We start from the raw sequence: 72089 nt of genomic DNA, 5'->3' as shown, positions 1-72089 counted from the left end.
CTAGTCCGGCCATTTCGTGATATGTTTATTTATTTATTTATTTATTTTTATTTCTCCAATTTATATACCGCCCGATCCCCGAAGGGGATCTTTTTCATGCAGGGTGCTGTTTTACACAGAGCACACTTTTTAAAATGAACAATTCCCAACCTGAACGTTGAGGAGGCTGGGTCACCACCAGTGGTGGGATTCAAAAATTTTAGTAACAAGTTCCGATGGTGGTGGGATTCAAACAGTGGCGTAGCGCCAATGGGGCTGGGCGGGGACACCTTACGGGTGAGGCGGTGGCCAGGTATTATTCCGAGAGGCGGGACATTCCTGGGACGGGCTGTAACTTGGCGGGAGGGACGCCAGAAGCCAAGGCGCCCCAGGTGCCCCGCCTCTAGATTCAGATAATGACTGTTTAAAGTATTAAAAAAGCAATATACCGAAAGGTAGTGTATTATTTCTTTTTTATATAATTATATTGATTGATTTTAAATAATAACATAAGGAGAGAAACCAAAAACTGTTTACAACTGTTAATATATTACAAACATATCTAATTGTCTATCTCTCTCAACCGCCCCCAACTAAAACATCCTATATTGCCTCCCTCCTTCCCATATTTCCCTCCCTCCCTACTTTCTACTTCCCCTTCAGATTCCTATAACTACTTTATCTATTCCACTTGAAAGAAAACTAAGAGAGGGAGAGATCCAAAATCCTTAATCTAAAAGAGTAGTTTAAACTCCTCTCTTTCCAATATAAATTTCAAGGGGAAAAAAGAAAATGAAAAATCTTTACCTATAATACTTTCTCAACCTTTATACCAACGAACAAAAAAATAGAATTACTATATATTGTATTATTTCATACAGTTCATACACACGTGGGGGGTGCCATGGGGGCAGGCGGGCCGCAGAGGGCCCTGGGGGGTGATTTTGCATTCCCCACTTGACGAGATTTATTGTACCCAGGGACAGAGATTACCCCCTTGTTCCTAGTGGAGTTAATCATTAATAACCGGTTCTCCGAACTGCGAAAATTTTAGTAAACAGTTCTACCAAATAGGTGCAAATAGGCTGCATCCCACCTCTGGTCACCACACGTGGGCCGTACCTCCCCAGTTAAGGCCAACATCCTAAGGACACTTTTCTATGTTACACTCACTGAATAACATGGCACTTAATTCTGGGTAGAGCTGTTTAGGATTGTTCCTTAACATAGGTCTGCTGTTCCTTACTTCCTGTTATTCTGATGCCAATGGCTTTTTTGTGATTTTAACATAGTGACACTCATTCGTCGGCTCATGGAGAGCTGCACTCACATTTACCGCCAGCCAAAAGATCCTCATGACTGTCGTCAGCTTTTACGTACCACCCACCAAACACATGTATACAATAGAATACAAATATTAATATTAAATAGATAGCTGTACCCTTTTAAATTACTGGAGTACTTCTGTGCAAGTAGAGTTATCTCTCTGCCACTGTTGAATCATACCCAGCCCTTATCTGGAATGAGGAAAAGGGCTTCCGTCTTGGCCTTCCTACTCTCTCCTCAGCATGAAGCTGGGCACTGCAGGCAGAGGTGTAGCTGGGCCAGAGTGTGCCCGGTGCGCACTCTGCCTCCAGCCACGTGGCGTGAGCCCCCCCCCTCCCACTTTCCACCTGCGCAAGCTGAGCAAGCTGGAGGCAGGCCTTACTTTACTTCTGAGTGGGGAACTACATTTCCCAGGGTCTCCTGGGAAATGTAGTTCCCACCAGAACAGGAAGTAGCCTGTCTCCTACAGCCCGCTCGGCTGCTAAAGTAAGTGTGTGGGGGCAGGGGGGGGGGCGACCGTGTGAGGAGGCCCCTCTTGGCCCATTCACACTTTAGAAAAGCTGAAGCAGGGCTGGCAGAACAGTGCCTTTTTTTTCTGGTGCCAGAACTACATTTCCCAGGAGACCACTAGGAAATGTGGTTCCCACCTGAGAAAAGAAGGCCTAATTCAAGGTAACCTGCTTGGTTTCCTAAGCAAGAGTTACGTGGGGGGGCCCCACGGGGGAAAGGGGGAGGGGCGGGGGGATTTTGCATCCCCTCACATGACCCAAATTCATGTGCCCGGTGCATTGCGCACCCCCTGTCCCCTGGGAGCTTCGCCGCTGAATGTAGGTCAGCCAAGAGAACAAGATTGCCAAGGGGCCTCGGGCAGGGCCAGTTGGCTGTGGAGAAAGGAGAGTAAAACCACCCACCCGCAAAAGCTTGCTGTGTTGGATGGCTGCTGTGATGAGGGTTTCACCTTTTCTTCTCTATGATCAGCGTGCTTTCTTCTGCCTGCCAGAAATACAGCTGCTGGGATGAGTGTGAAGGCAGCAGAGAGCAGAGTGTGAAGGCAGTAGAGGAGGGGAGGGGGGTTGCCAGAGAGAACAGGGCCTTTATTTCAACCCCTGACACAAAGCCCACATACAGCTTAGAGTGGCATTCAGCTTACCTGTCCTCTGGTCTTTCTAGCATTTGAAGGTGGGAAATATCTGCTGATCACAAGCCCTTCTGAGCAATGGCAGTGCACACTTTCCTGGAATGTAGGACAGCTGCCACGAGAAACGGTGCTCAGAAGGGTCACAGGTGACATTTGAAAGGGTTCCTGTGCCACTGAGTGAGTGTCACAGTTTGTAAGCTAGACTCAGAACAGAATTTCACATGTATATAGGTCTAGTTTTGTTTGAGACCGTAGAGGCAGTAGCTTAGTTTTTAAGCCAAATCGGTTTCCAGTTTGAATTTTTCATCTGTAAAAGTCTGAGGATTTATCCTAATTAGTGTAGTGAACACTGCAGTGACTTATGGAATTCTCACATTAGAGCTGAACAAAAATCACTGTCATAAAATACGTATTTCTTTGTTTACCTTGGTTTACCCAAGCAGTTGTGGTGTTAGTTTCCTTTTGTATAATAAGGAGGCATCATTTCATAACATGGTTCAGTGTGAAGTGCTATTGATTTTCTACAAATCTACAGCTACTCTTAATAGATTGCTAAAATTAAAAAGTAAATTTATTTTTTCAACATCGTTGTCCAGGTGAGGCAAAGAATATGTTTGACAATATCTCATTCTCTCTAACCCTCTTCAACATCCTTAGTAACCTGGTCTGTTGTCTGTGCAAGCTTGTAAATGGTTACCTGATTGTAATGAGTATGAATCCTTTAAGGTGCAAAGGCAGAGTAGCTTTTGTGAATTGCGAGGAATGTCAGGCTCGCTACGCACACGCAAGCTTTCTTTCAGGCAGCCAAAGAGTCATAGGCAGTAGAGCTGTCCTGAGCAAAATGTCTTGTTCTGAAGGTTTTCATGGCACAGAGATCAATAATATCACCTAGTGGAAAGTTGCAGCTGACGTATGGCAATCCTGCAGGATTTTCAAAGCAAAAAACAAACAGAAGCGGTTTACCATTGCCTGCAACCCTGGACTTTCTTGGTGCTCTCCCATCCAATTGCTAATCAGGGCCGACCCTGTTTAGCTTCCAAGATCTGATGAGGTTGGGCTAGCCTGGGCCAATTCAGGTCATTACAACATCGCATGAAGCACCTGTTAAAAGAACAGGACGTTTTTTTCTCCAAGCAATTGACTCGCAGGCAGCTAGCTTGTAAAAGCTCTTCTCTGAGAATGACTATAATGAACCCTTGTGTTCTTATGACTTAGTGCCCGTTCATGTGCTATATAAAGGCCTTGTCTCCTCCACTTCACAGACATGTGGAGGCTCAGTTTGGAATTAAGTACCTAGAAGATCAAGAAAATGTTTCAAGGGCCACTAAATGTACCTAATCCATCTGTTTCAGACTAGAAGGATTTTCTGTGACTGAGGCATTATAAGGTTTTGCTCCAGCAAAACTGGGCATGATTGGCACATTGTATTACATTTTCTAGGAGGAAATAACTTTGGTGTGGCAGACCTGGAATCCAATCTAAGCAACTCTACAACAATTAGTCTCAGTCATAAAAAGGTTTATTAACTGCTACCGTGTTTTCCCGAAAATAAGCCCTACCCCGAAAATAAGCCCTATCATGATTTTTCAGGATTTTTGGAGGAGGCTTGAAATATAAGCCCTTCTCCAAAAATAAGCCCTACTGGTAGTTACAGATCAGGATGGTGTGATCCAGCAGGGTGCTCCCTGCCAATGAGGATGCAGGGGAAGCAACAGGGCTGCCGAGAGCCCGCCTTAATGAATTGTGTATTTCCCCTAAAATAAGCCCAACCCTGAAAATAAGCCCTAATGTATCTTTTGGTGCAAAAATTAATATAAGACCCTGTCTTATTTTCGGGGAAACATGGTATTTGTAGTCTGAAAGCTTGACACTACTTTTGTGTATTAATATTGACCTTTGAGGAAGACCGTTTGGCCAAAACGCACCTGTTTGTTAGGGTTGAAAAAGTGTCCTAGTGGACTCTTCTGTGGATTGTCTGTGTATGAGGTGAGCTATTGTGGGCCTTTTATATGTGTGAATGATTTTAATGAGTAATAAATATGTACGTGGTTTTGCCATTCAGTAGTTGTACATTTAGTAGCCCTTTAAACATTTTCTTGACCTTCTAGGATGGTACTAGAATTCTAGTTTTGAAGGCAGAGGCATAGCAAAGGGGGAAAGCGCCTGGTACACTGGTGCGTCCTCCTGCCCTGGAATGCCCCTGAACGCCCTTGCCACACCCCCACAGGGGCACGTGCCTGGTGCATCACGCACCCCCCTGTCCCCTTGGATCTACGCCTCTGTTTGCAGGGTTATGTTTGTTCCCCTCTTTTGTTGGGGCTCTGTTTGGATAAGAACTACAGTAGACAGGGAGAGCGGTTTAAGTTCCTCCTCCCCGTGTTATTATCCTAACCTCAAACAGCCCCAGGAAACTATCATTTGCCACACTGGGAACACTTACTTGTAACCATCAGTACATTGATCGCCCTTCCACCAAAGGATTAAATGCATTACTTAATACTTCCTTGCACCTTACATAGTGGGTTAATTTTGTCATTAACACTGTTTTGTAAATCTTCTGATGCCAATCCATAATAGAAGGAGGTTTGGGCTTTTTCCAGCTGCTTCTGTAGAGTTTGGCTGCTTGAAGCATGCTAATCGCCAAATCAAATTCTAGAACTGTCCCTTTCCAAAAATTCAATAATAATATCTTAGGATCAAAGGGTAATTGACATCCTGTCATATCATGACTCAAATCTATAACCGGATTCCAGAAGTGTTGAATTATAGAACAGTTCCCGAATATGTGCAAAAAGCGAACTTTACTTCTCTGGTATCACCAGTCTGCATCTGGAATACTAGCATGAATTTTCATCAAGCAGTGTGATGCAAGATAATTCATTGATAAAGTAGTCTATTTCTTATAAAAGTTTGACCCAGAGTGTGTTATCCTTCAAGGTGCAATCTGTCTCTATTGCCTTCTTTGCTTACTGTTTCCATACTTTTTCCTTTCCTGCAAAACATCTCTAGCTTGGTGAGCCCCATTCATTCTTATTCTCTGGCAATGACATTATGATAATTGGTGAAGTGATTTAATGTGTAGGAACAGTGAAACATGCAATGATTTCATAGATTTCCTTCCCCATCATGATTGAGGGATTGGAGCACCTTCCTTATGAGGAGAGGCTGCAGTGTTTGGGACTCTTTGGTTTGGAGAGGAGACGTCTGAGAGGGGATATGATTGAAGTCTATAAAATTATGCATGGGGTAGAAAATGTTGATAGAGAGAATTTTTTTCTCTCTTTCTCACAATACTAGAACTAGGGGGCATACATTGAAAATGCTGGAGGGAAGAATTAGGACTAATAAAAGGAAACATTTCTTCATGCAATGTGTGATTGGTGTTTGGAATATGCTGCCACAGGAGGTGGTGATGGCCACTAACCTGGATAGCTTTAAAAGGGACTTGGACAGATTTGTTGAGAAGAAGTCAATGTATGGCTACCAATCTTGATCCTCCTTGATCTGAGATTGCAAATGCCTTAGCAGACCAGGTGCTCAGGAGCAGCAGCAGAAGAAGGCCACTGCTTTCACCTCCTGCATGTGAGCTCCCAAAAGCCACTGCGAGTAGCAGAGTGCTGGACTAGATGGACTCTGGTCTGATCCAGCAGGCTTGTTCTTATGTTTGCTAAGGAAAACACCTTCCTTATTTCTGCATAGAATCCACACAGTGATAGGAAGACTCGTGTTCCCAGGATCTGTTTCATGGGGATAGATTTGTTAGGCTCCTTTCAGAAGTGTTTGCAAGGAATAAAGAAGGGTCATGTACTCGGGAAGACATCTGTATGTGCTGTTTATTTTAAAGTGCCGCCTTTACAGTGTCATGTGCCGCACACAGACAGCAAACAAAACACTAACTGTTTGTGATTCTCTTTCCTTTAGTGCATTCTCCTTTTTGAACCAGGGCCTCTGAAATGGGTTATGATGGAACTGGTTCAAAGTCCCTTTGGAAGTCAGTTCTGTCATGTTACTGAAGGGGGTTCCCTCTCTCAGGCAACAACCTTGAGATTGGCAGGCTGTGTCAACCAGTATTAAATTGCTTGCATGTGAAGTACCAGTGTTGATGTATGTAGCTATTTGCACCCTGCTTTTCTTCCCAAAGGTCAGCCAGATCATTCTAACATCTTCCATTTTGTCTTCACAACAGCCCTGTGAGGTAGGTTATGCTGAGAGGGAGAGAGGGAGGGAGAGAGAGAGAGAGAGCGCTGTCTGAGGATACATGGCAACCTTCAGGGCAAAACGGGGATTTTTAACTTGGGTCCCCCAGGTCCTAGCCTGACACTCTAACCACTGTATCAAGTTGGTTCTCTGTTTTATTTCAGTATTTTCTGAAGTCCTAAACTAGAGCTTACCTAGCCAAAACTGTCAGTCACAAAAAAATAGTAGTATAAAGATAGCAGGAAATATTTTCAGAAGTTGTAATTCTCATCAGAGAAGGAAGAGCAGTATTAGTAATTTGGCTTTACCTATAATCTCCTTGGTTTCCAGTTTCTATCCTAGCCTCTGAAGGTCTAGAAAATGTTCACTGGAGGTGAGAGGATATCAAAGATGCAGATGTTGTTTCCCATTCTATGCAGGATCTGGAAGATTTGCATATATATAAAGCAAGTGGGAAATTTTACACTGGCAAGAATGGGCATTCTGCTTTTAGAGTGCCTGTTTTTTTTTCCTTTTGATACATCAAGAGTTGCTTCTTTGCTGCTGGCTCTTGCAGGTACACTCACAGCTCCAATGCATAGTTATGCAAGTGGTGTCGCATTGGAATGAGCCTACTCTACAATCTCTAAACCATCTCCAACGGTTACATGGATCAGACCTGCTCCTGCAAGCCATCCACCATTAAAAAGTGATGGCCAGATCCCGTAAGTCTCCTCATGTTGGCAATTATGCATATCAGGCTGTGGGAGTGCATGAGAGCCAGCATGGTATAGTAGTTAAGAGCAGATGGATTCTAATATAGAGAACTGGGTTTGATACCCCACTTCTCCACCTGAGTGGCAGAGGTTTATCTGGTGAACCAGATGTGTTTCCACACTCCTACATTCCTGCTGGGTGACTTCGGGCTAGTCACAGTTCTTCGGAGCTCTCTCAGCCCCACCCACCTCACAAGGTGTCTGTTGTGGGGAGAGGAAGGGAAAGGAGCTTGTAAGCCACCTTGAGTCTCCTTACAGGAGAGAAAGGTGAGGTATAAATCCAAACTTTTCCTCCTCCTCCTCCTGCTCATATCCATGCTCCTCCGCAGATATAGACCACATGTCCTCATTTATGTGAACTGACCCTGGATGACTTCTGTCCTAATAAACATATTCCTTGTGAAGAGCACTTCATTTTCAAGGGAAAAAAATGATGATGCTTTTTAACCAGCTAAGTCTTTTCTACCAGTAGGGAATGACTAAGAGCCTTTGGAATGCTATACCCAGATGTTCAGAGCCATGAGTCACATCATGATGTTAAGCGTGGGTTTATTTTCAGTTGCGCTTGGGTTTTCTTGGGGCTGCTTTGCTCATTTCCTTCTGTGTACTGCATTCTCAAACGTATTGTAGGAAAGTGGACAGCAGATGGCCATGGAGATGTATCATATCAGCACAAAGATGGTTGGAAGCAAAGGTAATGAAGGGCTAAATATCTTTTCAATTTGTTCTCCCTGAATCTGGACAACGGGACAGATTTTGCAAGTTCTGTGCTAGGAACTTAATCTTCAGCACATCTGCAGACAATTTGGATTGGGACTACAGCACGTAGGGAGAGTGTCTTCGGTCTCTCCCTCCACCATCACTTTCCCAAGCTGAAATTGCCCCAGGGGCCCACTGGCTTCTGCCGTGAAGTACCTTACATGCAGCCACTCAATAAATTTGGTTTCCTGATGAGGCATATAGTGCCCCCACCTTTGGAGGTGCACATGAACACATGAAGCTGCCTTATACAGAATCAAACCAATGGTCTATCTAGGTCAGTATTGTCTGCTCTGATTGGCAGAGTCTCAGTCAGAGGTGGAGACACCCCTTTTTACCATGCACTTTGGTCCCAATCTGATAAGATGCAAAAAAGATATGGTGGGGCAGAAATTACTCCTCAGACTTGCCAGCCATACTATAGCTAACATTTATTTATTTAACTACATTTGCTATCCCACCCTTTCCCAGCCTGTGTGAGACACATGCCCTAGTCCCCCAACTTGTATTTTGAGGGGACAGAGGACTTCAAATTGTAAAAATAAATCCTAAAGAAAGAACCAAGTCAAGGAAAGAACAACAGTAATATGTAAACAGCCTGAGCTAGTAGGAAAATAGCCAATGCAAAAACATCCATCCTCAACTATATTATATTCCTTTCACACCTCAGCTTTTTACCTCATTAAACAAAACAGTCATTTAGTTTTTCCCCCAAAATGTCATTCAGTTTTTCCCCAAAATGTTTTTATCAAGGCAATAAAGTTTTTAAAAACTATATGTTTAGCAGAAGAAGAAGAGTTTGAATTTATATCCCCCCTTTCTCTCCTGCAGGAGACTCAAAGGGGCTTACAAACTTCTTGCCCTTCCCCCCTCACAACAAACACCCTGTGAGGTGGGTGGGGCTGACAGAGCTTCGAGAAGCTGTGACTAGCCCGAGGTCACCCAGCTGGCGTGTGTGGGAGTGTACAGGCTAATCTGAATTCCCCAGATAAGCCTCCACAGCTCAGGCGACAGAGCTGGGAATCAAACCTGGTTCCTCCAGATTAGATACACGAGCTCTTAACCTCCTACGCCACTGCTGCTCCAAAGGTAACTACAGAAATGTAATTACCTTTGTTTTCTCTTTCCTGCTCACTGTGACATTCTTTCCTTACATGTAAGGGTGGTCTGTCAGCGACACTGGAAGGATGTTTTTTCCTTTTAACATGTACCCAAATCTCCATCCCCCTTTAGTCTCTGACAGAAAAGTGGGCTATAAACTAAATAAACAAGATAATGTGCGTGAAAGGTCATCAAAGTGACCACCCCTTAGGGTTTTCCAGGCAAGAGACATTCTGAGGTGGTTTGCCATTATGCTACCTCTGCATAGTCACTCTGGACTTCCTTGATAATCACCCATCCAACAGGCAATCCATTCATTTCAGTGTGCTTAGACTGGAATAACCCTGCACAAGATTACACTGCAAGTACTAACCAGGTTGATCTTGCTTAGCACCTGAGATCTGATTAGATCAGGTTAGCCTGGGCCATCCAGGTTAGTACATGATATACCTTATAAAATCCATGAAACACTTTCACCCCTGACATTAAATACCACACAGCTCCATGGAGATTATAGCCTCTGCAAAGCAGGAGTAAGATCAGTATGAATGCAGAAGCTTTTCTCTTCATGTTCGCACCCAGAATGCTTTAGTTTCTTGTTGGAGGTTGACAAAGGTGCCACATGTTCAGGGCTTTGAATCATCAATCATGACTCAGGCTTCGTGTCATTTTCAGGCAAGCCATCACTAGCATGAAGAGATCGTGTAAGCAACTTTCTTTTCCTGGGTTTTGCATTATTCTCCTTGATTGGCAAGTCGCTTTTGGGTTTCTGTGAATAGCTGTTATAGTTCAATTGTTAGTACTTTCTGCAATCAGTATGTAAGGACATCCATCAGCCTGATTACTGTCCCACCTCTTCCTTCTTCACTCCCTCCTTTTAAGTTAAGCTTGATTTTGCACAAATCTACCGGTTCACCATAAACGACTAGCAAATGGGCGGCCATTTATGATTTTGTACAACTGTGACCACTTTGAGATGTACTGGAGCTCTTTATAAGGGGTTTCTCTTCGTTTTTCATAGTGCATAAAATAATTGATGTGCGTATGCAGTCCAGGATTCTAAGAGGCAGCACCTGAATTTGAAGTCTACACAAGAATTAGGAATGAAATTAAATGAGACTTATGTAATGAGACGTGGTGCCATGGTTAAGAGCAGTGGACTCTAATCTGGAGAACCAGGTTTCATTCCCCACTCCTTCACATGAATGGGCGACTCTTATCTGGTGAACTGGAGTTTGTCGTTGTTCCCCCTACACACGAAGACTGCTAGGTGACCTTCGGTTAGTCACAGCTCTCAGAACCTCACCTACCTCACAAAGTGTTTGTTGTGGGAAGAGGAAGGGAGGAAGTTTGTAAGCCACCTTGAGTCTCTTTACAAGAGGGGCGGTGGTGGTATAAATCCAAACTTTTATTCTTCTCTTCTTTACCAAGGTGGTTTGCACTGCCATGGGAAATCCTAATTGAGCCTAGTGGAAGGTATTAATGTTTCCTTTCGCTTAAAAAACTCATTTTACAGACAGTTGAGATGGTTTACTTATAGGTTCATGTTTTGGTTTTCAAATTCTTTTTATCTGGCAGCATGTATTATTACTTCCACATAAAAAGGTAAACAGTAGGAATGTATAACCTGGTAATTGACTTTTAAATGCCTGCACCCATTTCAGATATTCTCTTTTTCAAGGAAGTTACATAAAATATATTTTCATTTCATTTTGAAAGCCAAATGGTAGATTATATAAGCAAACCACAATGCAGAATTTTGTCCTGAGGTAATAAGCTAAGTAAAAAAGAGAGAAAGAAACAGGCTGCAATCTTATGTCCACTTGCTTGAGAGTAAGTCCCAATACTCTTGGTGAGACAGATCTCTGCATAAACATGCACAGGACAGCGCTGACAAACTGTCAGATCAAACTCCACAGCATTCTGGAACAGAACACTAGTTTTGACCTGGTGGGGCAGCCAAGTTGATTCCTAGGCTTTGAATGGCTATGAAAAATGTAACACTGACCTTTCCATATGTGTTTGGTTGCTGTTGTACCTCCAGTTCTATGAAGCTCTCTGGAGTTCCGTGGCTTGGTTTGTATATAATGTAAATCCATGGTTTATTTCAATTATCAGTCTGAGAAACTAGCTTTTGTCATGCAGATGACCTCTTAAATCCTGGTGTTCCTAAATAAATCCTGTGCTCTGGCACAGCATCTCTGTAGCCAGGGAATGGGTGATGGTGGCACCAGAGAATTAGCCAGGATTAATCCAGCTGTGTGTGAGTGTCCTTATGTCTTACAAAATTGCAGTTAAGACTGTGTTTAGTTAACACTTCATACCATGTTTTGAGATCCTGCCACAATTAGTGGAGTGGGTTACATGTCATGACCTTAATTGTTTTAATTTTAAAACAAGGTTGTACTTCATGAGAAAATGGAGCCTATAGTTTCAATGAATGAAACCATTTCCACTGGGGAAGCACAGCTTTCTAGCTCTTCCGCATGTGGCATTTTGGGCTGCTGTGGCAGGGATAAAGATGAGGAACCCATGCTCTGCAGATGAAAATAGTTTTGTCTGCAGAAACACTCCAGTGGATCCAAGCCTATGTCTTTAGTTTTAATTTTTAAGTGTTCCCAGGAAAAAGAAAAGTCTAGTATTGATCCAAAAAATGATTTGGCAATTTTTGTTGAAATCATGTAAAGAAACCTGAGAAGGTGCATTGTTACAGATTCCCACGAGCCTGCTCAAAATAGTTTCAGGACTTCAACTGGGGAAGAATGGCAACCACTGACTCAGTTCTGATCAGCACCCACCCACATGTGGAAAACAGGTTGTAAAGGAAGAGCATTCCCATCACATGTGGAAAGATAACATGTTGTGTAAGGAGAAATCCTTTACAATCTGTGTTTTGTGCTGAACGTATGGTTGCTGACACAATACTGAATCATAGAGTTAGAAGAGACCAGAATCATAGAGTTAGAAGAGACCACAAGGATCGTCCAGCCCAGGGGTAGGGAACCTGCGGCTCTCCAGATGTTCAGGAACTACAATTCCCATCAGTCCCTACCAGCATGGCCAATTGGCCATGCTGACAGAGGCTGATGGGAATTGTAGTTCCTGAACATCTGGAGAGCCGCAGGTTCCCTACCCCTGGTCCAGCCCAATCCCTGCCATGCAGGAACACACAATCTTATGTTCTCTTATGTTCTTAATTAAAGCAATCCTGACAGTTGGCCATCCAGCCTCTGCTTAAAAACAGCCAAAGGAGGCGGCTCCACCACTCTCCCAGGCAGTGTATGTCACTGTTGAAGAAACCTTACCGTCAGAAAGGGGGGATTTCTCCCAGGACAGTGTCTTTCTGACATCCAGCTCCTGAACCACTGCCCAGAGAAAGCAACAAGCCCCCAAAGAAACAAAATGTAGCCATCCTTGCCAAATAGGTTGATTCACCAGCCTTCTGTTTTCCTAGGCATAACACTGGTGGAAAAATTTGAGGAAGAAGTGTAAATTAAGCTTGGTTTTTCCCCCCCCTGAAAGTCACATTTTTGTGCCGCGTTCTTTTTCAATAACTAGGGCGCACGCTGAATGCATTATTCCTTACTATTTAAAATTTAATTTCGTTGGTATGTTAGTAATGTGTCAGTTACAGACAAGGTGTGTCTCTGCACCAGTAGTTCTCTCAGTTTAAGTGACACAGCAACCTTTGAGTATGTGACTAGGAAACCCTCGTATTTGGCAGCAGGGAGAATTTTTCTCTCTGTTCCCTTTCCCGTTCACGTGCTAGCATTCAAATATGCACACTGTCTTGTGCAAGCTGCTGTGGGGACTCAGTGTGATTTACAGACAATTAAAAACAATATTAACATTTATTAACAATATGTTAACAATCAGTTTTTTAAAAAAAAACAGGAGCAAAGCTGTCCTCCAGGGCAACTGGTTGGCCACTGTGTGAGGCAAGATTTTGGAGTAGGCAGACGTCTGATCTGATTCAGCAGGCCACCTTACATGTTCTTATGGGTAAACAAATATGTCATTTACTAGGACCACTTGCTAGTGCACTGGCACCAGATGAATATTTTGCAATTACTTGACTGCCTGCTTTCTTTTTTCATCTTTCTCACTGAGACTCAAGCAGATTATGCAATTAAACACAATGTAATAAGAACAGTATGATATTTATAGACAATAAAGCAGAGTTTCAGGTTTATTTATTTGGATGTTTATATCCTGCTTTTCCAACCCCCATGGGGATCCAAAGTATCCCCCCCTTCCTCCATTTTATACTCACAATAACCCTGGGAGGTAGGCTAAGCTGAAAGTAACTGCCCCAACATCACTTAGCAAGTTTCCATGGCAGAGTGAGGATTCAAGCCTGGGCTTACCGGAGCCTAGTCGAACACTGTAACCACTAACTACATCAAGGTGTGAAACAGATCAATTTTTTTCCAGGTCAGAGAGTCAACTGTAAAGCTGTGGGTAGTGTAATCAATAGGCAGTTACCATCCAAGTTTGCAGCAGTACAGAATAAGTGGAAACTCTTCCATAATGTGTGTGAGGAGTGCCGGCCATGCCTGGGCTCCCCAACCTTTTAGCCCCCTGTTACCTCATTCTCTGCATGATCATGTTCAGGTATAATCTAGAGAAGGGGTTGTCAAACTCATGGCAGGGGCTGATGGGAACTGTAGTCCACGAACAACTGGAGGACTAGAGTTTGACAACCCCTGATCTAGAGGTATTTCAGTTGCTGCCTCTTTTTCTGTCCCTCTCCTTTTCCTTTGACATCCATGTGAAGGAAGGGAAATCTTTTCCATCATAGAGATAGCAAGACTGGCTGTTTAGTGTCTGCATGTCAAGTTGTTCCTTCAAGTCATGGGAGAAGGCCCGAAGGGGAAAATGTTAGCTATGTGTGTGAGCTTTCAACTCTTGAAGGAAACGCTCAAGCAGCTCTCGCTAGCTGTATTTTTGAATATTAATATGGTTGAATTTGGACCAGGTGGTGCAAAAAAAAAAACACCCTTTTGTCATGTGGGCCTGGTTTGCTGGCAGATTAAGCAGATGCTTTGAGACATGAATTCTTGAGGGTTCTCAGAATCTTTGAAGAGAAATTCCCTGTGCAGAAAATTGACACAAACCCATCTCCAAATATTTACAGGAGGAAGATCTGCAAGGAAATTTCCCTCCCTCCCTCCCTCACTCACACATTTCCTCAGCTTCCTTTAACTCTGGTTTGGATTTCTTTCCTTGATGGCCTTTCTTACTACCCAGTCGTTATGTCCATGCCCACTTAATCCTGGATCTGCTGGTCCTTGAACCTTTTCCCACACTGTTTCCTGCTCCCGTCCCCCAACCCGCCACCCAGGATTTGTTTCCGCTTCCCTCACCCATTCTCTTTCTGCGCCTTATTGTTTCTGCTGCGACTTCTCTCCCAGTTGGCAAAGGGGCCCTCACAGCGGGGGAATGCCTCATTTTTGTGACAACCTAGAATGGCATCTGACAAGGTGATCATAGGAGATCTGAGGTTTGAAGGAACTGTCTTATGTATGAGATGTTTTTACCCTTGCCCCAATTTATTAATAAAAATCAGAATTTTCCTCTGCTGTAGCCCTTTAGGGGGCCATTGTTATTATAATTGTGCAGTATAGAAAAAGCCCCACTTCTAGGTAGATGACACTGTTTTTGAATCACATCATCTTTTAGCTGTCTTGACATGCCCTTGTAGTATTTCACATTTTGAATCCGTGCATGATTTTGGTCCAGTTCAGTGCCCCAGTATATAGGTAGGACTCGATAATTGAGAGCCCCAATTTTTCAAGCAACCAGCCTCTTCACAAATCTAAATCTGGACCTGACTATAGCAATTCGGATCATACTAGTGGAAAATCCAGTACTGTTCTTCTTGCAGACAAGACTATAGTAATTTGCTGTAATCAATTGGTTAATCTCAATAATAGCAGCCTGTTTTATTCTTTGGAAAGCAATCTTTAATTATCTGAACAAAGAAAGGAGTATAGTGTATTGTCGAAGGCTTTCACGGCCAGATTTAACTGGTTGTGGTGGGTTTTGCTGGGCTGTGTGGCCGTCGTCTGGTGGATCTTGTTCCGAACGTTTAGCCTGCATCTTCAGAGGTGTATCACAGAGAGAAGTCTATTACACACTGTGTCTAGTGAGAAGGGAATGTTTAGTGGGGTATATGTTGTCCATGTCCCAGGGTGAGGAACCAATCAGTAAGCGTTTGGGTGGAACTTGCTATGCAAAGGTGTGGTTGAGTGCATTGTTTTGCAGGTGGGGTTATCAGTCCATTTACATTTGTAGTCGCATTTGCATTCCCTGCAGCAGCAACAGCATTGGTGAATACAAATCCTGTGTCTGGGTGGAGTCCATTGTCCATGAACCCAGCGTGCCCTTGGCCTTTAATTCTGGTGTTTTTAAGTTGTCTGAGTACCAGAAAAGGAGTCTAGATTGCTGACCACATCTGGGCACCCCTCAGATTGAGAATATACACTCATTCTTCTGCAGGCTTCAACAAGATGCTTTTAGATGTTTCACTGCCTGGATTGGAAATGGACTTTGCTTCTGTACCCCTCTTCCTTTGCCAGACTGTCTCCACTGAATTTGATAAGAAAGGCCTTACCAGTGGGAGAGCTCTAATACACATGTCTGAGCTACTGCAGTGGAACTGTGGACAGCAGATATAAAAATAGGCTAGACGTTGTTTTTCCGTCCAAGTTTAATGATGTGTTCCAATTGCTTCTGGAAAAAAGCATGCGACCCTTGCTTCTTTGAGGGTTATATTACACCTGCAATCTTCACTGATGTTAATTATTATGCTTCTTTACCAGGGACTTAATGAGCCTGTATATTCCACATGGGAAATAAGCCTATTAGGCTGAATTTGAAAATCTGTTATGACAGAAGCTATAGCAAGGCGATGAGTAAGAGATGTAAGTTAGAAGAATCTCATAAAAGGGGACAATAGGATATTTCCTGGTGCATGCATGAACACACATATGTGATAACAAAGACAGCAAAAGCACAAATAACTTTTAATAGGTAACATTTTCAGTGTGTCTAGCAGTGCCAAAGCAACAAGAGATTGTTTTTTCTTCTTTCTGCCATCCTTTTGGAGGTGGGGGGAGTATGGGTAGTCAGGCTCCCTCCCTCAACAGGGCTCAGGGCAGTTGCTCGTGTTGTCTGTGGGCTAAGACCACCCCATCTACAGTCACCTCACACTTAGCTTACCTTCAAGTCTCATACCTTGTTTGGTCTCATTCATCACCATTTCTGGCTCCCTGTAATTAGGATAATGTTAATAGATTGATACTGGGTGATCGTCTGCTCAATTGCCTACTGAAATATACAGTCCATCTTGGAACTGGGACAGCAAAAGTGCCTTCCATTCACTTCAGTGATGTTTGCCTAGCAAGCTGTGTTTCAATAGGAGTTAATGTATGTTTGCTAAGGTGTGTTCACATTCATTGCTTTGTTCTTATGCTACTTCCACTGAATTCTGTGGTGGTGGGGAAGAGCAGAGGTCTAGCTCCAAGGGGATGGGGGATTGTGCAACGCACCAGGCATGTGCCCCTGTGGGGGTATAGCGAGGGCTTTCTGGGGGCATGGTGGGGGCATTCTGGGGCAGGACAGGGGCGTTCCAGGGTGGGACGGGGGCGTTCCAGGGCGGGACAGGGGTGCAGGACGCACTAGTGCACCGGGCAATTTCCCCCCTTGCTATGCCTCTGGGGGAGAGGGCTTTTACAGATAACTTTTGGATGGATTGAACTCATTGTCTGAATTGTAATTGACATAAGGTGGCTTAGCTTACCTTCAAGTCTCATGGAATTCTATTCTCCTCAAGAGAAAATAAACCATCAAGGCTTTAAACGCCAGAAACATTATTTAATGCAACTTTCTCAATCAGCAGTAGAAATCTCTGCTTGGGAATGGGTTTATGCCCATAGATTATCTGTAGTGAGTTTGTCAAAGGTACAAAATGTGTTTCTGTGTACAGCTTGGTTGTAGCCAGTGTGAAAAAGACCACTGAATTTGAGACTGGTCATCCATGTCTAGCAGTAGAGGCAATCTGCGTAGGTCTCCGCATGTTACTCATTCTGATTACTATCTAGCCACCTTAGTTTAATGTGCTGGGAATGGATCCACTGGAATAAAGTCTTCCATTATATCCGTTCCTAACTCCTTAGGTCACCATAGGTCACGTTCTGATGAGACTTCTTTGAGTTAGTGGCACCACTTAACCTTTGCAATGATTGGACCATAGGGAATATTGGTTTTTATTTCCACTGCTGTGTCTGGATTTCAAAAATAAGTTGTAAAATTGATAGTACATTGAATTTAAGGTAATGGTAGAAATAAGGAGTAATATGCTTTCCCAGATTCATAACAAAAGAGAATTCCTTGTTTTCCCTAGTTTTCAAGTAAATTGGTAACAACAGCTACAATATCTAAATGTACACCTCAGTGAAAATGTAATTATTACCATTTGGACTTTGCATGCTTTTAATAAAAATAGCAGTTATTGGATGTATATTAAACAGTTTTACATTGAGCTCTTGTACTACAAGTATATGAACATAAAGCTGAGGTTTGATTTGGGTTGAACATGGAGAAGCTTTTGTGTACAGATAAATCAACAAATGCACTTTATTTTTTACAAACTGCACAATTACTGCTTTGTCTATAAAATGTCTGTAAGATTTGCACTGATGAGCTTAAAACTGTACAGTTTTGTAGTCTCCATCTTAATGACTTTGTTAAACCTAGTAACTGTTCATATGAAAATTAATTTTATATGTGGTATATGTAATTATACACTTTTCTTTTTGTAAAAAAAAAAGAAAAGAAACTGTACATTTCTTCCCATTATAGAAATGTTGTGTTTTGGCTACTGGATGGTTATTTCGTTCTTTCTTAAAAAGGGGGGGATTGTGCAATGCTGACCCAGGATTGTCGTGGGTGGCGATGGGAGAGGAGATGGGATTCCTCCTCACCCCAGAAGGAGGAGATGACATTGGGAGCAGCAGTGGCATAGTGGTTAAGAGCAGGTGCACTGTAATCTGGAGAACCGAGTTTGATTCCCCACTCTGCCACTTGAGCTGGGGAGGCTTATCTGGGGAACTAGATTAGCCTGTGCACTCCCAACACATGCCAGCTGGGTGACCTTGGGCTAGTCACAGCTCTACAGAGCTCTCTCAGCCCCACTTACTTCACAGGGTGTTTGTTGTGAGGGGGGAAGGGAAAGGAGATTGCAAGAAAGGGGGGATATAAATCCAAACTCCTCCTCCTCCTCCCTCTCCTCCTCATCCATGAGTTTCATGGACCCCCATTTGCAAATTTTAAGAGTCAACTATGGCCTTATGTGCTGCTATTTAAATTTGCATATTGGGGCTACATTGACAGAAGGGAGATTTTTCTCCAAACTTGGGGAACTCCCTACGTTTGCCGAAAATATTGAGAAGTTTAAAAACATGACAGAGGGTTATAAAACTTCAGAACGTAGAAACATGTTATCTGCATAAGCACAGACAACACACATTTATTAGTTGTGAGGTGGAAAAGGGGAACCAGGTAAGCCCATTACCTAATGCAGCTCACCCCTGCCTGTCTTCTGGATAATGGTGGGCTAGGAGCAGCACAGAGAGCTATAGGTGGGTGGGAATGAGCAAGGAGCCAATTCTTCTGTTCTTCAGCCTGCCAGGTTGGTGGGTGGGAAGAAAAGGGAAATTAGGAGCTGCCTCACCTGCCAGTGCCAAGCTCTGGTGAGAAGGGTGGGTGGGTGAGTGCTTCAAAGTCCCTTCCAGCCTTATCTTAGTGATGTATAAAGCTTCTATTTCAATATCTTTCCTGTATCATTCCAATAACATGGGAAGCACAATGTCCCAGATAGGGGACCTTTATAAGCTACTGATTGTTTCTAGTCCTGGCAGGGAGCTGCACTGCTTGTTCATCTCATATGATTTAGGTTTGTGGCATTACCAGAGAGATGCAGGATGGATGCACACTGCAGTGGCTTGAGGTGGTTTCAGAAGGCATCTTTGGTAGCAGAGTTTTTTTACAAAAGTTATCATAGTCTATACCAACATTTGGATCCTTCAGTCTCACAGAAAACTTCCACAGGCTGGATGCTTAACAAGCCATGTCCTGGTGTGGCATGATTATAAATTTATGTTTTGCGGAGCTCCTGTCCCATTTTTGATTTGTGTGTCATGCTTGACCCAGAAGAATTATGTCAGCAGAACCTCCAGAATACAAAATACAGCTTCAGTTGTAATACTCAGACTCTTTCCACTTACTGTGTTTTAAAGCAATGGGCTGAAGCATCCTGTGCTATTTTTTGCTGCCGAAAAAGTAGAAAGTTCACCCTTTAATGTTTTATTGACCCATGTCACAGAAATACATGTTTGATAGCACAGTGTGAGGCAGAAGAAAGAACTTATTTCACTGCAACAGATTTACTCATCAGGAAGGAACTGGTTCCTGTTTTCATACCGTTCACTCTTTATATCAACAGCTACCAGTTCCACGTATAGAAACTCAAGACAAGGTAAGGGCAGAAGCTGCATTATAAACATACGTAGCTGCCTTCTACTGCATTAAACCATTTGTTTATCTCAGCCAGTATTGTTGACTGAGACTGGCAGAAGCTATTCAGGATTTCAGGCAGAGGTGGCTTACCAGACTCTGACTAGCTGGAAAATGTTAGCCCAATCTTGTCTGATCTCAAAAGCTAAGTTGGGTTGGCCCTGGTTAGTACTTGGATGAGAGACCACCAAGTCCAGAGTTACTATGTAGAGGCAGGCAATGGTAAACCACCTCTGCTAGTCTCTTGCCTTGAAAATTCTACAAGGTTTCCATAAGTCAGCTGTGACTTGATAGCAGTTTCCACCACCACTGCCACTAGATCTGTGGTGGCAAACCTATGGCACTCCAGATGTTCATGGACTACAATTGGCCATGCTGGCAGGGGCTGATGGGAATTGTAATCCATGAACATCTGGAGTGCCATAGGTTTGCCACCACAGCCACTAGATCCATTAGCTGGAGATGCCAGGGTCCTTTTTCATGGCAAGCTGATGCTCTATCACTGAGCCACTGCTCATCTCAATAGATGCCCATCAAGGACACATTAAAACATTAAAAAGCTAGAAGCAGCTGCACTGGACCACACATTTAAAAACAAAACAAACTTAATATACTACTGTCGAAGGCTTTCACGGCTACATTCAACTGGTTCTGGTGGGTTTATACTACTTTTTTGTTAGGCCAACCAAAAATGACTCAAATATTGTGCAGGCTCGGAAGTTCACTAGAACTTATCATCAGGCTACATGTTACAAAATAATAATATCTTTGAAGAGAAGAGCAGATTTTTCAGGTTCTATTCCTAAGACCTCTATACTACGTGCAGCTGCTATGCTGGCTGATCATTTTGGATTGCTGCGGGTAAGTGCTTGCATCCTGGGAAAAACTAAACATTGGAGGGTCATCACCTTGGAACAAAAGCCCACCAAAGTCCAAATGCCACCTAACAAAACATATCAAATGATCAGCTTGACCTGCAACTGATAGTTGTTTTTAACATAAATTCAGCAACATGATCATATTAGGTCAACATCTATCCATAGACCTATTTTTTTAAAATATTTACATGCCATTTGATATCAAGACCCCAGAAAGCAGAATAAAGTTGTAATAAGAAAACACAGGGAGAAAACAGGCCTTTTTTGCTTACCCCTGATGTTGCACAAGTTGTTGAGGCATATCAATTGCAGGGACAACATTTGTGACATAGAACGCACGTTTGGATGTGGTGGTGACTTTCATATGTTGGGTGGTAAGGATGGTGTGTCCTGGCACGTTAATTGCAAGTAACTCTGCCATATATATGTTCCCATGCATTATTGGAGTATGTCTGTTCGCCATCTCCCTGTTTTGCTATAAGTTCCCCACTTTTGCTGGGTGTGCCTAGGGCACAAACACCAACTGGCTAGGTGCTAGTTGTTAAGAATATATTTCCATGATCAGTGTGATGATCCTTCCTGCATCTGTTGTCATAGCTGCTTTATTGGTTTGTTTTGTTTTTTTTTAAAGCTGCTGGACTGAATTTTTTTCTCTTGTCAGTCCAGCTAAAACCACAGTTTCAGTTTGGCTTCATTTATTCACAAGCCAAAAATCAATACAAACAGATTAGAACAGAAGAAAAACAATTTAACAGTGGTTATACTGTGCTGAAACAAATAAACAGTGAAATGACAAATCTCCAGCTTACGCAGACTAGTTCTGACGGCTTTTCCTGGCTTGCCAAAGCATAGGTGGTCACGTTGTGTGTTATTTTCTAAATATTGAAGTTTTTGCTAGCTTGTCCAGTGATTTTGACTCACAAGTGGTCAGAGACGCTTCTTTGGCTGCACATTGTTCCAAACTCAGGTAAGGTGTTTACCTAACCCAGAAATCACCAACCTTAACTATCAAAACAACCATTTTGCCCCCCCTCCCCCCTAAACACAAAAATACTGTCTGGAGCTGCAAAACATATTTGAGTCTTATAATGAAGATAACACAGCCGATTAAGTCTAAATTAGCCTGTCAACGTTACTAGTAGGTCTAACTGAGCACTAATTAATATGCTTTACCACATGTGGATATAGTCAGATGTTTCACCAGATGCGGATTATACATTTATGCAGCTCTCAGTAGTTTGTTTCTTTTAAGAAATGCAGTTCCTTCTTGTCCTGAATTGCACTAGCAAACCCAGCGTGGACTAGGATGCCATGAGAAAGATAGTGCCTGTGACATCACGTGAGGTAAACAAAGCAACTCCCCTCCCCAAGCTCGCTCTTTTTGTGCATGAATGTCTAAAAAATGGTTTTAAAAATTCTCCGTAGGTTGACCGTGTTCTCCCATTGTCAATCTAAGTGCTTAATTTTAGCAAAGAATTTTGTTCAGTAACAATCTCCACATTCTAAAAATACCGTTCCAATTCCATCCTTCCAGCCATGAATCAGGGTAAAGCTGAAAGGAGTTCTGTGGGTGGGCGTTGAGCTTTAATTGTATTTCATGTTGTGACAGGGCTTTATTGTAAGACAGAGCTTAGTATGATGGAAATGTTTTATTTCAGCAGCAAGCTTCATCAGCGCTGCCACCTCTGCATCCAAAGCCAGCTCCTATAAAAAGACAACTTCTCTTGCTTTTCCATTTTTTTAGGGGAACTGTTTCCAGAGTCTGCTGCAGAGCAACTAATGGCAGTAAGAGAATAACACTACTGTTACAAAGCTGCACTTAGAAAAATGAAAAGTGTCGCTTCCTGTGGTTTCATAGGATGGGGGTATTTTAGTGCTTTATTGGAGAGAAGCTATATGCAATATGACTCAGCAACTGCAACTTGCATGCATTAACAGCTTTATTTTTGCCTAGTGGCCTTAAGCTGAGGTAGACCATTGATCCATCTAGCCCAGAGGTGTCCAACTCTGGCGCTTCAGATGTTCATGGACTACAATTCCCATCAGCCCCCTGCTGGAATGGGTGGGACTAGAAAGGAGAGCTGCTAGTCAGTGTTCTGCCCCACCCCTAAAGGAATCATGGGAGCCTCTGATGGGACTTGGACATCCCCTGGGATGGCAACCAATCTTCAGACTGCGGAAATCCATTTCCCAGGAGACACTGACTGCTTTGGAGAATGGACTTCATGGCGATGCACTCCACCAAGGTCCCTGGCCCCCATTTCCATCCCTCAAATCCACAGGGGCATGTCCACCTGGAGTTAGCAACCCTTCTCCCCTTGCTATAGGTGGACACATGCTGCACCCAGGACACTTGATGAGGTGTCAATTGGAAGGGTGGGCTGCATGCGGACATGCGCTCACACCCAAGAATCATCAGAGTGGCATCAAAAAATCCTGGATACAGCCACCTGTATAAGCTGGGGAGAGTGAGGACCAAGAGTGTGGTGCTGCATGGCCAGATGGCACCATTTGAGAGGCTTCTCAGGTGCCTAGTGGGGCTGGCCATGGGTCCCCCCAGAGGCAGAGAGAGGAGTCTGCCAAAGCTCCCTCCAGAGTGTTCTGGTCTACTTTTTTCTTATTGGTTGGTTCCACTGAAAAAAGGAGGAGGCCTCAGTGACTTCGGAGCTGGGAATCCCCCCTACCCCACAGGTCTCTGCTCAGGAGCTCCACTTTCCCACCCAGCACCCATGGAAACCATTCCCAATGTGTTCTCAGTCTGCCCACACTTGATCTGAGCCTTCCTACCCTCTGCATAGGGACTCTTGAGCTCTGAGTACTTTGTTGATGATAATCAGCGTGCTTTTCCCACCCTTGCATTGGCAGATCACTGGATTATGAAATTAAATTATTTGTCACACTCATGTCTTGATCTTGTTTGCTAGATACCATCTCTTCATGTTCACTTTACTGCAGTTTCTAGCACTCCCCTTGTCAACTTGCTGCTTAGGATAAGGGATTTTTAATGTTAAAATTTTCCAGTCCATACCTGGGAGCCCCTACTGCCCCCAAATTGTAGCTTCAGAGCAACTCTGCCTCAAAACTCCAAAGGAGACTCATCGCAGGAAGTCTAAAAATGCCCTCCTGTTGCAGCCTGGAAAGAAAACTCACAATAGAATCTTACTTTCATGGAATATTCTTATTGTTTCTGTATGTTTTTCCTCCCCTCCCCTTTTTCCTTGCTGCCTGCACCTGCCTCCTGCTACAACAAGGAAATGGAAAGCACATTATGAAATGCCCAGAGCTAACTCCTAATTAATGGCACAGGAAAATGTATTTGACAAAGAGAGAAACACATCTAGATAATTTGGTCCTCATGGGAAAAATATCAAAATTGCAATTTTCTTGCATGACCTTTCCAGTTTTCTACTCTTCTAGCCTCTTTTGTTCTCATGTAGGCCTACAGTTTATTGCCTATTAATGCTGATGTGCAAAGCAAAAGGGTGAAAAGATTGGCCTGTCTTTGTTCCATTTCTGAGTGTAAAAAAATTGCAAGTATTGCATGAGGTTAAAAGGCTATTCCTTCATTTTCAAAACAATCATCTCTAGGGGCCTCTGTTCAGACTGTATATGCAGAGGCAGGGTAACTGATTACCAGGTGCAAAGAGTGATCTTTATGTTCAGTTTATCAGCTTCCAGAGGCAACTAACTGGCTGCTATTGGAAACAGAATTCTGGTCTAGATGGAACCTGGTCTGATTTAACAAGTCTGCTTTTTTATATAAAACCAGGACTGAAAGTTTTGGGGTTGAAACGGTCCTGGATCTCTGGCACGTGCTCATAAACACACACAGAGTCCAGTTCCCTCTGTCAAAGTTCAGGTCCAAAAGTTAAGTACTGAATGTTCCCAAACTTACAATGGTCAGTCCCAGGGCAATCCAAAAGCCCAAGTCCAGAGATTCAGACCAAGGTCAAGATGGAGCAGACAATTTAGAGCAGGAGCCACAAGGTGTATTTAGGAGTTGCATGGCAGCCTCGAGCACTACCAGTTGGGGCGTTGCCTGTAGGAAAGGAGGTTATTTCCTAGAATGAAAACACCTGAGGGTGATTAATGGCAATGGCTGATATAATAAGCACCAGCTGTGGGCTAGGAAGTCAGATAAGTGAGAAGGACAATGAGGCTCGGGGATCTTTTTCTAAAATATACTCAGAGGTTCGGCTTCTTAGAACTGTTATCCAGTCTCTCTTGATTACCTGAAGAGACTTTTTTTGGTTCCTGAATAAAAAGACTATTGGACTTATCTTGTAGCCGGGAGCTTTCTTGTTTTGTTTTATTCTGTCTGGAGGAGGAAACTCCTACAGAGGAGATTATTTCTTTGGAAGCCTGGGAGAAAGCTTGCTGGAGAAGTCAGCAGGCCACTTGTTATCTGGCATGCAAAGCTACTAAAAGGCCAGAACAACATCAGAGGCTCATACACAAGGTCAACAGCAATCTGAAATGCTGGTTTCTGGCTGTGGTTTTGTGTTTGGCCCTGTGGGCTGCTTCTCCCTGTATCGCTTCAGCTGCTGACTGTTGGTAGAAGCCAGGACTGCCTGCTAACACTTCATCAGAGGAGTCTTCAGTAACTCAGTAACCTCATCAGAGGAGTCTTCAGAGAAAAACCAGTGGCTCAGTTGAAAAGCTGGAAGCCTCCCTCTAGCCTACAGAGCCCTCCTCTGATGGAAGGGGCTCTTCCTCCAGATTTAATATGGTTACCGCTGCTTTTAAATGTTTAACTGCTTATATTGTCTTCTCTTATGTTGTACACCGCCCAGAGCCCTTCGGGGATGGGGCGGTATAGAAACTCAATAAATAAATAAATAAATAATCCCTATAGATTCTCTTTCAGGAAGGTATCTTGGGCTGGGTGGAGGCTTCACACTCCCATTTGCGGAGTGTTACAATACAAACCAGGGATTTTATGCATGGATGTGAAAGTTGGACAGTGAAGAAAGCTGACAGGAAGAAAGTTGGTTCATTTGAAATGTGGTGTTGGGAGTTTTATGAATATTGTGAACTGCTAAAAAGACAAATTAGTGGGTTCGAGATCAAATGAAGCCTGAACTCTCTCTAGAAGCTAAAATGATTAGCTTCAGGCTATCATACTTTGTACATGTTATAAGACGAGACTCACTGGAAAAGACAATGCTATGAAAAATTGAAGGCAGCAGGAAAATAGGAAGACACACATGTGCTGGATTGACTCAATCAAGGAAGCCACAACCCTCAGTTTCCAAGACATGACCAAAGGCTATTAACAAAACGGTGGTCATTAATTTACAGAGTTGCCATAAGCTGAAAACAACTTGACAGCACTGAACACACAAGAATTCAAAATGATTTGGACAGATTAGAGAGCTGGGCCAAAATGAACTTCAAGAGATAAATGTAAAATACTTCACTCAGGCAAAAAAATAAATAAAAATGAAATGCACAGATCTATATCTATAGCATGGGTATTACCTGGCTTGACAACAGTACTTGTGAAAGGGATTTGGGAGTTTTAGTAGAATGTGAGTCAAAAGTGTGATGTGGCAGCCAAGAAAGCCAATGCAATTCTGGACTACATCAATAGGAGTATAGAGTCTAGATCCCGCAGGTAAGTGTCCATACGTTGTACCATTGGTTGTAGGAATGAATCTATATACTGTGCAAGAGGTTCTGTAATAGAGCCAGTGGCTGACACTATAGACCTGCCCGGTGGGGGGGATTCCTCCTTTATGAATGTTGGCTAGGGTGTAAAACACCAGTGTCCGTGGGAACTTGTTCAGAAGGAATGTGGCAGCACACCTTAGGGATTATCTCTAAGGCAGCATTAGACATATTCATGGAAAGAAGACTATCAATGGGTACTAGCTATGATAACTAAAGCAGAACTTCCACGTCCAGAGGCAATAAACCTCTGGTATTAGTGATAGAAAGCAGGGGGGAAGGGAGAAAGGCCTTGGGCTCCATGCCCTGATTTTTGGCACCTCCAGGGCAACCAGATGGCTGATGTATGAAAGAAAATGTTGGACATGGACCACTTGATCTGGTCCAGCAGGGCATTTAATTGGGATTATGCCTATGTAGAATTAACAATATACATGCCTTTGACCTCACTGGGATTTACTTCTGAGTAAACACATAGAGTAGCAAGCACAAAGTGACTCAGAAGCTACTGGCTTGAGAAAAAATACAAGCAAACCATTTGGGAAGCACTGTAAGAAAGTAAAGTGCCCGTATTTCACAAGAGAACAGAATGTCACTGGGTATATAGAAGGAAAGAGGAATAGATTTTCTTGAAGTTGATAATATCTTGTGCCTGCCATTATAGTTGGTGAGATAGTTTCCACAACTGGCCACCAGAGGTCAATGCCTTCCCACAGAAACATAGCTATTCCCACTTATACAGAATTTTGGCCATTTACATGTTCACGGCACATTTTCCACAAGCCATCCATATTTGTTTTAAAAACCTTACCCAAAAATAATACAACATATATTAACTGCAGATCAAGCTCCGATCAGACAAAGGAAGACTTCAGCTGACAATGCTTAAAAGCACTTTTAAATGAAACATTTGTGTGCATTGTGTATAACCACCATTCTCTAGATCAGATGGCCAACTTATTTGGTCACTGTACCACTTTATTATTTACTGTACATAGGTTAACGATTCCAAATACCCAAACACTTATTGACTGTTCCCATCTCTTAACATCTGTTACTAGAAAAGCTAATTTATGGGCATGACCCAAGCAAGATTAAGCAGCTGCAAACTCATTCACTTTATTGGGAGAAGTGAACACAGGCTATTTGTTTTGGGACTGGGTACAAATCGGATTCAGATTATTTTAAATGGGTCCTCATGAATTAATACGATGTTTATATTGGAATGGAATGAAACCCCCATGATATAGTAGAGCATGTCTTAGTATAAGCAGAACCACAACAATCAGACATCCGATGCTTCGTGGCTCCGCAACGGCACAAAAGAATGGTTGGTAAGCATGCATTCTCATGATTTTTTCACTAGGTCACCCCAAAATCATTACCAGATCACAGGTCATGTCCCTAGCCACAGATCTGAACACAACAATCTACGCATATTCATGGTGCTGCAGTGACACAAAAACATGGTTGCAAAGCACAAATCCTCATGAGTTTTGCATTACTACATCTTTCCATCAAAACAACATAACTGGTGTTTAATAGCCAATGACTAATACTTACCTCATGTTGAGCATGATTGTCCTCCTTGTGTAACATCCAATTGTCAATTCTACTGCTATTCTAAAGAGCATCGGCACTGAATGCATGAAGCAAGAAAGTTCACTTTAAGATCTGATTGTATGCTAAACCACCTGTGAATCCAGTACTTTGAGTGGCAAGATCACTTTATGGCTGGATTAATCAACAACCTATAACTCAGCACAGTGAAATTCTGAGAAAATGGAAGAATTCATACCTGTGTAATTGATGAACCATCCTCAATATTAAGGGTCTTTTTTTCCATGCATATGAATAAGCCTCTTCCAGTTCCATATGCAAGGCCAGGAGCAGATTTTCTCCACCATATTTTAAGGCAACATGAGCACATACAAGGGGAAAGCACTCTCAAGGTCTTCACATATAATTTTCAGTTATGTTTTGTTTATGTAAGTGATAGTATAGCAAGTTTTGGACCCTCTGAGAATTAATCAACAGAGTAAAATCAATCTTTGCCATTATATTTGCACTGATAAGATACATTGCCCAGGTCAGGAATCTTACATGGATAATCATTTATATAAAATATGCAATTTTCTGAGATGCAAATAACTAATCAGGAAAAGTTAAAATAATCGAGTATCAGTTTTGTTGGCTATGAAGACAAGAACTGCCAAATGTAATAATGCATTGTAGCCTTAAAATGTGCATATCTTGCAACAGATGAGTAGAATAAGAATGTCCCACTGTTTCCGTGCAAAGAAAGAAAGGCTTGTTTGTTAGGTCCTGCGGGAAACAACAAAAACAGGTACTTTGGCTACAGATCAGCACATGGGGTTGCTCTTACTGACTGGGAGTGGTACTTTACACAGTCAGCAGTTAAGAAGTTAATTCTGTAGGCTTGGCCAGTTTGTCTTATTTATTCAGGCAGCATTCTCAGCTCATCCACCTATCCACCAAATGTGTAGGCAGGCATTATTTTAGTGAGGGGCTAATTCCTTTATACTAAATTTTTGTATGCTTCCTTTGATTTTGGATTACAAGTTGCAGGCAGCATGACAGAGGGAGTCTTGTAGTATTTTACTGACCTATGCATTTTTTTAATGGTCCGAAAGAGTTCTGATTTTATTCTACTTTGGTGTTTACAGTTATACTCAACCACCAAGCTCCTCCTGATTCTGAGGAACAGATTAAACATTATACACAAATCGTGCATGGCAGCCTCAACCAAGTTCACAAAGCAAATTATAAAGTGCTAATATTGTGAAAATGATTGCACAAGCTTGGAACTTTATATTGCAAGAGAAAGCATGTTCCCACCTTCAAACAAAATTATATTCTTTACTAGCAGGACACCTGTGCTTCGCTACGCATACTTCATCACAGGCTCTCTATGAATTTCGGGGTGACATTCAACAAACAGTCTGTTTGTGAACTTTGGGGTGACATGCATTCCTCACAGCCTGTCATGTGGACTGCAGTGGGTTTAGCCACATATTCTTGCAGCATGCAGCTTCCGTGAAGTTGTCTTTTTCTAATGTAATAGGTTGCATTTGCTTCCTGCTGCTTCACCTGGTGGGCTCCAAACGACGCTGCAACTGGAAGCATGGCCGCTAGACATGTTTAGGGATGCAGGAGAAGAGCAGGTGTTCTGCCATTGGATGCTGATGAGTGAGAAGGCTGTGAAGAAGTTCAGGGTAGGGTTGAAGGGCAGGGAGCTGGGCTGTACCGCCACTGCAGAGCACATTGCCTACAGGGACTCATCCCGCCACTTCAGGAGCAATGACATTGCACATTGTGGGTGATCAGAGGCCGAGAGCAGTAAACTTGCATGCACAGTAATCAAATCTGATGTCCCTACTGCAAAACCCAACAAATGTTTTATGCAGATCCAAGGTGATAGTGTGGTTTGTAATCTGTTTTGACTGTATTTGGCTGTAGCTGCAGCGTGGCAGGGAGGTGGAGGAGCATTCTTTTTTCACAGCCTGTCTGTTAGCATTCAGGGTGACATGCCTGGCATACTGCATTGCAGCCTGTTTGTTGAAGCTGGTGGTATTTAACTGTCACTTTTAGAATGTTTGTGCAGCATGTCTGTGGACTGAGGGGCTGGTCCTTGCCCTTGCCAAGAATGTTCTCACAAGCAAGACATGGCCGGAATAGGATGTAGAAAGTTAAAACAGTAAATAGGTAATAAATCGAGTGAAAGTGAATATTTTTGGAAATCCTTTCTTAGTGAGCACCTGGAGTACGTAAGGAACCGGTGTGCCACATTTCAACATTGCAGGTTTGGTGGTTTTTTAGTTCTGTGCATGAGTCAGTGAGTGGTATTTCGCGTTTATAGATATAGATTATTCCTTGCTGAGTGTGTGAGTTTTAAAACAAACAGTCTTAAAAGAAGCCAAATCTAATTAAGGTTGTCATGAGGGTCAGAAATACAATTTGTTTTCTCCATTGTTTAATTTTCCCAGGGTAGTATTCAAGTTTATCTGGAGGCCTGAATCTTGAACTAAATAATTTTACAATTACCCCATTGTGAGGGAAAGGCACACTGCATCTGCCCAGGGATCAGTTAAGATTAATGGATCAGTATGATTCCCTGGCAGTGATAAGTTTCTGGGATGGAGCCCTGGCACAAATTTCATTCAGTTTGGATTGGGAATTGAATGAGGCTCATTATTTCTACAATGAATATTGTAATGTAAAAATATTCAACATGCTTTTAAAATAATAATAATAACTATACGATGATATATCTACATTTAGTTGTGAACTTTAAATCCCGTTATTTCACTAAATATCACCACTTTAGTTGTGAGGGAAAGAAAGAGGGACAGAGAAAAGTACTGTTGGCTGGGGCAACAACATGTCTTGGACCCTTGTTATATGTCCCATCCCCTACCACCACTTATTCCTACTGACAGATATGGTAACAACTCCCTATATTAAAATCATATTTAAGGAAAACAGCTATTCAGTAGCTAAAATGGGCATAGCTAATATGGGCTAATATTCAGTAGCTAATATGGGCATTTCAAGTCAAGATGGACAGCAGAGTTGTGTTGAGAGAAATTTAAAATGCCTTTCCGTGGGGGGAGGGGGGCAGGGGGGGAGTCAAGGAGGAATGGAAGGATGGAAGAAAGGTTCAAATAAAAAATGGATAAGTAATTCCTTTTTCTTGGCCAAAGCCAAAGCACTTAATCATATGAGATGTGAAATTAAACAATTTTTACTCGCTTTGTAGTTTTAAAAGTAATTTATCACCCCATGTACAAATCTAATTCAGTATATACATGACTCTGTATAACATGAGTATTGTATACCAGTAGCTTTCAATGGATTTTTCCCCAATCTTCCTATCCTATGCAACATAACCAGATTACAGCCTCCAGTACTGTAGCCAAGAGACAGGGGAGAAATCAATATTATACTCAATTGCAAGTAGTGAGTGAACAATGGAAAGAAAACTATATAAAAATTCTTGATGTATAAACTTACACAAAATGAGGGTTGTAAGACACTTCTTAAAAGGGGCACATTCGAATATAAATGATACAAATGCACCTTTAAGCTGAAAATGGAATTATATGTTTACTTATATATTACACACCCAATATTATAAATGTACATGAGAAGTACCTATATTAGTTATGATTTGAATCCTATAGCACTAAAATTTAGAGGATGCATTTGGTTGTAGCACCTAAAAAAGTGTTCCTGTTTTCTACTGAATAGGGATAAGGAAACTATCCACACACATCCATTTCAGTTACTCCTAAGAAAAATGAGTTCAGTTTTAACATCCATTCAGTGTGCCTGAAGTAATTTAGATGCTTTGTATTAATAAATCAAAATATTCTGAACAAATAAAGATAGCTGACAGATCAGATCAGAATTCCAATAGTTAAACTAACATTACTGAAGTCCTTTACAGACGCCACTGACTACAATCTGAATTTCTAACTCAATTCCTCCAAACGCCTGAATATTTTAAAGTGTAGTTAAGATGGTAAATATTCATGAACATACAAGTCAAAATAGGACTTTAGAAAAGCCAAAGAAACATTTAATTGCTGTCATTTTAAGGAAGTTAGCAAACTTAAACTGAAAATACAAAATAATGACACTATGCAACCTGAGTATATTGGCCTGCCAAGCGGTACAACTAACCTCCAGCAAGATCTAAACAACTTTACCAGTTTCAAAAGTACCAAAGGATAATGAAAACATTAAAGCAAACTAAGCAGTATATAAATTCAAGAAAAAATGCTGTTTTCCCTTTGGACACAACATGATTTCTACATTCAGTGGCACTTGAGTATTATGAAGTCGATATAAAAAACAAAGCAGATTTGGGGCTCTTCATAAACAATATTTCAGTGAAAAGTACTAGACTATAGTAATTTAGGTTACTTATTCCAACATACATCCATGTCCACCTGGACAGTTCCTAGCAAAATCCACCAAATACTTTGGTTCTCCAGTCTCAGTCTGACCAGTCATTTTCATCACATTCTGAATCATCATCTGAATCACTGTACTCCACAGCAATGCGCCGGGAAAGAATCGTGGCCACATCATTTCCAACTGGCTCACGCTTAGCTTCCTGTTCACGCTGTTCTTGCACTTTTTTCAGCTGGATTCCTATAGGATGGCAGTGAGACAAGAAATCCTGTGACAACTTTTACTGCCACAATTAAAGAACAAAAGCAGGAAAAAAGAAAGTAATATGTATTTAATTTGTTCATGTACAATTAGGATCCATAGGATTGTCATCCTGAAAAACATCAGCTGCACTCCTGTACCACAACCAACGGAGATTGGCTATTTGCCATCATTGTTGCATGAATTTATGACTAATTTCTGCTTGTCGTGATTTCTGAATGCAACCACTATCTTCATAAATAAGGAACCCCAATTATTCAGCTGTAGCACCTGTTGATTGTCTCGGTTTATTCAGAGGTCACTGTATTTCTTAATGGAACTGAGGTCTGTTAGAGAAAACAGCTACCCTCCTCTTCTTTAAATAAGCATTTCTGATGGACAGTAGGCTATCCTTCCCCAAAAGGAAAATCTATAGCTCAATTGAGCCCATAGGAGTGCTGCCCCAGGATCTAATCACCTTTGAGAAGAGGGGGTGGGATGTTGGAGGGACCACAGAAGAGAAGTTGAATTCTGCCTTAGGAAGAGACAGTAGGGACGGCTCAGGCCTTGCTCAGGAAAAAGAGCAGACAGAGTGAAGAGTAGTTCTTCCTGGTAGTGTGGCAGAGTAGTTTAGCTCTATCTCTGGGACAGAAGAGAGTGCTCAATTGTTAGCTCTGGCTCTGGTGATGAGCAGATCTTGAAATGTTTAGCCTGACTCTGGGGAAAGGGCAGGCTAATGTAGGTGGAATCCTGTGTGTGAGGGAGGATCTAGCTCAGTGGCTAGTCAATAAAAGTCTGTTTGTGCCTGAAAGCACCATAGAAAAGTCCAATTGCTCTCAGAAGTCATAACCAGTTTACATTTTTCTATTTTGTCTAACTGGTGACCTGTGCTGGTTTGTTCCTTTAAAACCAACCTGTAAATAAATAAATCTTCTTAGCAGTTTATATATTAATCCAGCCTCGGTCATCTCAATAATCTCCTTGTGCACCACAAACTTACCTCTCGGCAGCAAGCCCAAAGCCTACACACGCACTACTTGCAGAATACTTGGAAACTGAAGGGAAGGTTTACAGGTCAACAAACCTAAACCCCAAAAATCTTAGGAGGCTGTGTGTGTCCCCTCAATAGGAAAAATGCTTGGCTTAGCATATTTCCCCAAGAGGATATTGGTAATTTAAATCTGAATCTCACATTACCAGACTCCATAAGGTTATTTCAAATGCTATTTTATGCTTTGAATATGTATAATGCCACAACAGCATAACTACATAGTGTGTTAAGTGTTATCTGCTATGTTTGCTATTGACAATTTACTTGTCTCTTACCCTGTTTAAACATATAAATATCTGCACCACTCATCACTCCAAGGGTTTGCATTACTTTCAGGTACTTACTACAATAACCTAGATTGTTTTTATACAAAAAGGCCATTTAGACACAAATTTCTTTGTTGATACTGAGTTTTTGAAAATATTATTTCAACTTTTTCATCGACTTTTTTCCAATGGCAACTATAAACTGATTTAAAGGAACAAGCAAGGTGTTTAAATCCTGTCCTTCTACCCTCCGAATTAAATGACAGATGAAGATATTTAATTTTAGATAAGGAAAATATCCCCTCCAGCTCTTCAAAGCCCTTTCATTTTATTGTGTATGGTGCCATATGGTGATGGAGAGTTTCAGTAGAAATATCCACACTCAGTTTCCTCACAAAATACTAACATGTTGGATCAGTTCTGCTTAAAAAGTAAAAAAATGACAATAATCACATGATCAAAATGAGTCAATACTTTCAACTGTTAAATTTTTTTTGAAGTGATCTATCCTCAACGCTTCCTAGTAGTAGAAATCACTTTCCCCAAATAACTCAACAAATAGGAATACTGTTTATATAGAATCACAAACAAGAAATGCATCTGGAACATGAGGCATTTCAGATGAGATAGCGTTACTAGTCTTCCACTTCTGCTATGTTATCAACAGGTACTCAATTATAACTTAACTAAACAGCAACCATTTGTCTGTTGATTATTTAATTCAGTTGTAATTCAGGAGCAGCAGTGGCGTAAGAGGTTAAGAGTTCATGTATCTAATCTGGAGGAACCAGGTTTGATTCCCAGCTCTGCCGCCTGAGCTGTGGAGGCTTATCTGGGGAATTCAGATTAGCCTGTACACTCCCACACACGCCAGCTGGGTGACCTTGGGCTAGTCACAGCTTCTCGGAGCTCTCTCAGCCCTGCCTACCTCACAGGGTGTTTGTTGTGAGGGGGGAAGGGCAAGGAGATTGTAAACCCCTTGGAGTCTCCTGCAGGAGAGAAAGGGGGGATGTAAATCCAAACTTTCCTCCTCCTCTTCTTCTTGTAATGAATTCATAGAAAGACTTCTCACCCTCTGCAGGCTATTTTAGCCATCATCCCACCATGTGACATGAACGAAAGAATTCCCCATGTGTCCTACTCTTAGGTAATTACAGAATGGCAAGCTGGCATTTGCCATTTGCACTGAGGACCAGGAGCTACATCTCAATTCTTTAAAAATATCCTACATGTTGGGATTCTATATGCTAGGAAAAGTTGAAGGCAACAGGAAAAGAGGAGGACCCAACATGAGATGGACTCTCAGTAAACGAAGTCACAGTCTTCAGTTTGCAAGACCTGAATAAGGTTGTTAATAGGACATTTTGGAGGTCGTTAGTTCATAGGGATGGAAGTGACTTGACAGGACATAACATACACATGAATTTTATGAATTTTCACATGTGTGAAATCATATTAGAAAAATAGGAGGCTACAAAGGAAACAGAAATTACTAGAACGCCACTGCCACACCCCCTGCTCACAGATCAATGACAGATTATATGCAGTTAAAATCACCAAATGCTTCAACACTGAAGAACACAGGAGAGCATGGGGAACACTTAAAGTACACTCACCCATCCGAATAGCAGCAAGTAGATCACTTCGAGCATCGCTTACTGGGGACTGGGAGGACTCAAGTCGCTTTGCCTCAGCCACTGCAGGAGCATGCATCGGAGAGGACGAGACAGAGGATCCTGCAGCAGGAGGGCCTGGAGGGGGAGGAGGCGGGCCTGGAGGAGGGGGAGCTGTAACAACAAGCCCAGTAGAAGGAGGATGAAGAGCAGCAGAATACACAGATCCAGTCACAAGTCCAGGATGGGAAGGTAGCACAGGGATTTGGAGAGGACTAACAAAAGCAGTCTGTGCAGAAGGAATCATGGGTGGAGGGGGAGGCGGCAGGGGTCCTGAAGGATTGTAATAATCCACCATCTGAGCTGCAAGCATCCTATATACAAAATAGAACACAATATTTGTTAAACCAAAAAGTGTCAATTGGCAGATACGCAGTGTGCACCCTTAAATATAGGCACCATTGTGCTTGGATTGCATGCAAATGTTTTTCTCTACTTTCCCAATGATTGAACTTATTTTAGGAGAGGCTAGAGCACTCAGTGAACACTACAATGTGTTTCCAATTGTGTCTTGCTTACTCAACAGTGCACACAACCCACCCACCCCTTCTTTAAAGTCTTTTAAGATGAATTCTATACCTATTGTTGTTTCAATGTTAAGCTGTCCTTTCCATCAAGCAGCTCAAGTTTACCACTGGGAAGCTCAAATTTCCACCTTCCCTACTTGGCTGGGATGTTTCATTCAAGCCTCAGAGTCATTTACTGGAGCAACCTAGTTATACAACATGCATATCCCAGACATGGACTTTTATGAACATCAACCAGGGTGAAAACAACAGTTTTACCCATAATCTGCTGGTGCAAGTGGCACAGTGCCATGTTGTCCATCTAGGGCCTGAGGTGGGGGTGGAGGTGGTTGCTGAGGTCTGTTTAAAGTAGCATGTCGCATTGTGGTGGAAGGTGGCCTATATTCATGTTCAAGGCCCTGGTTTGCAAGCATATATTGAGACCCATCTCCTGCTCCATACGAAGGCATCATTGGCTGCTGATAGAGGGAATGATTTGGAGTAGCAGGATACGAGTAGCTGGTAACATCTGAGGCGTGGGATCTAAAATTCAAGTGAGAGAAGGGGAAAACTTGAATGAAATATCAGTTGCAAACATCCTATTTAAAATGTTCTAGTTTTTAATGGACCACAACACACTTAGCAATGATTATTAATGTTAACAGCCAATCATGGCTCATATTTGCAGATTCTGAATGCTTGTTCTGTCTACATTTCCTAGTAGACAGAAGTTCAAACAGTACTGTGGAAGGTTAGCTCTTTGGGGAAAATGGGGGTCACAATAGTAACAAAAAAAGCAAAAGATGTAAATTGAAAAGATTCTCTTTTGTCAAACAAACCAACTTCAAGGCCTTCATTTTGCAGAAGTTGCTTGTTTTTTGCAAATAAGCAATTGGATTAGTGAGACAGAAAGAATTATTAGCTGAACACAGAACTCATAAAGATGCAAAATCAACTTAAGCCAATGGACAAGTCACACCCCTGAGCTGCAAGAAAGCTGCATTAGTAAGACAAACTGTGCCGATACTGTCAATTGGTTTAAAAGTATGACAGTAAACTGAGACTCATATTCAGACAGAAGCCAGGCAAGCAACACAGCACCAGAGTTTTGAGAAAAACAAAACAACAAACCCTTTGGGCATCTTGGCCTCTTTTGTCCTTCCTGCCTGCTCTTGTTTCTTTGCATCACTTATGAACTCAATGCCCATTTTCCTTCTCTCCCACTCTTCTCTTCTTGTCCTTACTTTTCTCACATTAATTTGCTGGTGCCGGCTTGGATTCAGCTTGTGCCTTTCTCTCTGAATTACAGTGGGCATAATATAAATGCATTGTAAATAAGCTTCCAGTTAGGAAACTGAATTTCCAATTCCAATAAATACTTTAAAGGACTTTTATAATCAATATTTACTTTAGGTTCAAATACTCTACATCAGAACAAAGTTGGGAACATGTGCATGGCTGATTTTAATGCACCGCTGCTTTTACAATACACTGATCATAAATTGCTTACAACAGAACATGGCACAATTTTCACGCTACAGAAAAAGATAGAAGAGAAACAGGAACTGCAATACAACCTTCAAATAAATTAAAGGACAACAGTGTACCTGTGACTGAAGAGAACGACACACTGGACTTACCATGAAGGCATCTTCTCATCAGTGGGGTGAAGTAATCCAAGATGGTTAGGTCACGCCTCCAACTGTTCAGGCAGGGCTACATAAATTATTTGCCTCCTCTCCTGGACTGTAGGGGACAGTCCCTATCCAGTTACTGAAAAGCTCTGATTCACATCATTATTCTTACTTTCACACCACTCACTATAATTATCATCTCTTCGGGTGGGAAGTGGATGACTTCGCCTCACGGATGAGAACACACCTTCACAGTAAGTTCAACCCATCTTTCTCCAACAGTGGGGCTCAGTCATCCAGGCTGGTTACATACCAGAGAAGCCACTCTAGAGAGGGATTAGAAATAAGGTCCTGCTCACCTTCTTTTCCTACATTTTTTGAGGGGAGGGCTCTTTATGACAATTGAAGAGCTTACCTTACTATTCTTCTTGCACAACTTGCTGAAGTGCTCTCTGACTCAAGGCAGCTTCAGTTGATTCCTGCTGGTTTAGGCGATAGTGCCTCATGAAGGCTGAGAAGGATGACTAGGTAGCCAGCCACTTGACAAATCTCACCAACAGGTGCTCTGGTGACAAATGCAGCTGAAGTGGCCGCTGACCTGGTCAAATGGGCCATGATTTTCTGCTGTTCGTCTACAGGCAGGTAAAGCTTGCCCCTGACAGTACTGATCTCAGCACCCAAGTAGATTAGATGCCTTTGAGGGGAGAGGCTGCTCTTCTCTGTTTACGAGGAATTCATGCTTGAATGATATCTGGATAAACTTCTGTGTATGTCTGGACAACACTTCCTGTGATGTCGTCCTGATTTGCATGTCATCCAGGTAAGGGTAAACATGGATTCCTCATAAGCGAAGGTAGGCTACCACCACAATCAGCATCTTGGTAAAGACATAGGGAGCTGTAGAAAGGCCGAATGGGAGAGCATTATATTGATAATGAATGTTACTTATGCAAAAGAAAAGGAACCTCTGAGAAGTTATATGGATGGGCTTCCTTGAAGTCCAAGGAAGTAAGAAAATCCTCCTTTTCGACTGCCTGCAGGATCATGCAGAGTGATTCCATTCTGAATGTTCTTTTCATGATCTACAGGTTTAGCCTTCTTGAGGATCACTTGCCCTCTCTTGTCTTCTTCAGCACCATGGACAGAGGTAAATAGACCTGCCCCCCAAACTGGTACTATTTTGGATTAGACTTTTCTCAGGCCCCAAATGCCTCCTCTATGCGCTCAGGTAGCAAGTCAATCAGCAAATTGCTCATGGGCTCCATGCCTGTCATCCACCCCCAAGTTGTTGCTGTTGTGGGAGCTGATAGGCGCTCATTCCCCAAGGAACTCCCCACTGTTGTAGCAGCAAAGCCTGGTGCTGAGCAGGGAAGGACACTGTATGGAGGGATGTCATGTTGGGAGTGCTCACCAAGCTGAAGGAAAATTCAGACTGGCATAGTCAGGACTGGAGTCTGCCCACTTGTGGGAGAGACCAAGCCCCAAAGAGGCAAATTCAATGGATCCTGGCGGCAGAGCAAACTTGGTTCTCCAAGGCTGCCATCTGTATAGCCGCAGATGGATTGACTGCATTGTCCTGGTGAAAGCCCAGCTTGTTGGTCCTTGTTGGGTCAAAGGAGCTTGGTACTTATCCCTGGGCAGAGGAAGGAGCTACCACATTGGTAGAAATAGATTCCTGTGATCCTGCCCAGACTCAAGATAATGGTCCTTCCAGGGGATCATCTCTCAGACCCCTTTTTTCCCGAGTGAGACTTTTCCCTCATAATCTTTTTCTTTGTTCCAGACCCCAAGGATCCAGAGATGGATGATGAGGATTTCTTAGAAGATTTTTCCAAATCAACTGTAATAAACTACCTAGTTAACTAGTGGAGCTAGGAAGCTAGAAACTGCCCAAACAGCTGGGCTATTCGCACTGGATAGGTACGGCCCCAAACAGTCCAGGAGAGTATGCAAATAACTTACATAGCCCTGCCTGAGTAATTGGAGGTGTGACCTAACCAGCCTAGATGACTGTCCCAATGCTGGAGAATGAATTCAGTTAATAATGGGGTGTGGGAGAGAAGGGAATAGCAGAGCTTACTATTAAGTGATAGAAATACTGACATAAATGATAATTTCGGAAATACTATTCTGCTAAAAGTTAGGATTTCACAAAGGAAAAAAGATACAACAGCAGGTCTCTAATCATGCAGCTCCACAGATGAAACGGCATTTCTCATTATGGAAGAAGGAGTGGCAATTTCTGCCACCTCCCATCACACTACAGACCCCCCACTTTACCCCTGCACTACTCCTGACAGATTACTATCCCAGAACAAAACTGAGGATGGGGGGCTCAGTGGACTGAAGCGGGAGAGGCAAATTACCATCCAACAAAGTCTGCAAGTAGCTGCATATATTATTATATTAGAGAATCTTGTCATAGTGCAGACAACGCAATCTGAAAATACAGAAATGGGCACAGCCTTAGTAACCCCTGTGAGGGTGAGTCTTGCTGGTCTATTGCTATTGCCCTACCTTTAATGCTGGAACTGTAGGTGAAATTGGAATATAGCGCTATTAATAAAACTGACTTAACATAAAATGGAAAGAAAGAATAATCAAAAGAACTGCGTAATATTCATTGAACATTGGAATACCAGTTTTTGGGAGGCTGTACAATCTTATGTGATATTTTCCCTCATAGTAAGTAATTTTAAAAACATTCTGAAAATGAATTTTAGAAATGGCAGGTGATTTTCTTTCCATTCTTGGTTTCCCCAGTAGTTAATGTTTTGGAATCTTCTTGACCTGAAAATACTACTCTGATTTTGTTTTCCTGTGCTTAAAAAAAGATAAGGCAGCTTAAGGAACAGATGTTGGTTAAACTGTGCTGTTATGCTAATCAACACTTCTTTGGTGCTTGTTCCTTGCTCCCAAATACATTAACTTGCAGAAGTCATGGGATCACTGATCAAACAACTTCAACTTTATGGTTTCTTTATGCACACAGACCTCCCATTTAGCTCAGACAGTAGACCATACTGGAAATTTTGCTCTGCTTGGGAAATATTCTCTCTTAAATCCATTTGTCCTAAACAGAAGTGACAGGCAGGATTGTACACAGCTTCTCTGAAGGTGTTGTTTTCCTTTTGTGCCTGTTGGGCCCCTCCCTCCCCTTCCCTTGCATGCCACCCCTACCCCTCCTTCTCTCTCCCTCTGCTCGGGTGGGTGGGCCATGTCCAGAAGCCAGGCCCCCTCCCCTTCCCTATTGGCTGCTTGTTGCCTCATCCATCTTCTGGACCATGAAACTGTCTCTACTTATGCCAAAGGAAACTACCACCTCTAGTGAAAAAGTTCTGCAGCTCCCCTTTGAATACAACTTTAATGTTGATAAGAACAACTTTTTTTTAATATTCAGAGCAGCCAAATACTAGGAAAAAATATATTTAATTGTATGTTTAATCACCGCTTTTTGAACACCAAAATTACTTTGAAATTATTTCTAAGCATTCCATGAAAAAAACTGTATTGTCTATATCAGTATAACAAATCAGTCTAGAATAGACAGTCAACAGACATGGAAAGCAGATGTACAGCAAGTGACTCATTTTTGTTAAGAGGTACTTGTTCAATTTCTACAGCTGAATAATAAAACAAAACATACTGAGTATCTGAATGCTTGCAATAGACATACTTGAAAACAGACCTAGTATCAGGGGACAGAGATCCCTCGGATGATGCTCCATGGTACACATTTTGAGACAACCTGTTGTCTGGTCTAAGCTCTTTGTCATAGGCCATCATATTCCACTCTTGGCGCCTGTTCCTTGCTTTTCTAACTTTTTTCACCTCACGGGCAGTGCCGTCTATACGTTTTTGTTCCTAACATTACGCAGAGAAAAAAGCATGCGAAAGAAAGAAAAGCAGCAAGTTAAATGCTGTTAAAAGCATGAAAATAAGCAGATAAGCAGGTGAAGCTGAGCAAAATTAAAACAAATGAACAATGTATCTGCATAAACTTAAGAACAGAAAATGCAGCATCTGTATTTGAACATTAACGGGGGGGACTGATTATTTGGATATTGCTGTTTGTTCACAAAACAAGTGTTGCAAATGTTAAGATTTACAAATACGTTTGAATCGGTCAATGTTAACTGGCAATTAGCTCAAATTACTCACAAACTTGCTTAGAATACAACTCTGATTTTACTTTCCACTCTTCTCTCATGCTTCAGGCAGGCTTTCTCTTGTGCACAATTATTTTTTTCCCAGCATCTCATGAGTTTATCTGACTAAACTTCTGTACATCACTTACTTAAAAACAAAACTTGAAAACTTAAAAAGAACGGAACCTGACTGTAAGCACAATGCTGGTTGATTATCCAAAAACCTAACTCGGAAAGAAGTACCAGATCCGTAAACCTTTTTCCTACTTGAGGTTCATTTGCTGCTTTCTCTGCCTGCTTTTAGCCAGCAGGTCAAGTAATACGGTATATGTTGCTTTTGATGCAGTCTTGATTTTGCTCTCAGCCAGATTCTTCAAGCTGAGTTTTAAAATTTTGGTTTTTCTGAATTTAGCTGCTGCTAGTTGGGTTCAGTTTTAATTTATGACTTTTAAATTTAATTTATGACTTTATGACTTTTAATTTATGACTTTTAAGTTTAAACCTCCCTAAACTTTTGGAAAATATGTTAATATCATACATACAAAAATATTACACCATTTAACCATCAAAACATATAGTTTGATCACTCACTACTAACCAAGAACTCTCTTCCTTACAGCTTCTTCTCCCACACAGTTCCAGGCATTCTTAGATGATCAAGATTACCTAGATCCCTATCAGTCTAATTTCAGGATAAAGTGCCTTGGTCATTTCCAGAAATTACTTAGATGAAGAAAGGAACTTTGCTAACCGTTCTCATTCACTCCTTTGATATTGATGGTATTCTACACTACTTCATGCTACTTTTGCTTCTACCTCATGAGCTGTGCCAAAAAGCAGTCCAGGAAGATTGTTTGCTTCACCCATTAAGCTTAACCTTGTGGTATCTTGTGATTTGGAATGCTACAAACTCCACTAAATAGGCTATCATTATTATGTGCTTATTATAGATTATCAGTAAATTGATGAGGAAAATGCATTGGACTCCAGCAAAGAGGTCAGGTGAGTGTTTTCCCCTACAATGAGCTTCACTTCTGCTTCATCTGCCCTCCCCCACTGGTGTTGGCAAGCGTTGAAAGCTGCTTGGGCAGGGGGTGGCTAGCAGAAGAGACAGGGTAGGGTGTAAGAAGCAGCTGGTAACATGGGAGATGGCAGAAGACACGGGGTGTGGGAATGAGACAGCTGCTGGTGGACATGGTGCTCTCTTGGCAGGCAGGGAAGGCGTTTGGGGTCTGAGAGAGGGAAGGAAAGGAAGGTAACTGGCGAGGAGGGCACTCTCCCACTGAGCTGGTTAGATATTTGGGGCCTGGAAGGGAAGGCCGCTGATGGGCCTGGCATGGAGGTCCCTCTCCCACTGGGTCAGGTAGGTGTTCAGGGACTGGGAGAGGGCAGCGGGGAAGGAAAGGCTGGTAACCCTAGAGTCCAGTTTGCTGCTTGGGGTGGAGTGTGGATTGGGGAGGCTCAGGGGCAGGCAAGGTGGTGGAGAGGCCAGTGGGATGGAATGTCGCCCACCAACGGGTGCACAGAACTCACTGCGAGAGTGCCCATTGACTGGGGGTTCATCATTGGGCATTCCATCCCTTAGGGAATTGTGAATAAGGATGGGAGCCAAGGATAAGAAAAAGAATCTTTAGGTAAGTGAAAGTTAGTATAGATATAATAATATTAGCTAAGAAATCAAAAGATATAGTGCCTGGGGTTAAACACTGCATCAGCACTATGGTTTAGGCTAACCAGGAATAACTGAACCAGAAATTGAAGCTAGTTTATATTGGCGGTCCATTTTTGCCCATGCTGTTTAAAGTCACCAACTGATTTTGGGGAAATTTATACTATTTTATACTGTTATTTATTATCGTTGTTTATGTTCTTATTGTAATGGTTTTATATTGTTGTTGCTGCCCTGAGCCCTTTGGGGGAGGGCGGGATGCAAATCTAAATAATAAATAATGGTAGATATGCAAAATGATGCTTATAGTTCCCAACTGCAATTTCAAAGAGAAAAATTAATTTACCAATTCTTTGTCAAGTCCTTATGGTCAAAAGATACCAGTCACAGCTGGTCTTTAACCTAGCATCCAGAGCTAAGATCATTAAGTAGAAGGCAAAGCAAGATGAAATAAAATGTAATAGAAGACATGCTGACAGTCAGATATTTCATTAATCAGATAGGAAATTAACTGTATGATCTTTAAATAAGTAAATCAAAAAGCAACAACATTACAGCTTAGTTATCATATTTGAAACATGTGTGGGTTAGAAAAGGAGTCAGAAGTTCAAATCTCTACAAAGTACTTACGGTAATTCTAAACAAAACTTTCTTTTTCTCAAACATTTCTGAACTCAAAGCTGATGATGGTAAGAATAAAGTGACTTTTTAAATAGATTCCAAGACTGTTACCATCTGCAAAGCAGTAGCTACCAAACCACCAAATTCTACATCCTCAGAAGAGATACAATTTGGGGAAAGTCTGGGGCATGTAAAAATAATCCTTTTATCCAGAACAAAACAAATATAAAGAAAACTGGAAATTATGCAATACTTTCCTTACCAGATCTGTAATATTTTAAGAAAACAAGACACATTATATATAACCTGAATGATACACATAACAATACTGTTTGACAAAGGAAGCAAGGCAGTAAATCATAAGATGTTTTGGAGGACATTGGTTCATAGGGTCACTATGAATTGAAAGCCACCTGACAGCACTTAACACACATATTTCTGAACATTTAAAGTATTTGTTTTATTTATTCAGTACCCACAAATATACTCAGTATTAAAGATGGAGCATAAAATCTTACAATGGATTCCGTAGAATATAAAGGAAGAATTTAATTAGTTGGATTTGTTTAAATATCTCCTTTGAGTGCAGCCAACATTAGCCAGAAACAATATGAAATCATGTTTATCAGAAGCAAGAGTGAAATTAGCATGCACACCAAAACCAATAATTCCTCTTTCCAATTGCTTCCAACTCATTAAAAGAAAACTAGGATCCAACTTTTCTCCTCTGGCAGATATTTCAGCGAGAATAAAACAGGATGGCATTTGTTGCTTTCCGATTGATAGGTTTCATGTTGTCTTAGTTGTTTTCTACTAGTTTTATAATATTTTATGTTGCTTGCTACACTGATTCATCCACTAAGACATAATGTATTCATTGAGTCTGACAGATCTCTGATGCAAAACAAAATCTGCCATTTGTATTTTACAGTGGAACCAATTTAGTAAAGGAACAATCCATCTAAAGCTAAAGAATTTCCATGAAAAGGGATATTTATTTTCTAAAACTAGTAAAGTTTTGATTATTTCTTCATTGGCAAGTATCCATGATAATTTTTGCAAATAACTACTGAAAAAGAACAGATTTATATTTGAAAGATAAAAGGATATATGTGTTATAAAATCATCATCCAATTTCTTTTACAGGCATTCTTATGTGATAAAATTTAAAACATAAGCCATTTAACTCAAAAATGACTGGTGCTGCATGTATCCATGCACAGCATTTCCCCAACAAACTATGTCTGTTTACCTTTTGTCGCCTTTTCTCTTTCCGTTTGTCTTCTGTGTCTTGTAACATTTTTTCTTTCCAGAGGTCAAAGAAATAAGAAGGATCAGTATAGAATTTTAATCCATCTTTGTTATCATCTCTGTGAACAAAACACAACAAGTCATGGTTGGTAGGTAACGTACAGCAATCCCTGCTGCAAACTGGGTGCTTACTCCTAAACTAATAAGTAGGGCTTTACCACAGGTCCATTTCTAGCCAGTAGATCAAGTTTTAATGAAGGACAAGAGAAGTTCCGCTGCAAGTGGAAGATTACAGCCTTCTTCCCTGGCTGATCTCTGCATGAATAAGCCCCCAGGCTTCATGAAGCATGATGTAGTGCTTTCTCATGAACAACTCTATACCTCTGATCTCTTCTGTTCAGACAAAGATTGCAGAGGTTCTTCCACTTAACAAGGGTCTGCAACCAAACCCAGAAGTGCAACGCTGATCAGTAATTATATCCAGAATGTGGTGTGAACTACACCACTTAACACTGGACATTATAGGGGGGGAAGTTGTACAGGGCCCTGAAGGCAGTAGGAAGTAAACTTAAGATGTTTCCATTTACTCCATTTCAATTGTACCCCATCTGTAGATCTGAATTTGCCCAACACTGGTACTAGTATGGCCTCTATATGAGTTCCCCCACTTACAACTAGCAGCTCTGGCACAACAATTAAAATCAGAAAAATGTCAATGGGAGAAGAAGAAAAACATACTGAGATAACATCCCAGATTAGGGCTCTTCACCATCATTCTTAACATTAAAAAGAACAAGAGATCTTGATCACAGTCCTTTGGTTTCAGTGTTCGTTAGCACTAGTTAAATCATTATGACTTTCTTCTAACAGCTGACGTCATAGATCAACTAGTGCTGGCCAGATGAAATGGTTAAAGTTATTGTACCTATATGCTGTCAGAATATTCAGAGGTGGTGGTTTGTCACTCAGATTATAAATATCAGCCACAGGGTTGGGAATACTGTTCTTTGAAACCACTTGCTGGTCCTGTATTGTAGAACTTTTGAAAGCTTTCTTCATGTTGATATCCTGTAATGAAACTGTTCAGAAAGGAATTAGCTACATACATAATAATAAAGAATAAGCACGTCTGAGACCAATGGCTAAACCTAGTAAAAAGTATTGAAAGGAACAAAATGGATTATATTTCTGCTCTTAAATAGAACTTACATAGTTCACTTTGGCTGCAAATTAAACATAGTTTAGTTCCTTTCTGATCTGACTAGGACATATATTGAACAACCAAAGTAGGCCAAACTAACTTCTTGAATAGTGGATGGTATCAGGATTTGCTCAAAGGCACTAAGTTGGGTGTAAACTTCTACAAGCACAGCAGAATCCTCATTCTCTCTCTAGTTCCATTTCCCAACTTCCTTCCAAATAGGAGATAGCTCTAGAAGTTAGGATAACACTCAGGAATAGTATGGTATGTGAGTGGTGTGAGGAAGATGCTGTGGGAAGGAAGCATCAATATAACATGTCTGAATTGTAATTATTTCCCTGCACATTGCAGCTCCTCTATGTCAATCCCACACAGATCTCCAAGTTCTTTAAATCTTCAGGATTTTAGGGGTATGTGAGACTGAAACTGGCCCCGGGATAGTCTGATCTTGTCAGATCTCAAAAGTTAAACAGATTCAGGCTCAATTAGAATTTGGAGGGGCAACCTCCAAGGCATACCAGGAGAAGGCAAACCACCTCCAAACCTTTCTTGCCTTGAAAACCACACTAGAGGTCACCATAGGTCAAACGTGACTTGTTGGCAAAAAGAGAGAGAGAGAGAGAAGACTGAAGACTGAAGGGATAGGTAGCATGGGTCTCTTCTGCCCACTCCATTCTGCTTGCATAAGTGTAGACAGAAACTGTAAACAAAAACTCTCACTTGACTTCTGCTCTCTTATACAGATATAAATATTATAGTGCAAAATATATGGCAAAAGGTTTTGGATTATGCTTCTACAGAAAGATCCTGCTGGCTTGTGGTGTACCTTACAAAGAGTTTGGAATTAGCAAACAAGCTCATGTATTTCTCCCTAACATAATCTCATAATTGTCGAAGGCTTTCACGGCCGGAATCACTGGGGTGCTGTGAGGTTTCCGGGCGGTATGGCCGTGTTCTAGCAGGATTCCCTCCTGACGTTTCGCCTGCATCTGTGGTTGGCATCTTCAGATCCTCTGAAGATGCCAGCCACAGATGCAGGTGAAATGTCAGGAGAGAATGCTGCTAGAACACGGTCATACTGCCCGGAAACCACACAGCACCCCAATATCATAATTGATAGAAAATTGCCATTATTCTATTCAAAGCACCCTGAACATCCAGGTACAAGAGTGTCATTGAACTGCATGTAAGAAACAGAATTATTCTTGCAAAAGATAGTCACAAGCCATGTAGCTCTTTGATCTCAGCTGCAGCAAAATGACACCTGAATTAAAATGCATTATGTTCCTACAATTCTGCTAGAATTCCAAATAAGAATCATTCCAATTGAGAAGATTTCAATTGAGAATCATTATTTATACATTTATTTTTAGAAGTGAAATTTGTCAGAAAGGGGTTTTAAATTTCAAACTGCCACTCTATTAGACAAGCATGATGATCATTTTACAATATGACTGCTATGTAGAAGGTATCCAAATCTACCTCTATGATTCAGTCAATCTATACGGCAACTGGTTTCACATGTATAAGCTAACCATAGTTGTACCCACATGGTGACGATCTTGATTCTCCATGTTGCTTTCATTGCCACTACAAATGCAGACACTTTCATAGCAGTGATTGAGAATCTACACCATTAACTGAGCAGTGAATTCCCACACCATTCCAGTTGTCTTGCAGAATCCCCGCTGCATTCTTTCTCATGAAATCTGGTTAAAACTGCCCATATCCTCTACTGCTACAAAAAGAAGGCTAGAAACTTCGTTTTACATGACAGCCAAAAATTCAGAGGAACTAATGGACTGTGGCAACAGACTGTTATAACACTATTTTACTAAGAATAATAGGAATTATCAGCTTAAAAATCTTCAAAAATCACTCTGGTGATGTGGGGAAAACTGGACACAAGGTACAAATGCTTCTATGATACTACTACTCAGTAATGAGAAGGGGCCAACCACAATGAAATCTATTAATTCTAATTGGGGGAGTACCTTGGGGGGGCGGGGTGTGTCGCACGATCCAGGCACCACTCGCCCCGGTCATGTGGGGGGCACATTTGGCCCCTGCCCCCTCCCACCCAGCAGTCGGTGCGGGCTGGCTCGCCGTGCATAAAAGGCTGTGGGATGCTGTCATGGCGTAACTGACGGGGGAGATCCAGTTCGGGAGAGATGTACCCCTGCAGCATCTTCACCCCATTCAGGAAAGAAGGGAGTGGCAGCCTTTCCTCCTTGGCTGGGTCACTGCTGCACCTTCCCCACCTGGCACCCAAGTTTAGAAGAGTTGCAGGTTTCCAGGGTGCTCCGCTTTCGAGAGCTGGATGCCAGCAAAGCACTGTCGGGCTACAAACAGAAGCAGTGGCAGCTACTATTGCCACTCTGGGCTCAGCCTCTTCCTCCACCTTTCCTCACAAACCCCCTCCCCCAATCCTGCTTGATTTTCCACCTGCCTTTTGCTTCCTAGACTCACATGGCATGCGCACCCCTCCCTGCTCACCCGCCAACTCCCCCTTTCTACCATCCCTCTGCCAACTCGCCTTTGAAAAGCTGTTATTGCCCCCACAGGAGTTTTTGCAAAGTGCCATTGCCAGGCAAGAGCAAATCTGCAGAGCAAATCTGCAACCCAATCAGCTCGACCGCTAGATCATTCCTGCATGCTCTCTTACATCACTACCATTTGGTCATTTCTCAGGAGTTTAGTTGTGTCAGGGGGAGTTTTCTCTCTCCCTCTTTCTCTCTCCCCCTACTTTTCTGTCTCTTTTGCCTCTTTTTCTAGGAACAGGGCTGGGCAGCCACCTAGACCCCCTGGATTCTCATGTGCTGAGGGAAGGCTCAAAATCAGTTCTTGCCCCAGGCTCTATTTTCCATAGATATGCCACTGATTCTAATGGCACTATCTTGATTATGCCCAGAATCTTCTATAAAATGTCAAAAAATCAGGGGGAGGGAGTTTGCAACATTTCATCCTAAAGAGTATATCTTCCACCTGGATCCTTCCTCGTTATTCCTGCTTTTGAGAAAAACCGTACCTCCACAGGAAATAGGATGACTGTTGTTCAATGAATCACTGTGCTTTTGTCAATATCACCTCTGGCTCAATGCTCAAATGCAATTACCTACCTTCTTCAACAGTTGAATCCAGCTGGGTTACTTTAACAGCAAGGCGATCAATTCTGTCTTGAAGGGAGTTTGCTCTAATATAGAAGTTGTTGGCCTCATTAAACAGCTCACCAAATATGTCTTCAGCATGCTTGCCTGCAGAAAAATAACAGAACATTTCCTTAAGACTTAAAAAGTATATAAATAACAACCGCACATATTGATAAATTATTGCACAAAGCAACAACAGTTTCTTCAGAGTTTACTATTTCCACTTTACAACAAATGCTATATGCAAATGATGAAGCAGATTAAGAACTGTCAGTTCTATTCTGCAATTTGATTGATGGACATTCTGTTTTGGCACCGTCTTGCAGCTGGAATGCTGCACATCTCCACATTAGAGTAATTCCAAATCCCAGATATGCAGGGAGAAACAAAAGACTAATTTTATAAGGTCAGTGCATCCACTTAAGCTCTGAAGTGCCTCTTCTGCTTATGCTGGCACCCCACAACTGAAGGAGTGCTGCACAGAAGCCTTCACATGTAGCCAGGGTAGCACTATCCTACTAATTCCGCCTCTTAGCATGCAATGAATAGTAGGAATGTGAATCACAATGATCTCTGGCTAGCTAAGAGAAACTTTTAAAAAATGTTGAGCAACTTACTTAGGCTGCTTAGTTGCCGTATAATAGCAGCAAGAGTGCTATTGGTTACACATTCTAATTCACTAGTAATTCCATCTGGGAGAGCTCCTCGGCAAAGGTGCCGAGGTTCAATGTTCCTTTTGACCAAAGGCATGATTTTCAGTCTATGAAAGAAAGCAACACAGTTAACGCAGTCATAACCGAGTAGCAAGTACCACTGCAATAAGACCAGAATAACTATTGTTCTCCATAATATTTAGAAGGGAAAACATTTTATAAAGGAATAAGGTTGCAGTCTATGGCAGTGACCCAACAGTGGGTTGTGACACCTCTGAAAGTGGGTCACAGCCAGCCCTCCCTAAAGGTGGTTCCTGCCCTTTACATCCATCTCTTTCCCCCTTGCCAAATTCTCACATTGTCATCTCTGTCTCCCTCTGAGACAATAATTAGGGGATGGGGAAAAGTGGTGGGGGCGGGCAGAGCTTTCTAGCAGCTAGTAGCTTCACAGTAGTAGCTGAAAGGGAGTATGTAATGTTGGAAAGTAGGTGGGAACTGTTCAGCACACCATGGAAGAATTGAAAGAGGAGGACTGAAATAGGCATGTGCACTTGTGGACTGTGTCTTGGTGGTTCTCTTGCCCATCCCCCTGCAGTGCCTCACTGCTCTCTACCTGCTATGGGAGATTTATTGCACAAAGCACCTCACTGCCAACCTCTTCGCTGCTATTTGTCACCTTCGTGTATTTCTTCAAGTTTTTCCTCAAACTTTTTCCAGTAAAAGGAAAGGTGGAAGGCCATTTCTGGGGCTATTTTGTACACTCCACTCTCTGAAACTCATTAAGGCCACACCTAACATCAACCACTGGGCAACATGTAACAGGTTCTCTGAATCTCCAGCTTCCTTTTAATTTTTAAAAAAATTCTCCTTCATTTATTGCAGAGATATGCCTTGCCCATATATTTCTGAATGAAAAGGTCTACAGAATTTTTAAATTGAAAACTGGGAATTCAAAGAACTGACTGATACACTGACTGATACCATGATTACAATTAGCAGAGGTGTGTTATATTTAAGTGAATACAAAAGATTAATAAGACCTAGCCTTTTTGTAGCTCAGTGGTGATTTTTCACCTCCCATGTCTGGCTGAATTTAAATAACTGAAAGATATTTAAGGACTGGCCAAAAGTACTTTTTCTCTGTAAAAAAAGCCACACAGTGGAAGGATGAACACTTGGTCCACTGTGGGGGCAGCTACTATGGCTGAAATGTGGGTGGGACAAGGAAAATCTGAACTTTCCCATCCACTTGGTAACCCTTCAGTTTAAACTGTGGTCTTTCCCAAAACTTTACAGCAAAGCAGTTTATAGAAAGATTATAGAGAACAGCTGGGGAAAGCCTAGGGCCTGCACTGATGCTGTGGGGAAGCAGGGGAGGGAAAGCCTGCTTCCTACAGCATTGAATCTAGGGCAACTAAGCCTTGTGAAAGGACAGTAGGTGACATCCGGCCAGTTTTATACCATCTTTATCCAATTTCCCTTCTTACTGCAGCCCTGGTCCCATATGGCCATTGTCAACACAGGTCACGTGATCCCCAGAGTAGCTTTTTGGTAGTGAAAGAGGTGAAAAACAGCTTCAATCCATCCCACTACGGCATAATAGCAAGTTAAACACAGGGAATTAGCTATTGGGTGGGTGGGTGGCTGGGTGGGTGTGTGCGCATGCGTGCGTGTCTCTTTCTGGCATTCACAAGGGTTCAATTTTAAATGTATTTATTTAACCACTAATTCCCACAGAAAGTCCTAAACAAAGCAGAGCAGTGAATGAAGCTGCTGGCTGGAAAAGAGTAGTAAACTTGTGAAAATAAAGTTTGTGAGGAAAAAGTACAGTTTCCTTGTCCCAACACAGTACACACATATCAAAAGCAAGGGTGAACTGAGGCAATATTCGAAGATTTGCCTGCAGTTTATTGATTTACAAGAAGAGTTTGGGATTTATATCCTCCTTTCTCTTCTGTAAAGAGACTCAAAGAGGTTTACAAACTCCTTTTCCTTCCTCTCTCCACAACAGACACCATGTGAGGTAGGCCAAAGAACTGTAACTAGCCCAAGGACACCCAGCAGGAATGTGCAAGAGTGGGGAAACAAATTTGGTTCACCAGATAAGACTCCACCTGTCATGTGGAGCAGTCGGGAATCTAACCCAGTTTTCCAGATTAGAGTCCACCTGCTCTTAACCAGTACACTGGCTCTCCTATATCACACACTTATTCTTATATAGTCCATTTTCTCATACAGAAAGAGAGTAAGGCTGCAATTTTAAGTACACTTACCTGGGACTGAGTAAGTTCCACAGAATACAATTAGTTTTGCTTGTGAGTATACATGCTTAGCATTGCATACCACTCTAATATTGAAGGTAGATTAGAAGATTATTCTAACTGCTGGAAAATTATCTTTTTTTGAAGAGTCAAATATCCAGTGCTGATGCAAAATGCTGCACAACTTCTCTTTGTACATCAATTAAAGACATCATCAGTTCCTAAAGAAAACCATTTTAAGCATTAAGAATGCAGTAAAAAAATCCAAAGTAAATGTTGATTTAGTATCAAACTAACATTGGCTTTAATTGCTAAACCAACCATTTGGTTCAGAATAAACATAAATTACAAAATGGCAAGCTTGAATTAAATTGATCTAACCCCCCCCCCCCCCCAAAAAAAAAAACCCCTTACATAAATAATTGGTTTTGTGATATGCTGGTTTTGGTTTGGGTCCAAAGTCCAGCTTACCACATTTATTCAGAAAGTCCTTCTTTACCTTACCTAGCAACATTATCTGACAATAAGCTTTGACTGAAGTACAAATACAAGCTGAAGGTCTCAATTGTGAGAATCAGAGATGCTGAATCACAATTTCAAAGCAGATCACAACATGAAGTTCTTAAACTAGGACCAAAATGAGGCCTATTTATTATTATTATTATTATTATTATTATTATTATTATTATTATTATTATTATTATTATTATTATTATTATTATTATTATACAAAACAGTTATACATAGCAAACAAGATCAATATGCTGGATTTTGTATTACATCACACGTCGGACACTTCCCAAGCATCTAGGACTGTGTGATGTATCGACGAATAATGCGTGCAGAGCTGAGTAGGGTGGCCTTTTGCAGCTGACATATGGTGATTTTGTCAGCGCCAATTGTTTTTAAGTGCCGTTCAAGATCTTTAGGCACTGCACCCAGTGTGCCGATCACCACTGGGACCACCTTTACTGGTTTGTGCCAGAGTCGGTGGTCCCAGTGGTGAATAATAATAATAATAATTATTATTATTATTATTATTATCATCATCATCATCATCATCATTATTAAATTAAATGTAATAAACCACCAACCCCCAGAGGGCTCTGCTAGCAGGAGGAACACACTATCCAGCTTCTACACAAGCAGGATCTCTCAGATAACAACCACTAAGCAACTCTGATCCCGATCTAAAGCAAGGGGCAGCTTTCTGGTAAGCTTTTGCTGTCTACTTGGCAACCTTGGGACAAAACAATCATCAAGTCACTAAGATGTGGCTCATTCTGCCTCATACAGTGCCACAGGCAAACAAGGGAGGTAGAAAAACCTCCACCCCTCCTAGCTATACAGAGACACATCATTGACTGTTGCTCAGAACATTAAAGGACAGTTCAAGTTCAACATTTTCTGTTACTTTGGTGTAAGGAGCACAATTCACAATACTAACTGATTCATCAAAACAGAAATATGTACAGTCAGACATACCATAGATGCAACTCCTACAAAGATATTGTTTAGTCCTGCATCAAGTTTTATGAACTAGGGCTCTAGTCCACAAAAGCTGATGCTAGAATAAAAATTGTCCCCTGAACCTCCTGGCTTTTTTGTCCATGCAAGTTCTTCAACCCTCCCAGCGTTCTGGAGGTCTTAGGAGGCTACTAGAGAAGGGACCGGTATTGTTGCATTGTCACTTCACAAAATCCACATCTGTGTTTACAGTTCATACCAACACAGCTTAATAAAACCTTCTATATAATAAGAACCACTATCCATTAGCTTTTCTATAAATAATAATTTGACCCTGGAAATCCTAGGCTAGCCTGATCTCTTCAGATCTCAGAAGCTAAGCAAGGTCAACTCTAGCAAGTATTTGGATGGAGGACCTCCAAGGAAGCCAGGCAATAGTAAACCACCTCAGAATGTTGCTTGCCATGAAAACCCCACCAGGGGTCACCGTAAGTCAGATGTGACTTGATGGCAAAAAAAATTCTGAATTAAGATAATGTAACTATTATCTTAACTATGAAAGGAAGCTAGCAGAAAAGAAAAAGTGGCATTTTATATTTGTACAGGTATACACACTTCTTCCCCATCTTAATCTTTGCCAAATTAATTATTCAGCTGCTTGTCCCTCTATAGTACACACTCCATTTTGCTTTGCTGCCCTCACATAGTGACCAGATTACAGAATTAACAAGAGAAGATGTTAATCCTCTTCTTAACTGTAAGAGCAGCTCATCTGCATACAGTATCTTCCAGATGGCTCCGAATGAGATGTGCACAGAAGAAAAGCAACAGATCCCATGCTATTTCAAACCTCTTCAACTGTCTTTGCAGCAAATTTATCCTAACTTCACTGTGCTCACAAAATCCTTCTACAAAACTGATAAATTAGTGCCTTCATAACATGTCGTAATTTGTACATAACTTACATAAATGCACTGGATAAAATCCAGTAAAATTTAAAAACACTAGTTACAAGCACTAGTTTTACTTGGATTCTTTTTAATTTCCATTAACTATGGCATTTTTGTTTTCTATGCACTTCAGATAAAACTGTTGGTATTTTTCCCTTCCACCATGTGATTTGACTTGCCAAATTTCTGATGAATCATCTCAATTTTACAGGCACTTAAATGTAGAACACCTTTCTGGCTTAGGCTTCCCCCTTGAAACAATCCTCTAACACTGTACCAGCCAAAGGGATCCTTCCAAAAGGGTTTAAAACAATAGTAGTATGTAACAGACTTCCCCCTGTGTTACACCTCTGAAGATGCCAGCAACAGATGCAGGTGAAACATTAGGAACAAGATCCACCAGACCACAGCCACTCAGCCCAGAAAACCCACCACAACCAATGCAAAGCATGTTTATCTTATTTCATTGATACATCTTTCTTCCTAATGGGGACCCAAAGAGGCGTACATCATTCTCTTCGCCATATCATCTTCATAACAGACCTGTGAGGTAGGTTAGGCTGAGAGTATACAACCAGCCCAAGGTCACCCAGCAAGCTTCCATGGCACAGTTAGGATTCAAGCCTTTGTCTCCCAGATCCTATCTGACAATCTACCCACTACACCACACTGGATCTGCCAGCATGACAGAGAATACCCAACCTTTCAATGAGGAATGAAGAGGATATGATCAGGGATATGGCGGTCAGTTAATCCAATGTCTATTCCAAGTAAGGGTATTTATTTATAGTCTACCTTTATCACCGAGATTCAAGGTGGATTACATAATGCAAGTCAGTACAATCGGCAGGATGAGGAGACATCTAAAACAACGTAATGGGACTAGGATTTCAGAAATCTTACATAAGGAATAAGTATTAAACATGACATATTAAACAATGAAAGTTTTATTATACAAGTGAACGTATAATGCAATGAGATTAAGATAAAAGTACACACCAAAAGATAATACATATTGGTAGTATAGCCTATAGTCCTGTTCTCTCTACTGAAACATCTTCCTGAACCATTCTGAGTTCTTTTTGTTGTTGTTGTTGTTGGAATTCTGATTATGGTTATTGTTGTTATTTGCATTCCATCGGTCACAGCATGGCGGGTTGAGCATGGCAACTGATCCATTCAGGGGAGGATGAGCCTGCATGCTGGCCCTCCCCATTTGGTGGGGGCCTCCATAAGAGGCCGGGGGGGGGGGGCGAAGCGAGCCTGTGAACCACATGCCCAGGTGGGGGCTGCTGGTGGCTTACACCTCCTGGCAGCAAGGGGAGTTCATCCAGAGGCCTGCGCCCAGATGGCTCCCACTATCTTGCTGCTTCGGGCATTGGTGTTTCCCCCATGCATCAGACTGGGGGAGAGTTTATTTATTTATTTTATTTCTTCGTTTTTTATACTGCCCTAGCCCCATGGGGCTCAGGGCAGTTTACAAGTTATTACTGGGGGACAGCAGACAGGTTATTACTGGGGAACAGCAGACAAGCTGCCCGGAGCTAGATCTGTCCCCTATGCTGCGCCTCTGCTTCCTTTTGCCAGCACACCAACAAAATAGCTGTGGCCAAATGTTACATACACAATGGGGTTTTCTGTGTCTCCTTCTGTACCCTCGGACCGTTTCCTCACCTCCTCAGGCTGCAAAAATTAACTTCACCATATTGTAGTGTAAATTCCTAAGTGAAGGATTCTTGATTAAGATGGGGACTACAGCACACAAGGGTTTACGTCCTCCCACCCACCAATACTATTTTCCCAACTAGAAATACCTCCAGAGTGTCACTATTTGCCTTGCTAGGGGCTATCTCATGTCTGTTAAGGTTCTCCAACCCACAGGTGCAGCTTCAGGGAAATCAGATAGCTGCAAGTTGAAAAAAAAATAGATTCAGTCCATGAGCACTTTCATTCTGTGGCTCTTAAGACTCAAACCAGTGAGAGAACAATTAACACCCTTCATCTGAATCACATGAAAGCCAATATGCAACAGGCAACAGATTAACACCAATATGGATAATACAAAATTTGTTATGACAGGATATTTCTCTTTACAAGATAAACAGCTGTTCAGAAGATATATCTTATTTGGCATAAAACGAGTGTAGCACAGATTTGTGGCACTTATCATTATAAGGCAAGGAATACTTCCAATCAAATCACTGTATTTTCTCCTTTAATACATATTTATAGTTGTGGACAATATTATCACACGAGCAGTCCAGCTGTCTAGCAGACAGGGATTCCACTGGGATTAAGCAAAGGAGTTTCTGGCTTTTGTATGTGAGTAGAAAGTACATAAACTAGAGATATTTCAGCTTTCACTAATAAAATGCACAGAATACTATAATTTGAGGATTTTTATAGTTCTATTGAGACACAAGATTTTCAAAACAGTATCACCCAGAACTTTCTGATTAAATTGTGAAAAAAATTATTCATCACACTTCTTACTCATTCTTCCTTCCAAGAACACAGGATAGCTTGTTTACAAGTATAATACAAACCATTCTGCCAAAAGAAGAGGTTAACAGATAGTAACTTTCCCAAGACTTCCCATAGTAAAAAGTTGTCTCTAGGTGGTGAAAGTAGATAGCATATCTTAAAACACATTGAATTATTGTAGTTGTATGACTGGGGTAGCCCAAGCTAGCTTAATCTCTTCAGGTCTCCAAAGCTAAGCAAGACTGACCTTGGCAAGTATTTGGATAGGAAACCTGCAAGGAATACCAGAGTCCTGACAGAGTCAGGCAACTGCAAAATGTCTGAATGTCTTCTGAACATGCCTTGAAAACTCCACCCATAAGTCAGGTGGCCATAAGAGACTGTTTTCTGACTTATGTGACTTGATGGCAAAATCAGTAACTTTTATCCAAAGACAGAACTGGCAGCAACAGTGAACACATTCAAACTCAGAGCTTGACAAGCCCCACCTGCAAGGTCAGCATGATGTCCAGACATTTCACTGTGGCATCTAGTATTTCAGAATTAGGTTTCGTAGTAGCAGTAATTAAAACATTGGGTTACTGCTAGAGCCATTTTTTGTTGCCAGCTCCAGTTAATCAAAAAACCATTATATCATGAGTATAACACTTTGTTGATTTTCAATCAACAGTACTTTGATTTTCAATTCTGGATCTTTTAGCAATAAACACTACAGATGTAAATAATAGATTAAGTCACATTTATTACATAAATAGCTTGTCAGAAATTTCAGATACATGCTATTCTTCAGTTCCCCCTTGATCTTTAAGACCTCTGAAGGCCACACACTGAGCCATATTTATTTCCTGGAGGTCGAAAGGTTTGTCCAAACATATGTAGTTCCAATATTAAATCTGATAACCCTTTTAGATAAATAAGCACAATGACAAATCAAGTGAGCCTGCTTTTTCTTACCCTACTTTGGCTGTGAACTAAATGCTATCACCTCTAAATGTGAACTGATGTAGAATCCTATTTCCTACAATAAACAGATTGTGTCAAGTTCAAAGGGCAAACCGTGGTCTGATTGGTGGGAATGTTGATCCCTAGTCTCCATCCTCCTGGTGTACTTGCCAATTATTCATTCACATTCTGCTTTGTCACAACCCAGAGTTGTCGTGATGCTCTAATTGGCAAACTGTGATTAACATTAATCACAGAATTCCAAATCATAAACCACAGTTTGAAGTTGGTTCATGATTCTAGTTTGGAAGTCAGACTGCGGATAACATTAAATGATTTTGGAAATCACAGCACACTACAGATCTCCCATCTTAACTGTGATTAAGTAAATGTTGAAATTGATGGTAACTAAGGTTACTCTTGAATAGAGTTCCTAGGTTATGGAGAATCCTTATTAAAATAAACTAATGGTTTAGGTCAGTGAGGACACTTTTCTTAACCGTAACTAAAGAAGTAGACCATTTTTGGCATCTTATCTGAACCTCATTATAGCTTTTATATATGGAACACTGTGGATTTTATTATGGAACACTTTAGTCTTGTACATTCCAAATAAAGAATAACTAGGCAAAATAGAAAATAGCCAAATAACACAGAAGGGCTACGCAGAAGTTTTAAACTTTCTGTTTAACAGCCAAATTGATTAAGCAGCTGGAGAGAAAACCAAGACGGTGACGGAGCAGCATTGTTAACAGGCTCTCCTATGAGTCTTCTGATTTCTCATGACATAAAGCTGCTGAAGGCCATTTGAGTTGTTTGTTTTATTAAAGAGGCTGTCTGAAACTCACCAGCCAAGCCTGAGAACTTCAACTGCTAAGTCTGGAATTACTAAATGTGGAGCTCATAGCTACCAGCTTTCCTTGCATGTAAGAGACAGGGTTGTGAAGGTCTGGTTACTTTTATAACAGTTGATTTAAATGTTGATGTACAAGTTCTGGATAACAGTCGTCCTAGCAACTTCCAGTTAAAGCCTTCCGCTTTGGAAGCCTCATATGCATTCATGTGTACATCCTTCCTAAGGGTTCTATGTACCAGGAAAAAGGAAGCCTCTGGGATCTTCTGGCAGTTACTGTAGAATCATTGGCCCCTTCTGCACAGGCAAAAAACAGTGGTTTAAGGATGGTAAAAACACCCTTTGGGGTGTTTGCTCTGAAGAGAACCCTCTACCGATACTAAGCAGTGAAGCTTATGAGAGTGGTGGGATCCTCATACTGAGATACAAAGAGAAAGTGGCTTTCTGAGGGATAGTTGGAATTCTTTCTCTGTTAAGGAATCTGTGGGCAATAAGTATCTAGTGGAGAAAATATCTTAAATTCAGTGAGCGAGGAAACTGTTTTGAAACACTTACTTGTGGATAAAATGAATGTCTTTCCAATAAGCAAAAGGACAAACTGAATACTGTGTCCCCTATATTGATGGTGTACATAGTTGTATATAATAAACTGAATGTACCTTCTTGAAGGCACTAAGCTAGTGACCTGGGCATCTTGCAAGTACTGTGAAGACAGATACAGAAACAACTTGTAAATAATATCTCAACTTACCAGCTTCTTGATTTAGAATATGTATTATTTTGCCCAAACCACTTTTGTGTTCTTGTTAATAAAAGCTACATTTTTTCACCTTTTAATGTTATAAAGCCTCTGGTGCCTAAGTTATTTTATTTCTGACAGAAGGAAAGTAGTTTACTTTGTTTCCTCAAAGCAGACCTCTGCCTGGCTTTGTGCCCTAGCTGAGCAGCTGGAGAACATTTTACTTTTTATTGTAAGTGTAAGGTAGGAAAGCATAAAGTGAAGAAAAATAAAGTTAAAATGATATTTTTGGAGGGGAAATCACCGTAGGGCCCCGGTGGGCAGAAGGAAAGCACTTGGGTGTAACAGCACAGTGAGCTATTTGTAAATGTGCTTATGAATGGAACTTCATTGATTTGGATGCAATGATTCCAACTTACTTACCGTACATGCTGCTACAATACTGTTTAATGATGTAACATTTTGCCTCTTCTCCAATGAGAACACAACTGTTTCTTTAAAGATTCATAAGACGCCATTCATCTCACCTATAAAACAGAAGACATAGAACACTTGTAAAAAGTTGACCTCAGCTATTCAAATGATAACAGTGCAAAATGCCTACTGAAATCAGAAACCAAGGCAAATTTTGCAGTGTAAACAGTTGAACTCCAGCTTAGACTAGAGTAACTTCGATTAAAAGACAAATCTATGCAAGTTTTTGAACACTATCATTTTAATTCTAATGGATGAAACATTCAGCATGAAATATATCAATATATAATTTTATTCATATTGTCATTATCACCGATTCTCCTCTTGCAAAATAAGGCCTTTCTTTTACATTTCACAAGGCAAAGCAGGAAGGGAAGGGAAGGAGGCCTCATGAAGCAGGAACACCAGAGATTATTCCCACCTGCAACCATTAATTCCCTTAAACTGTGTTATGACAGTTGTGAGCCATAAATGAACATCTAAGTGTTAGTAATAGATTGTTGTCTAGACTCAGCACATCCTGTGACAATGATGCTCCTGAAATTTCTATGCTGGATTATTGCAACCCCCTCTATACTGATCTGCCCTTGAAAGAAGCTTTCTCTAACGGAAAATATCGCTACTTGTTTGATTACTGGAGGATACCAGTCTCAAAACAACTGCACTGTTTACCTATGTACTCCGGAGTGTAATTCAAGGTGCTGTTTCTTTTGGGCCCTGTATCTAAAGGACGACCTCTCCCTTTGAGAACCCACATTAATAACCCTTCAAGCAGTTGGTGCTCAGTGTCTTTTCCCCATCACATGGCACCAATGGCTGTGGTTCATTCTCAAACATTTTATACTGCTGCCCTCCCCCTGTGGTATGGCTTTTCTGAAGATGGGGGATGGCACCACTGATGACAACTTTCAGGAAAGAATACAAAGCAGCTGACTGAGTTACTTGAGTGTTTGCTAATTTTCTGGCTAATGCAGTCTTTGGCTGATATTACTGTTACTGTGTTGATAATTTTTAATAATTACCAGTTGATGGCAAGTTGTATAGATTTGATTATTTATTATGCAGTATTGTTTACCTCTCCATGCAATGAAAAACTTCAACTGCCTATTTCTACATATTAACCCTTTACTAAAAGAACAGAGCAATTTTTGTCCAGGATGTTCACTGCCCTATGTGTCAACCTGGCAGGTGCACAAAGAGACCAAAGCAAGTAGAGAAAAGGGGCAGATTCTGCAGGAGACTCAAACTGCCTGACACACATGTGCCAGATGATGGCATCAGCAATGCTTTGTATTCCAATTGTCTTGTCTTTTTTAAGATTTGCACAAATTTTTAATAGATGAAAGCAACCACATGGATGTCCAAGTACTACTCAAGTTACTCAGGATTACTTTATAATTATTTTTCTATTTCCAAATCAAATATAATTACCTTCCACAACTGGCTAAAACATTCTAGCTGCCAGTTTTTGCTGGAGGGTGGAAATCAAATCCTTAAGACTTACTGCTTTTCCCTTTGCTGGCAAAAGCACTCCTTTTTAACATTACAACAACTATTACAAAATAAAACTAAAAAACAAGGCTTTACCGGCATAATGAAAAGCAGAAGCTAATCTTGGATTGCTAATTGAACTGTTTTGTGACTGTTGCTGACTGTGCAGAGGACAGGAAGTAACTGAGAAGTAAAACAAAAGGAAACTGCTAGAAGTGAGTACATTAATGAAAGAGTGTTAATTTCAAGTCAATATAGTAGAGTCTGGGCACTATTAGGTTTTTATGAGGACCGTAGCACTATTAGGTGCTTTTTTAAAAATTTGATGGGACTGACTTCAGAAAATGCATGACTGAAAAATACAAACTATCCCATTACAGAAACTGCTGGAGATTGCTTTGATGGACAAAGTTGGGTTATAGGTGTCAGATAAACAGACAATATCCCATTCACATGACAGAGGCAATCTGAAGGGTCAGAAGTAAGGCGAAGGAAAGAAAAAGGAAGGGAAAAGATACGCCTGTGGTTTGCATTTTGGTAGAGGGAAGTAGTATAAGCATATGAAAATGTACGTTGGAATTTACATTTTAAAAAACTGGTCCCTGGTGAAATAATTAAAGACTGCTAAGCACCCAAATTATCCCCCCTTACAGGAAGTGGCCACTCCTGTGAAAATCTCTTCCTAAAACACCTCCTTCCTACACCTTTATTTTAAATGTTGTACACACATGTATTTTCTCACATGCACCTCTTGCTATGCTCATTACTCTGCTCCCTCTTTTTTTTTGTTTGCATTCATGTCAGGTATAGGTTGTAAACTGTTTGCAGGTTATATTTTTTCTTATAGCATTTTGGGAAACACCATGTAATGCTATATATACAGACTCAACTTTAATGCTACCACCACTAACAAATGGGCCATTGACTTTGGCCTTTTTTTTTTTTGACAACATTTGTGGCACAGATTGAATCAGAATTGCCAGTCAATTTCAGCAGTGGTCATTAGTTCATTCCAGAAGCTTAAGTCCCATGCTGGAAATTCTGAGCGTCTCTAAGCATTTTCTTCCTTTTAAGAAGCGGCTCCATCAGGGTCAAGACTGAAAGTACAGCACGAGAAGAACAGAAGCTTTCTCAACCTGACATGTGCCACAGAACTATAATTTGCCCAGCTGAGGCCCACCTACAAGACCTGATTAGGATTTACATGTCTGTCACACGAGGTAAAAAGCAGCTCCACAGGGTGCATCATGTTAGAGAAACAGCACAGAGGAGTCCACAAGATTCCAGACTTCACTCAGGGTCCCATGAGCCTGCATTTTAAAAGGAAAGCAAACATTTGGGAGCCTTGTTAAAACTGCAGTCGAATTATCTATCCTCAGAGGACGCTGCCCATTAAGGCTTATACTAATTATACTATTCTGGGCTCTTTCCCATCAGGAGGCATCCTCAGATCAGAGATTCATGCAGAAATAAAGGGGAGTGGCTTCTTCTTCTTATACACACTGTAAAACCAAATCTTTTCAAATGGTGCAGGAGGCCTTCCATTTTTATTCAAGAAAAGGCGTGCCCTAGCTAGCAGAACATGCCCTAGCTAACAGATGATTGTGTCCATATATTGTTTGAATTCAGAAAAAACACTTCAACATAGAAGAAAAATAACTAATATATATATGCAGATGACACCCAGCTTGTCCTTACGATGGCAGGCTGACCGGATTCAGCTCCTGAGGCTCTCCAGCTGTGCTTGGAGGCTGTGGCTGGTTGGTTGAGAACTAGCAGGTTGCAGAGGCGGAGGGAGGGGAAACTGCGCCCGGGGCACACACGCCCCCTGTGCCCCTGCCACGGCGTCACTCGCCCACGCCCTGGAACACCCATGCCACGCCCCCTTGACGGCCTGACCCCGCCTGCTGCTCCGCCTGGGGCACTGCATCTCACCACCCCGTGAGTGCTATGCCACTGGCAAGTTGAAACTGAATCCAGCAAAGACGGAGGTCCTGTGAGTGGGTCATGGGGAGATGCCAGCCAACTTTAGTTTGCCTGTGCTGGACAGCGAGGCCTTACACCTGGCCACGTTGGTGACCAGTCTGAGGGTCATCCTGGATTCTAGGGTTTCCCTAGAGGCCCAGGTTGTGAAAACAGCCCAGACTGTGTTTTACCATCTTCATCAGGCAAGGCAGTTGGCTCCTTATCTCTCCCATTCTGATCTGGCCACGGTGATCCATGCAACAGTCACCTCCAGATTAGATTATTGTAACTCACTCTACACTGGCCTGCCTTTGAATCTAATCCGGAAGTTGAAACTTGTTCAGCACGTAGCCGTGAGGATTCTAGATTGAGCCTTGAAGTAGGGGCCATATAACACCTGGCTGTCAATCGAGTATGGGGTTATATTAAAGGTTCTGGTTTTGACCTTTAAGGCCACGAATGGTCTTGGACCGGCATACCTCAGGGACTGACTCTCACCATACTGCCCTAGTAGGTCCCTCCACTCCTCGGAAGCGATCCTCCTGGTAATCACTGGGCCAAAAACTATCCGGCTGGCCTCGATGTGGGCCAGGGCCTTTTCGGTCCTAGCCCCTACCTGGTGGAATATGCTCCCGTCTGAGGGAAAGCCTGCGGGACTTGAATAGTTTCCGCAGGGCCTATAAAATGGAGCTATTCCGCCAGGCTTTCCCTCATGGCCAGTTGGGTTAACATCTTTTCCTGGGAGAAGGAGGGCGGTGGGATCTATTAAAATGTGCATTTGGACTTAGGTTTTTAGTACTGTTTTAAACTGTTTCAACTATTTATTATGATTTTATTGTGATATTATGGTGTTGTTGCCGCCCTGAGCCCCTAGCAGAAGGGCAGGATATAAATTAAAAATAAATAAATTATATACACACACTGTTTATATCATATAAACTATTACAATGACACAAGCACCCGAGCCTGATTATTACCATATATACTTGTGTATAAGTCGACCCGCATATAAGTCGAGGCACCTAATTTTACCACAAAAAACTGGGAAAACTTATTGACTCGCGTATAAGTCGAGGGTGGGAAATGTAGCAGCTGCTGGTAAATTTCAAAAATAAAAATAGATGCCAATAAAATTACATCAATTGAGGCATCAGTCAGTTAAATGTTTTTGAATATTTATTTCAAAGAAAAACAGTAAACTGGCTCTGTAAGTGGAAAAGAGGGTCAACAAGAACAATATGGTATCAACAATAACTTTAAAAGTACAAAAACCTTAGCTCAACCAGCAACCAAGCTAAAACTCAAGAGTTAAAATCCTTCAAAACTGGATTCTTCATCATCATCTGTATGTCCAAATGTTACCCAACTTAGATTTTAAGAGCGATATTATCAGAAATGGAAAATCTACTATTAGCTTCCCTTGTAAACAATGGGGGATGGGACATCCCCTTTGGGGGTCAATAACTTTGGATCCCCTGACCCAAACTTCACCAGACCTGGCTGGTATCATAAAGAGACTCTCCTGATGAGACCAGCCAGGTTTGGTGAAGTTTGGTTCAGAGGGTCCAAAGTTATGGACCCTCAAAAGGGTAGCCCCATCTACTAATAGCTCCCATTGAAAACAATGGGGAATGGGGGCACCTCCTTTGGGGGTCCATAACTTTGGACCCCCTGAACCAAACTTTACCAAAATTGGCTGGTATCATCAGGAGTGTCTTCTGAGGGTACCCTGCAATTTTGGTGCTGCTAGCATAAAAACTGCGCCCCCTGCTGGCCGGCAAAGTAAAAACACTCAAAAAATTTTAAGGACCCGCATATAAGTCGAGGAGAGCTTTTTCAGCATTAAAAATGTGCTGAAAAATTCGACTTATACATGAGTATATACGGTATGTACAGATGCAGGGGCTGACACACATCTATGTTGAGATTACAAGGAGTATTTATATAAGACTTTATGGAGAAGGAAATTTCTGTGTGTAATGTTATACTGTTCATACAAAGTTTCTTTTTCTGTGAAACATATTTATGCATGCAGAACATTCATACCTAAATTTCTTTACAGAGGAGGTTCAGACACTACAAAAGGGCTCTTCTACTTCTACCAAGCGGAGGACGAAAGTGCAACAGGACCAATCAACAAATGGTCTAGTGTGAGTAAAGGAAACTCATTCTCGTTGCAGCCTAGAGAACAAACATTTGTTAGGCTGATACTGCACTGAATAAAGGATTGGCTAGATGGCCTGGATGGCCTCTTTCAACCCCATGATTCTATGATATCAGCTTATCTGCCACAGAAACCCAAAAGTGTAGAAGAGGATTCTGAAACCTATTCAAAGATGCACACTCTATTCCAGTAAGGTCCTGCCTACTGCACCTCGCCATCACACACATTTGTTTACAGAATACACTCTGTTCAACCTGTCTCAAAGAAAGTTGGCATGCCATTACTGACCCTGTCCTTGTGAGGCTATTAGTCAGAAATTATAGCTTTGGGCATTGTCACTTGAATAACCTAGAACAGTACACCTCAAACTTTCAACAGATAAAGCACACTTCTATTTCTGAATTAAAATTAGAAGGACATTTCATTCATACAGCTGAAAAAGTAGGCAAAAGTAGAAAATACCTGCACTCAGGAGAACTCGCTCCTTCTGTCTTCATGTGACATCCACTTTCCTGGGCATGCTTCCACTGAGGGCAGGTAATTTTACTGCATTTGGAATGACTGAATGCAGCAGTGTCATGTTTTTATGTCTCTTGTCTAGAAGAACTACAGCTGTGATTTGTTTTGAAAGCTAAATGCTACAATTACTATTTCGTTTAAGCGTATAACACACTAAACATGTGACTCAGCTGAAGATGCAAGTCAACTGCATATTTTCAAAGGAATATGTACTGATTCAAAATAAAAAGGCAGTTATGACAAACAATTTGAATGTTTTCAAATGGTGGCTGAGAAAAGAAAAAGACTCTGGTCTTCCCTCCGAGAATAACATTTTTAGTTGCATGAAATATGTAAGCAGCTGGGTGATTTTAAGAGGAATTTATGGATGTCACAGTCATGTTTTGCATTCCCTTCTATTTAAAACCATCTGAACTCAGTTTATTTTTAAAGAAGTGCAGAAGGATAAAGTCTTTGCAAGCAACATTAAGAAAGAAAGACCACTGAGGTACACGACTGCTGCTTTTTGAAAAGGGGGTGGTTTTGAAGGAGAAGCTGGCAAGGGCATAAACCACCCCCAGACAGAATACAGACAACTCAGCCATTAATGCGCTGAAGTGACATATCGTGATACAGAATCAATACAATCCACTCTACAGGGAAAGAAAAAAAGGCACAAGTTGATCATGGATGGATGGAGGTTTATATAGACTGACACCACACACACTTTCCCCATATTAAAGGAATGACAACTATCAATAAAGTTTTATCATTTACGACTATGTGTCAGTCTTACAGAGCAATCCTATACAGTTATATTCTAAGGTTACCGACTTCAGTGGTTTCAGGAGGGTGTAATTCTGTTTAGGATTGCACTCTTAATTATTTATAGAGAACCCAAAGTCCTTTCAAGTACTTTCCATGAAAAAGTACCATCAAATCATAGAGGAGAAATGTCTCAGCAATGCTACAGAATCCATGTATAACAAGGAAGGATTCAAGAAATAAGAAAAGGACAGGAATAATTCCTGATAATTTGTCAACTGCTTCCTCACTTGACTATAAGTATCAAACATTAAATCAGCTTTAGACAGTCTATCTGCTCTTTTTAGAGATGGGGTTTAGAACAGTTTCAAAAGAGCTAAGTGTCTAGTCATGAATAATAAAATTACTCTCTCCTACTTATATTAAAAACATAAGCATTAGTCCTCATTTCATAAAATCCACTTTTGAAAAGCTAGTGCATTTATTTGGCGAAATGTTTAACATGAACTTTCCAAAGAATTCCCTTGTGTTTTAAGGTTCTAAATGGCAATTCAGTTAACACGGGAATAGAAGGATGCAAGTTTAATACAACAGGAGAAAATTACAGTCTAGCAGTGTACTTTAATATACAAATTTCTCATCTTCCTTGTTGCTGTACATCAGGGCAGGTTCATGCTTAGTCTGTCTCAGAAGACACTTGTAATCTTGGATACCTTATTCCCCCCAAAAAAGTGAAATAAAATATGCAAGTGAAAGGTTGTGTACTAGTAGCATGAAGAATTTCTCTTTTATCAGAAGTGCAGAGTCAGAGATCATATGAAAGGTATATATAGAACATAAAGCCCTTCTACAATTTACTATATGCTGTATTATTCGAGCATGAAGCGCTATAAAAGTCTTGGAACAGAAAGAAAATACATTGTCAAAGGCTTTCACGGCCAGATTCAACTGGTTGTGGTGGGTTTTCCGGGCTGTGTGGCCGTGGTCTGGTGGATTTTGTTCCTAACGTTTCACCTGCATCTGTGGCTGGCATCTTCAGAAGTGTATCACAGAGAAAAGCCTGGAAAACCCACCAGAACCAGAAAGAAAATATTTTTAAAGACTGAAAAGAAAGGCAAAGCAGCACTGCAGCATCGGGATGCTCTGGATACATACATGTTCCTTTTCTAATTGAGACAATGATACGCAGTTGAGAGTATAAAATCAATCAGTTGTCAGTTTCAGACTGATCAAAGGCTTTTAAGGGAAAAACTGGACAACCCCGCCCACTCCAGTTATGAACAGGGAGGCAGTTGTGTGAGCCAGGATATGAACTTGAGAACTAAAATAGTTCTCAATCATTGAACAGGCTAAAAACAAACACCTCATGTAAATAGAGTTTTTAGGTTTGGAGTAAGAAGGCATAGAAATTAGGTATGCACAATAAGGTTCCGAGAACACAGGTAACTAATGCTTTCTACCATGCACTAGCAATCAGCGCATTATAAATGTATGTCATCTTACTCTTACCCAATGGAGATTACCCAGATGCATACAGAAAGCAGTATTCAAAGGACCTATTTGTATGCAGTCCCTGCCTAAGTCAAACTGTGAAGCTAATATCTAGCCAAATATCCACAAAGACTATTCAACGGTATGAACATTTTGTTCAAGTTCTTTCAGTTACTTTGGTACAAGAACCAAGCATAGCCACCATTACATTTTTTTCATTAAGAACCACTGCAAATAATAGAAGCTACGCACCTAATCATGGTTATTTATATTTCATTAATGTAATAAAAATAAATCTTAAAAATGTAGAATGGACATGTAGAAGCAAATTATAGAAGCCAAAAAAGTATTTCAATACCTGATCAATTAGCACTCACAGTAGCACTCAAATCTAGCAAGTTGTTAAGATTCTCACCATGTTATTTTAGTACAGAGAAAATACCTAAGAGTTAAAGATTTAAAGACTTCCAGTGGAAAAAAAACTAAAATAGGTTAATCATGTTATCATGTTGCTCAGGACGTATGGGACAAATCCAGCAACAGCACCACTGAACCTTGTGCGTACCAAATTTATATCCTGCTTTCCTTTCAGGAAATCAGCGGCACTCATAATAACCTTAGAATATTTTGTATCTAGTCACTGAACTAATGCTGAGCTGTTCAGTTTTACCACAGTTGTTTTAGATGACTTCACATCATGCCCTAACCTTTGACTTTTGGGTATTTCCTGTTCCACTTCCTTTCCAGGCCATCATTATTGTGAAGCTGCTATCTGGATGCAGCGTCAGGACAAATATACAACAATGACTTCTAAACATGAACAAATTTACTTAGCATACAGTATAATCTACCACATGAAAACTCACATAAGTTAGCTAGTTTCTATGATATCTCAGCTTTCCAGACACAATTGTTTTCTTGGACAAGTTATTTTAGTAGCAGACACAAAAAACCATTTTTCCCCACAAGTTACATAAAAAATGAATTCAATATTGAAACAGAGAGCCATACATGTATTTCCTAAAGCTTTCTGAAATGCTGACTAACCAACACTAGTTAACTTTTCTTCAACAGTTCATCAGAAAGGCAGCAAAATCTGCTGAAAGTCATCTCTCACTATGTCAAAGCATACAAGATAAGGTGGCTGACATATCTGTAACATAACCTAGGGAAACACACTGCATTCAAAGTGAGTTGGAACTGCCATCAACCAGTGATTGTCCACCACTGATATCATCAACAACTACAACATACTGCTTTTGTTACTAAAAAGTAAGCACACAGTATTACTTCCTCAATACAACCTATATGATTTCCTGTAACTAGTGTTATAACTACAAGAGATGTATACAAGACAGCATACGAAAAGCTACTGTAGAAAAAAATTCACCTACATTAGATGTTACTTGTAAACTGGACTGTTTTGCACTACTACATAAAAACAATGTAGATTCTGTTGTAGTATGACCCAGCACCTAGAAGAGGCAAGCTACATTCATAGATCCAAGAAGAACCCACTGATTTATAGTAGTTCCTCTTTCAAATTTCACTCATTTAGTACCCAGGGACAAAAAATAACTTCTGTAACAGCAGCTTGTGGAGATACAGAAATGCTGCAACTATTGTTTGTCAATGAAGGCATCACACCAACCCACACTTAATGCAAAATATGATTTCAAAGCCCTCTTCAAACTACAGCTCCCAATTCCATTTTACCAACCAGTTACAAAACACGGTTCACCAATTCAGATACTGTGTAAACCACAGTTAAGATTCCTTAACTCACTCAACACCTTCTGCAAACACCGATGCTATCAGTCTTCAGAAGCAGTTTTAGAAGGAGTACACTGCGTTAGTTAAACCCTCACGTAACAAAGGCATCTGGGACAATACACTGGAGGCATTTATAGCACAATCCTCCACTGAGTTACTTCCCACTGAAATCATTCCACTGTCCTGGAAAGAAGCCCACTGTTCTGGAATGAAGCAAAACCACGATCGATGCAGCCTTACCTACTTCCAACACGATTTGCAACGCTCAAGGAAGAGACGTAAATATTCTGCTCGGGAATATATATAAGTATATATTTTAGCACAGAGGGCGAAAGAAGAGAACTTCGAACTGTGCACGGAGAGGCGAGAGTGAAGACAACATCAAGGGGAGACTCCAACGCCTGCACGAGAGAGAGAGAGAGAGAGAGAGAGAGAGAGAGAGAGAGAGAGAGCAGAGTCTGCTCCAGTCTGCAAACCGGGTCACAAAAGCCCCAGGGCGAAAGCACGGAGGGAGGGGAAAGGAGACGGGGTGGGGGTGGGGCACGGCGGCTCGCTCTCGCTTGCAACCCGCCCGCCCCCCTCCCTCGCCGCACTTTGTGAGCAACAGAGGACCTAACTCTGGTGGAGTTACGCCGGCCGAACGAGCGAGCGTGCCCGAGGTCTAAGCCCCGCACAAGCCCTCCGGGTCCAACGGCGGAGCTCGACGAGACCCCTCATCCCAAGCCCGCACGAAGGAGCTCCCAAGCGGCTCTGGTCCCTCTCGACGTGGAAACCTCGAATAATGGAGGAGGGGGAACCATTCGCATGACCCTCTTCGGGCACTTGAGAGGAGAGAGGTTATCACGAGAGGGAAATGCTCGCAGCCTGCCCCTTTCTCTCTTCCCTTCATGATCCCTCACCGTTCTCAGACTTGATAAAAGGGAGGGGGCGCTTCACCTCAAAATAACGGTTTTTGGGTTGGTTTGAGCGCGCGCTCCCCTCGCGCATTCCATCCCCCCCTTTCCCTTACCTCGCGCCACATTCCATCTCGCTCCTCAGTCGCGGGCGCGCGTACTCCCTGTGGCGGGGGGGGGGGGAGCGCGCGCGACTCTCGCACTTGTGAGGATTCGTAGTCAGCGGCAAGGTTCGCTCCAGCGTTTCGCCCCCGCCCCCTGTCGCGTCCAGAAGCTAGTCCCGCCCACTCACTGATGGGGGAGGGCAGAATCTAATCCCGCCCACTCACTGATGAGGGAAAGAGCGGGGGGGGGGTGGTGGTTTGGGAATGTTGTTTCAAACAGAGCTGATTAGTGGTGGCAGTTTGGTGTCTCGCTGGTTTTTGTTTGGCCTCCCAACAGCCTTCCCCGCTTTCTTCCCCCTCTCATTAGAGCTTCGCCCCGCAACTGCTTGGAA

General features: G+C 41.6%; 1 protein-coding gene across 6 annotated transcripts; it reads right to left on the bottom strand.

The window, feature by feature from the left end:
- Positions 1–31158: 31158 nt before the first annotated feature.
- On the bottom strand, positions 31159–71862 carry WASF3 (WASP family member 3). 6 transcript variants are annotated; one of them, XM_048493734.1, is made up of 13 exons: positions 71710–71860; positions 70941–71101; positions 60503–60606; positions 56876–56967; positions 52657–52865; positions 50348–50490; positions 49701–49835; positions 46306–46459; positions 45382–45499; positions 41380–41555; positions 36337–36600; positions 35495–35865; positions 31159–32561 (listed from the first exon to the last, which is right to left on the bottom strand). In XM_048493734.1, the coding sequence occupies exons 6-13, from the start codon at positions 50478–50480 to the stop codon at positions 32404–32406; spliced, it is 1509 nt and encodes a 502-aa protein (XP_048349691.1). In that variant the 5' UTR covers positions 50481–50490; positions 52657–52865; positions 56876–56967; positions 60503–60606; positions 70941–71101; positions 71710–71860; the 3' UTR covers positions 31159–32403. The 6 variants fall into 6 exon arrangements, with proteins under 6 accessions (XP_048349691.1, XP_048349695.1, XP_048349689.1 ...); XM_048493738.1 differs by lacking the exons at positions 41380–41555; positions 56876–56967 and adding an exon at positions 37189–37355 and having other exon boundaries at positions 71710–71861; XM_048493732.1 differs by lacking the exon at positions 56876–56967.
- Positions 71863–72089: the final 227 nt, after the last annotated feature.

Source organism: Sphaerodactylus townsendi, linkage group LG04 (genome assembly GCF_021028975.2).
Source record: "Sphaerodactylus townsendi isolate TG3544 linkage group LG04, MPM_Stown_v2.3, whole genome shotgun sequence".
Lineage (NCBI taxonomy): Eukaryota > Metazoa > Chordata > Lepidosauria > Squamata > Sphaerodactylidae > Sphaerodactylus > Sphaerodactylus townsendi.
This window is presented reverse-complemented; position numbering and strand designations above follow the sequence as displayed.

Coding starts and splice junctions, on each gene's coding strand:
- WASF3 (XM_048493737.1), bottom strand. CDS start 50,480: ATGCCTTTGGTCAAAAGGAACATTGAACCTCGGCACCTTTGCCGAGGA. Junction 46,460..49,700: donor GGATTCAACTGTTGAAGAAG/GTAGGTAATTGC, acceptor CTTTCTGAACAG/TTTCATTACAGGATATCAAC. Junction 41,556..45,381: donor AAGAGAAAAGGCGACAAAAG/GTAAACAGACAT, acceptor GCGTAATGTTAG/GAACAAAAACGTATAGACGG.